The following is a 51,180-nucleotide window of genomic DNA, read 5'->3' on the forward strand; positions in this document are numbered from 1 at the left end:
AATACGCGGTCATGGAATAGCTGTTAATTATTATATGGCTGGCTCCGCAAGCGGGCAAAATGAGTCAAATCCTGCGCTGTGATTGGCTACCCGAGCGGGCAAGATAGCTTGGGATTACCCGTTGCCCATCCGCTTGGCATCGAAAGTTTAATCCCAACAACGATGCAAACTTTTCTTCGATTTTCTCGTTGTTTTGGGTTAAAACGTTCACTTAAAATTTCGGTTAACTCTCAACATTTGCCTAAAGGAAAGCAAAGAGAATGGAATTTTTCAGCTACAATGAATGTGAGTTGAATCGGTAAGTTGCTCTGCGTGTAGTATTTTAGATAGAGTTGATTTTGTAAAACTTATTGTCTCAAGTCGAGTGCCAAATTGATAAGTTCTCTAGGTTTGCAATGACTGTATTTAAATCATAGCGTAGTGGAAGTTGCGTTAAGTGTTTACGGCAGTTCAGAAAAGTATTTTTCTCAAGTTCGCCGAAGAAGCTCACGTTTTTAATTTAGCCGTCTTGCTTGTTGAAAAACAACAAAATCTTATCAAAGTTTCGCCCAGTTTTCTGATTTACCCGCTCTTTTTTTCGGCTTATGTTTGCATATAATCTCAAAATCTATTGTTGCATTCAAGAATTAATGATTGGAAGCCGAAAACTGTGTAAAAATGTTTATTATTTACGTCACCGCGCGATCGGCTGAAAATGGCGATTTTGCCGGATTCTATTCAAATCTTCCCGCTCTTGCGAAAATCTAAATTTTTCGTCCTCAATAATTGTATACTCCCTTTAAGCCATTATAAAGTTAGAGCCCTAAGATAATTTAGGATTCCTTGTTTTCCACGATTACATGCTAATCCGAAAATGCACTGAAAATAAATCTTGCACCGGCCGGCTATGAAGAATTTCTTTCCGAGCAGAGCAGTTTCATGTCCTTTTTTTGTTTTGTTGTTGTAGTTTTGAAGGTAAAGCCATGTAATAAATCCTTTATTGACCAAGCTTGTTCGGTCAAATTGGCCTCGTTCTTTTTTTGCGTTTTTATGGACCGAGACGAAGTCGAGGTCCATAAAAACGCAAAAAAAGAACTTGGCCAATATCCAGCCATCTTGACCTCACGCTTGGTCAATAACGCATATATATCACATTTAAGCGTTAAATTCAGAGGTTCGGTCCTTTCGCGCGGAGCCGATGATTTTATAACTTTATATTAAATTTTTAGTGATTTTAAGAACCGACTTCCGCCATTTGAAGGCTCAAGAGCAAATCCAACGTAAAAAAAAATACTCTCGAATAACTTCCTGGTTGCTTTTATCAATAAACAATTATTCTACTAGCACTTGTTGGATATGGGATGATTATAGCCAACCCGGCGCTACACTCTGCTTTTTGTTTTGTGTTGTTTTTTATAAGAACGTCTAATTTTGGAGCTGAGGCTGAAGGTTCTTATATGTTTTTGCGTTTAAACTACATGGTATACACTACATCCAGGAAATCAACGCGGACGTGACCAGGAAACCTATCAAAATGATTATGACAAACCGAGATGTGTGTCACCATTGTTAATGTTATACAAAACATGCCCTTAAGTATTTTGGTTGATTTACATTTGTTACCTTGATTTATACACTGTATATAGATTAGCAAAATACTAAAAACGTTCTTAATCGAGTCTCAGCCTGAGGAATGTTCTTAACACGTTCTTAAAATTTTGGTTAATCTCAGCCTCGACGTTCTTATATAAAAGGTTCTTACAAAAAAAAAACAGGGTGTATCCAACACGCGGTCATGGAATAATTGTTAAATATCACATTTAACCGTTAAATTCCGAGGTTCGGTCCTTTCACGCGGAGCCGATGATGTTATAACTTTATATTAAATTTTTAGTGATTTCAGGAACCGACTTCGGCCATTTGTCTGCTCAAGAGCAAATCCAACGTAAAAGATACTCTTGAATAACTGGCAGGAATCCTGATTCATGCTTGATTTTCCTTATGACTCCGGGAACTCTGACAACAGTTGTAAGCTCGTCTTTATGACAGGACAATTAACTGGATGGCAGGAGGAAGTGAATAACATTTTCGTAAACCACAAAAGTTAACGCACACGCTGGGGTGACTCTGACAAAAAAAAAAAAAAGAACAAAAATACAAGGTAAGAACGACAACCACCCGGTACGGGAGAGTCCAATTCTAAAAGCAATTTTATGTTTGAGCAAAGGTACTTTGTCATATATATATTTAGTGTATTTTGATCAAAACACAGCAAAATCTGCGTGACAATGCCCCTTTTAATTTATCATCTTTCCTTATCTAGATAACACCTCAAACAGAAGATAATTTGACCGTATGACACAAATTACTCACGAAAACTACCCTGGGTGCACATGCAAGGCTTTTCTGGCATACCCGTCAAACTCTTCAACTATCCTCCCCTGGCGCCCGAGGGTACACGATACCAAATAGAGCCACAAAAGACTTCACGATAACATTTATTCCACTGGTTCGAGGTTATATTGGTCTCTTCATCGCTGCACTGTTTCCTTCCGCAAGAAACTGCGCTCTACCTAAGCCTCTATTCATCCGGGTGTAAAAATGGATACCGGCGACAAACTTCTGGGGGTAACCGTGCCATGGACTAGGAACCCATCCAAAGAGGGGGGGGGGGGGGGGGGGAAGGCACTCTTATAGTTGATTCATGCTACAGACACCGGGTCGAGTGAGCCATTTAGGTTCGCAGTGCGACTTTACCTACTTTTTATTCCGAGATGATGTAATGACACTTTTTACCAATGACAATGAACTGGAATAAATTCATCTTACCTGAGAATATTAGGGACCAGTCCCTTGTAAAAGCCTTTTACCCCTTCGTATCTATAATGCCAAAAATCAAACCACATAACCAAGATTACAAGGAAAGTTACAAAAACGAAGCACGTTCACCAAAAATAGCTACGACAACTTTGAATCGTAGAATGTTGTTTCATACTCTTTTTGAAGCCAGTTAGTCGATAAAACAGAGCTACAGGAGGACAAAACGCCTACAAATTAAACGTGGGGAATACTTTGCTTGGTACAACAAAGAAAATACTTGTCTGATGCATTCGAGGCAGAGGACAAGAACATATCAACAATACAAATTTGCGATGAAATAGACTTGCCTCATGATCAAGTCGTCTTATTATGCGCTGAAAGAGTGGCCGACGAGCGACGACGTTTCCCGCCTGACTGGACTCGCACGAAAACGGACTTTGAGAAAGTCTAACGAGGATCTAGGGATCTGATCTTGGACGAGTCCATCATCTACAAGTTATATGCCAACAATGTGAAATAGGAATTACAACCTTAAGTTCTTTTTTTCTGGTGAAATGATGGCGAAAAATGAAACACGTCGCAAATGGAAGAAAATTATGAGTTTTGGAGCAGCAAATTAGAGTTTCGGCTTTGCTCTTCAAAAAGGAGCCGAACGGACCTGGGCTGAGCTCACCTGAAAGTTTTACGGATGATGTCCAGGGCACCGTTATACTCGGCCACAGTGTGCTGATTCTACGAGAATAACAAAACAATAATCACTGTTAACAATATCATCATTTTCCGTCGACCATTAACAATTATTTCACGAGCGCGCGTTGGATTTGGGACGACGGATGCTGTAGCGAATAATCTACAAGCAGCACAAGGGCTGTAGAAGGGTCGACACAAAGTATGTTCAGGTAACAACTTGGCCACTGCACCAAGGGGGTTCACTGGTTGGTGATGGTGGAGGATGGGGGAGGGTTTTGAAAATGGCTGCAAAAGTGGCGTTATGAGTGAACTTTAGTACAGATTATTTTTTTCTGATATGAAAGCAGCCTTTATTCACCTGAAGTCTTGATCTGACCACTTGATACGGATACGTTGCAGTGGCAGCAAAGATTTTAGATATTGAAGCCATCACGAGGTACTCTGTGGAACTCTGCAAACAGAAGGAGCATGTCCAAGTTTACAAATGAATATTGCGCCGTTAGCACAAAGGACACAAATGATGGATCCGAGAATTTACTCTGTAGTATATGTTAAAATGCTAAGTGACCCCATGAAATTCCTATTGAGCGTTAGTTATAGTAAGGAAAAGGAGACCATACGAGACAAAGAAAAAGATATTTGACCTCGGCAGGAATTGAACCCACGACCTTGGATTTGATCGTTTGTAGCTCAGTCTGCCGACTGAGCTACGAGGCGAGGCCAGACGGCCATGAGCATTAAGCTGTCATTGAAACCACTTCATCAAAGAGTTCCAATGCTATTTATCTCATTAAATTTATGCTATTTAATATTTATCTAATCTAATTATGTTTAGGTAATATGCTAGTACACATGACTATATGAAGGCATTTATAATTCAAGACTTCAGTGCATAACCGGCCTATATGCATAGTGCATCTGTGATAGCCTTTTGTTGTTTTAACTCAGATTTACTGGAGTTTTTGCACGTGACCTTAATTTCGCCAATCAGATTATTGACCATGCCCTGAGGCACTTTTCCGAGACTTGGACATGGCAAAATTGTAGCCTCACTCGCAGACACTCTGGAAAGCAATCTTCCCTCTGGGGAAGAAAGAATGTATGAGGAGCCAAAAGAGCGTCGGAGAGGGAGGCTAGCAAAATTGCAAACTTTTAACATTTGCAATATTTTCTGATGTGCATCACACTGTGATACTGACTAGAACTTTTATGAGAATGATGTATTATTCAGACACAGGCAAACTCGGATAAAGGAAATCCGAGTGCTCCTATCAGGAGTCGAACCTAAGACCTTCCGATTACTAGTTCAGATGCTCTACCACTGAGTTACAGGAGACTGGTGGCTATAAAACTAGGTTCATGGGACAAACAAACTTTTTACTGATAGGAATTGGGGGGTATGGGTGGGGACGGGGGCCAAACCAAAAAAAATTGCTGTGGGGAGTGCGGTTATTTTCTGGAACAACACATTTGAAATGTACTGATTGTTTTACAATCGCATGTATGTACATGTAGGGGGGTAGTTACCCAGGCCTCTTGTATTTTAGTCACTGTGAAAGTTTAAGGGCACTGTAGCGGACTATTTCTGCTGCACATAGTAGTTGATTGCCATAACAACTGGTTGCCAACTTGGGGAGTGGAAACCTTTCTGAAATCTTTCAAGATCTGGTGGAAGGTGTTTGGGACAATCAGAACGGATAATTTTGTTATACATATCAACAGCATTCCTTTGCCAAAGTGAGCTTGTTGCATTATTCTACAGTATCTTGTGGTTTTCACTGTTTGTAATAGCCGGTAACAAAACATGCAAATCTGGTACCTTGTACAATCCTCTGATTCCTTCATGTCTCCAGAGTCTTAAAAGGGCATCTTTACACAAAAGAAACAAAGAGTCAATACTTTGATCATTGCACACAATGAGACTCAATTATCAATAACTTTGAAAACATAAAAAAGGAATGAAATTAACGAGTAAATTTCACATATAAAGAAAAGTACTTAAGAATTCTAGAGCAATAATTATTTTGAGAATTCAACCATTATTTTTACCACCAGGGCTCCACTGAATTGTCACATTCACTTAGTGACAAAATTATTTAAGTCCTTTAAGTGGATAAATTTTCACAGGTTTTAGGATTTTGCCTCCCAATTTGGAATCCAAACAGAAAATTGGTGGTAAGCACAAATTTTTCAGAGATGATTAAGCAACAACAATTCAAAAAAGCTGTAAAAATTTGCTTTTCTCCAGTAGTTTTGATTTAGAAGCACTCACTCCTGTTCTTAAACCATTCCCAAGTTGTGCAAAACGTATGCGCAGTAGCAAAAGGGGAAAAAGGCAAATCTCTTTTATGGACAGACTGGTTATCGGCGCACTGTATATATAGATTTTTGTATCTAATATTCAGTCTATCTGTCTAAACTACATGTACTGTACATTTAACTGAAAATGTCAAAGGGCAGAGCAAAGACACACAGTATTATTTTTAAATGGATCCTGACAATAAAGAAGCTATAAAAAGGGAACATGAACCATCTCACCAGTCATTCCCTTATACTGCGACGCTTGTGTAAGACCTGTTTGTGGGCCAGTGTACTGAAGACAAAGCCGAGTTTTGACGACCCATATTGGGTTTGTTATTGTTAGTGTTCCAATTCCTGAGGAGAAAAGTTACCAGATATGGTCAAAAGAAATCTTATTGATTGATTGATTGATTGATTTTTTCAAATACTGGAGCATCACCATAGGTATAAAATTTTTATTATGCCATTTTTATTATTTAATAATAAAAAGGCAATTTCCTTAACTGCATATAAAATCTAACTGTTTGCCTTAAGATAATAGCAGTACGACCAGTGCTTGGGGTAATTAACTGGAAAGAATGTAATCGCTAGTAAATTATAGCTCTAATTAATCCAATTACAAGGAGGTAATTACTGTATAGCCGTCCTTTTTTGAAGAATGGTGAATGAATCAAGTCACTTCAATTTCCTGCAGTATCTTGTAATTTTTCCTTACCAGAGCGACTAAGATGATTAAATGTTAGTGCCACTTTGCACAGTGCATAACAATTAAATAGCATACATGTACAGCTGTAATTTCTAAACCAGAAATAAGATCAATAACTTACAGCTACAGTAATCAGGTGTGAATCCAGGAAATTCAGAGGGGAGGTAATAGTTGTGTTGAATGCACAACCTTGTGGCAAAAGCTTAGTGGAGTTAACCGGTCGTGTCCCCTTTCAAATTTAAAATTTCAAAACATACATGTACAATCCTGGCCAATTGAGTTAGGGACACTTGGGTCTTTTTGAAATTTTTTTCCACTTAACTTTGCCAATATCATTCTTTGCTGTAAGACACTCATAATAATGTAATCCTCCACGCCCAATTCAATATTGAACATTAACACATGTACAGCTGTAGACATCACATGCATAGATCCATCATTGTTCATCAACATTGTATGGGGGAAGGGAAGGGGAGTGGGACCATGTCTAAATTGGCACCAGCGAGGCCGAGGATGGGGGACTATTGTCCCCTTCTCTCCCTCTCCTATTTGTCCAATAGCCCATGTGTAATAAGTAATTTGTACATACTGTACACTGAATACAATCAACTGTCTTACCTGCTAGAGTCCCTGCAATAAGGTGCTTCTCAGCTCCTAAGGGCTTGTCGCTGTCTTTCTGCATCCATGCTTTTAACATGTTATAGCTGCATCAATTTAGAATTATCATAAGATTGTTAGAAACGAACTGTCTTGAATCAGAGACCCGGGGCCTGTTTCTCGAAAGTCCCGGTAACTTTATATTGGGCCTGATAAGTGTCTTTGGTGATAAATGTTTCTTGATAAAAATCAAATTTTTGTTAGCTTTGAATGCTTAATTTCAAAATCTTATAATTCTGTGAAAACATTGACCAAGTACCATGTCTGTAGTCACTGTGTAATCGGCAAAAAAACATTTAAAAATAAACTTATCAGGCCCGGTAAGTTACCGGGACTTTTGAGAAACGGGCTCCTGGCCCCAGCTGTTCAAAAGGCAGATAACTTTATCCAGCAGATAAGTCGCTACCCAGCAAATAAAATGTATTGCTTGGATTACATTTTAATCAGTGGATAGCGATTTATCCAGTTGATAGAGCTATCTGCTCTTTAAACAACTGGGGCCTGGACAGTATACTGTATCTGGAATCTCTATTTGTGTGATAATATAATTCGCTTATTTTATCATTAGATGTTTAACTAAAATAATATAATCTGATTCGAAAGTTTTAGTTTCCTTAAGTGAGAAATTTTACATAGACATTAGCATGGAGATATGTATACATGTAAGCATCTGCAAAAACTTCCTGATTATAGGGAACTACAACTTGGCCTGTTTACTAATGTGTACTTTCCATCAGTGTCAATGGTTTTTTTTCTGTCCCAGTCTGCATCAAAATTTTAAACTACTGTGACTTAAAGTTTTCAATAGTAGGAAAATGCACATATTTTGTATTAACTAATTTAAGAGTTAAGGACAGTGGCTTATAAACTTCAGGCCATTCCTTAATAACAATTTGATGAAGAGCTGATTTGTTGATCAGCATTGAAAGAAGCATACAGTTATACACTTAGCTCAATGGCTTTTGGTGATTGATATTAAACCATGGCTTGTGTTTCAAAAATTAATAGCAAATTCTTGCTCATGGTTCAGAGCATCCAGCTATTCCACGTGTTCCCCCTCCCCTGGGCAATTTAGCAGGGCATTTTTAACATTGTTCGTTCCACGGGTTAGGTATTAGTCTATAGTGTACCCCTGGGCATTTGACGGCCTGTGATTCTCACCTCCCAATACATACTGCCACTTTGTCTCAATGAAAAGTTCACCAACAAAAGACAATAAACGCTTGACTAACAGTCACATAGTACATGTACTTCTCTGATCATGAGTAGGAGATAAATGAGATCGCAGATCCACAGAACAAACAGTCACTACCACGACACTGAGAAAGAGGGCTTTTTCCAAGACTTACATGTACTTTGGTATAAATAAGCTTTCATTAGTCAGAATAATGGTAAGCCCAGAAGCAAAGAGATCCCTGTCATTTTTAACTGCACCATGAGGAATTTGCCCAGCTTGTTCTGTCCCAGCCCTGGGGCATTTGGCAGTTTAATTTTTAAAAAATGGTAATACCAGCAGGTCAGCCCGGGGAGGGGAGGGAGTGGAAATATCTACTCTCGGAATTGAGTGATGCATACACATAATAAGACAAGCACTTTCAGCCTTTTAGAACGTACGAGCAACCTATCACAGCACTTACCTGAAAAAATACAGACCCCAGGCCGACCCATTTCCCCACACATTTGGTGTCACACCCTAGAATGTGATCAGAAAGATTTGTTCAGAAATCATACCACTTACTGACAGGATTGCAGATTTAAGCTGTAAAATGTACTTTCAGCTGTATTTAATTTTAGCACTATCCAATTGTTTTTCCTCTAGACTTAGACAAGGACGAGAGAATCTGCCTGCATATAATTTAGACGTTTATTTAAAACTTGTTTCATAAATTATGTGAACATACAGTATTGGCACTAAACTCCACAATTTTTCCTGAAATTTACCTTCGTTTATACTTCAAAAATTTAGAATAATATTACATTGTTCATCAAATTTGCTGCTACCAAGCCCAGGTTTTTCAAGTTTCAACTTTTCTTCTTTTTTTTTTCTTTTTATTAACAAATTAGTCTTGAGAGTAAGACATATGAAATACGATTAATGGTTACACTAGGATTGAATTCAGGTCCATTCAGTTAAAATCAGTAACTGGAAGGACCTCAAAAGTCAATGTGAAGTGGGAAGTAAACCGTTCAGCTACTATACGTGTATTCTGGGCCAGACCAACTGTTCTGAAGACTTCAAGTATTAAACAGAACAGTGTGAAGGCCACTATTTCAGTTCCAGAATAATCCATGCATGATGTTTAGATCTAAAATTAGTTATTGTCATCACAAAGCTCGGAACGTTCTACATTATTACATTACTGTATTTCCCAAAATAGCTGTGCGGAACAATATAAGAACAGACAACGGAACAGTTTACATACATGTATACTATCGTTACATGTACAGGCCATCTGATAGGGTGCGATAAAAAATCTGAATTTGTGCGATATTTTCAGGGTAGATTGTGCGATAAGAAAGGACTATTATGCGGTAATTTATGCAAATTATGCGATTTTCCCCTCAACTATTTTAAGCTAGTTTTCCCAGGATTCTGAGAAAGTTAAACCACTTTTATGCTGCTCTAGCAACATTTTTTTCATCAAGGAACAAAAAATAAGCAATTATGATTGAAATGGGATATAAAATTTTAAATATGCATATACAGTAATCTGCAAATGTAAGTTGACAGTCCCTCAAAACTCGAAATTCGTGACTCGATCCTCAAAACTCAAAAGCTTCGAGTATTCAGGCGCGAGTCGAGTGCATCAAGTTTCAAGGCAGGGAAACAAAGAACTTTTCACATGATAAGTCTTTTACATGTGATCCAAGGCCACAGTTTGGTTCTTTTCTTCAGGAACCAACTCTGCGAGACAGCCAACTGTGCTTGCGTTTTTGTTGGAGCGATGTGCGCATATGTATGATTGAGATGGAAAGAGTTCACTCTTTAAGCGTTTTCTCGGTTCCTTGCCGATTACAACCGAAAGTATTGAGCATGTTTAATCAAGAATATGCTGTTTTTGAAGTTTTGATTCGAAAGATTATTGAGGTACAATCAAGCATAATTTTGTGTGCGCGTGTTTCCATTGTCAGCTTGTGAAACAGCGGCCGAAAATGTCACAATCTTTTAGTTTCGCTTCCTTCACTGCTAAAACTGGGTTTAGTGAACAAGTTAAATCGAAATCGATGGTTTCAGAACGTTTCTTGGGCTTTTTCGAAATTAAATCGTCTTGAAACTAAGTGCAGACGCGGAATTTTTTCAGATAAGGCAATTATTTTTGGTTTTTATTTAAGAATTGTGCGATTTTTTTGTGAATTGTGCGATTTTTTATGAATTGTGCGATCGGATGCAATTTGAGGTCAGTTGCGCAAAATTGCACCATCGCATAATATCAGATAGCCTGCATGTACATGTACATGTACATTGTTCGCCATTGAAGTATAGTGAAAAGTTATAATTTAATTATGGCTGATCAGAAAAATCATTGTAATCAGACGATCATAGTGTCATCTTCATCGGTGGTAAGCAAATGTTGTATCATCTTAGAGATCTACATTGCATATATACATGTATAAATTGGCTACTGGTAGACATAGGGATCTCGCTTTTTCTGACTATGACTATCAAAGTTCTCTCACTGTGCTGCCACCTGCTCCAAAAGAGTTTGAGAGGCTTTACACGCATGTATTTTGAAAACAAAACCAACCTGATACAATCCCTTCACACCATCTGCTCTAACAATTGACCGCACAGCATCCACAAGTCCTCTGTATGCTGGGACCTTCCCACTGCCATCATTCACTGATACGTAACAAAAAACATATTTCACTGTCATCAGTCAATTACTGTTTTAAAAACTGGATCATTGTATAATGCATATTCCAGGGATTTGATTGGCTCAGCGGCCATGGTATATGAGCTATTATACCAGTTGTACCATGCCAGAGAACTAGCAACCATTACATGTACATTGTGTTCTGGTTGTTCTTGCGAAGTGCAATCAGGAACATCCAAATATATTTCTTGGTTGTTTTTAATAAAACAATTATCCCACACGTGTTTGCTGGATTAATGAAATGTTATAGCCAACTCTGTGCTGCCACGCCTCGTTGGCTATCTGTCATCTTACATCCGACACTTGTTGTGGAATAATTCTTAATTACAGCAGTATATGTAATCACACCAGGCCAAGAAGAATTAAGGATCAATTCTCGCACATATTTTCAAAGTCTTACAGTAAAAAAATAATGGTAAAAAATCTGAACAACGTTTCAATGGCTCTTTGAACAGTCATTACCAACTTCAATGTATGGGGAAAAAATTAACATATGATCATACATGCACAGTATATATTGAGAGAAGAAGAGTGCCAAATTGACATAAAAGTATGTAAAAAATTTAGAAAACAATGATAAAAAGCATGCAAGAGATTTTATTAATTAAAAACTTTTGCGCAAATCAAGTCCGATTGTTTATTGAGACTAGCTCTCACTTCATTAAACATTGCATACTTAAGACAGTAAAACTTGTTTTAATTGAAGGTCTGAGAGCATAACCGACTTATGTCGAATTTTAGCGCACCTTTTGATTTCGCACGGATTTGTACGAATTTTAGCTCTCCCTGATTTGGAAAACATTTTGCGGTTTTACAATCGTGGACAAAACTCCTTGAGAAAACCAAACACGAACAGAACAAAAACCACTTGCTTACTTCTCCCTCCCATCCCCTCCCCCTATGCAATGAGAAGCGAACACAGACAGCCAAAAAACCACTCACTTACTGTTTCTCCCTTCATAATTCTACCACAGTTACTTCTCCCTCCCCCCCTCCCCCTTATGCAATGTTGATGTGGGAAGTGATGCTTGCCAGGAAACTAATCGTGACCCAAAAGACAACATTGAGTCAGGGGGAGGGGGAGGGGTATTTGGTAGTTTGCTTGTCTACAAGTGAACGCGCTTGGAAGGCAAATTTTTTTATAGGTTTTGTCCACGGCAGACTCGTTTTCCAAATTATCGGTAGGCTAAAAGTTTCCACTGTCCACGAGCCGTGTTTAGCCACACCAGTTGTTGTTTCTATAAGTTACGTTTGAGATGATATCATGGTTTGCTTTTGCGGGTTGTAACAAGCCCAAAATAGATCAAGGCAGTCGGGATAAACAACTTGGGTATCGTACTGGCTAGTTGGTTTCGCTTTTGTTTGGTGAAGTTTGTAAACGCACGACATCTATGGATCTTTTGAAAAGTTATGAAATTGACGAATGCAGTTCACAGGAACTGGTGGAAATGTTGTTCAAAGAATCCCTCCTTGGTAGTGATGACTGTGCCGTGACGAATTTTTCAATTCGATTATCAAATCCCGCGGGAGCATCAGAGACAAATCCCGCCATGTGAAAGGTGTTTTGCAAGCCTTAGTTGTGGTTTGCCAGGCTTGAAATTCGGTATGTAACGATTAACTTGACAATTTCAAGGCAATGATTCAATAAAAGTACGATTAACATAGATTTTCAACGGTTAACACCGACTGCTCTTAAAAATAATAGATAGTCTTTACCTTTTAATAGAACTGCCGTTAATCGTTGTTAATCGTTGAAATGGCTACATGTCTTCCTGTTAATCGTGTAGAATGCTAGTATTTTGCGTTATCAAGAGTGATATGTCAACAAACGGGACAAAGCTGGATTCTACGCCAGGAAATGGACACATTTTCTCTTGGAGAATGTAACTGTTTACATTTCGGACATTCCTGTCACGTACGTTAAGTAGTTTGTAACAGAATCAAATAAAAGCGTGACAGCATTCTTTTCCTTGCTCCCGCGGAAAACACCGCTTTCGTGTGCCGTGTTTCAATTGACAACAAGTGTATATTGAATACAAGTATTTAATCCTCAGTGCATTGTCCTTTTGGTCATCCAGTGTCTATAATGTTACCGATATATCTTTACAAGATGGTAAAATTTCTTAATGGCATTAATACGAAACACAAAGCGGCGTGAAAAAAATACTGGACAATGGTTTTCAATCGAATTGCAGTTCACATGCAACAGTTTGGACAAATCCGAGCTACATCGAAAAACGGGCTGAAATTCGACATAAGTCGGTTATGCTCCCAGCCCTTCAATTTGCACTTTTTTAAAACAGTAAAATTCTTGCTCAGATCCTTTGGGAGCTAAGGCCATTAAACTAGTTAAATGGCCTTAGCTCCCACGAGTCTCCTGTACATGTAGCTCAATGGTAGAGCACCCGAACTAATAATCGTAAGGTCTTAGGTTCGACTCCTAATAGGAGCACTCAGATTTTTTTCCGAGTATGCCTGAGTGTGTCATTTGCTGATTAAAAACATCATTCTCCGTAAAATTCTTGCTCAGATCCTTTGGAACTTCACAGTGCTTGTCCCGAAAATGTTTGCCAATGGAGGAAGAAGGGTTTTTATGTTCTTTGATGTGCTGATATAAGTGCCATTCAAAGACCAGGCCTCAGCAGACATCATTCGCATCCAACTTAAAGATTTTAGCCACAAGATTCAAAACACCATACGGCCTGTACACTGTATTTGTCACAAGATCAAACAAGATCTCAAATTGTATGAAACTAAGCCGCCGGTTGTGAATCAACAATGCCTTGTTTACAAATTTGAATGTGACCTGTGCAATCCAGGTTATGTTGGTTTCACTCGCTGGCACTTATATCAGCGCATTGAGGAACATAAAAAACCCTTCTCCCTCCATTGGCAAACATGGTAAAGTTCCAAAGGATCTAACCAAGAATTTTACCGTTTTAAAAAAGTGTAAAAAAAACTAGTTTTACTGTCTCGTGTACAAAATGTTTCAAAAAAACCCTTGCTGATAAGTATTTTCAAAGTTTTCTCAAATTACTGTATACAACTCGTGAAAGATTGATTTAGTTTAAAACTCGCAAACTCACAAAAAGTTTATCAGCTTAAGGGGGGAATACACCTTAATTTGAATGAAATTGGAAGAGGCTTTAAGAAGGGATAAAGGAAAGAAAATGATTTTTGAAACACTAACGGACAGTTGATACCCACGCAAGAGCACCCCAGGTTGTTAGTAGACTAACTTGGTATCCATCTATTAATTATTAACTACAAATTCCAATTTTAAAGCTTCACTAAATCTTCAATATTTCTTATTTCTCTTAATTTTACCAATCTTTCTAGAAAAACTACTCCTCCCAAATATATCCAAAAATCACCAAAAAATTCACAAAATACTCCACAACACAGATTCACGATATGATGATAGGGTTTTTGGATTGCTTGAAACGCGAATGAGATATTTCCATTAAAACCATGTCAAGTGGCGGAAAAATGGCGTTCAGGTGTAACTCCCCCTTAATGAGCTCTCAAAGTAAAAACCTTATCTTTAACCCTTTAAGTCCCAATAGTGACCAGCATCCAATTTCTCATTACAATATTCACTTTTGATCAACCACTAAGGTTATGGGAATAATGGAAATGATCACCGAAGACAAGTTGTTCTCATGTGTAAACATATTCTCCACACTAGTACCATAAGAAATATTTGAGAACAGTTATGAGAAAATGAATAAAATTATTGATATCAAGGCTTAAAGGATAAAAGGGATTTTCTTGCTTTTAGCAGCAGCAGTAGTACTAGTAGTTAGCAGTAGTCTAAGTAAATGAATTGTTTCATAACTTGTTTAAAAACAGCGCGAGATGATGCTTCTCACAAACTTTAAGGACTGCTCATGAAATGTTGAAAACTTTAAAGTACTAGCCCTTTAAGCTGGATTATTATATGGCTAAGGCTAGTGGCCGATATAATGTATGCTCTGATTGGCTAAGAGCAAGATCAGAGCAGGGCATTACGCACCCAAAATGCCCACGGGCCGATTATGGATTATGCAAATTAGGGTTAGGATTGAATTGAAAAACTTAATGCTTTTCTTTCTTATAAAGAAAGTTATAAAGAAAGCTATAATAACTTCATAACCTAGACCGTTCAGTCGTTATGGGAATATCTCAAACCTCAGCTTAACCATATTGACCTCGTTATTGCTCAGTCAATACGGCAAGGCCTCAATTTGAAATTTTCAAGTAACCACCTTACTGTCAGTTATTATATAGTTATTTATGGCTTTGCAAGGCAACTGTTACAATTTGAGAACTTTTCTGGCCAAGCATGCGATGCCTTTCAGTAAGATGTACAGTACCGCTCGAAACTATGGGACCATTTGCCGCGAATTTGCCTCGGTCGATTCGCGGTTTTGATCTGCGGTTTCACCTAGGCAAAACCTCGTCTAACCGCAACAAAAACCTCGGTTTCACCTAGGTTTTTTTCGGTTGACTTAAGCCGCGGTAAAAGGCAGGACGCGGTTGGGTTTGAAAGGCTATTGTTCGCTTTGTTTTCATGTTCTTCGAGGACAATAGGCGAACTGTTGGGTTTTAAATGTGATAAATTTCTCGGAAGCGCACTCGCTCTCAAGGGAAATAATCAAAGCGCTCTGTGAGCAAACTCGTGAATTGAACTGGTAAATGTAATAATATTTTGGACTATGCCAAAAATTATTTGCTTCGCGTGCAAAACAATTCATTAAACTTCACTCGCACAATTCCTTTCGATACGCGAAGCAACGCAAACTGCAAAGGTCAGTGAAAGCTCGAATGCTAGTCGACGAAAGAAGAGAGCGCTTCCAGGTCTTTTTGAAGGAATTACAATGGAACTAGTTGGGCATAAGTGAAAAGGCACTACTACTCCCGTTGTGGCTGAATAACAAACTGCAAGAGTCCAGGTTTCCTACCAAGAATCGCCGTAATTAACTTTCTATAATTTTTTTTTCCGCGTTGTGTTGTTGCGGAATGAAACTTGATACACGTGAAGGAATTTGGTTGCCTAGCACGTGACTGAAATCTTCCCGGTGTTTTTATCATGGGCGCTTTCCATTCGACGAAATTTTCGAAAATTTCGCGTGGGAATCGAATGGAACAGGGTCTTTTCCGGAAAAGATTTTCGAAAATTTAGGACAACCTTTTCAGTGTTCCCGAAAAGTGGAAATTTCGGTATTTTCGAAAATTCTCGTGTTCCATTCAAAAGTTTCCAGTCGGACTGTTTGAACACGTACGATAAACGGCGTCAAGAAGCCTGAGGCAAAAACTGACCACGTGATGACCGAGTATTAGCCCGTTCCATTCGAGACCGAAATTTCCGAAAATTCAAACCGAAAATTTTTGGTGAATGGAAAGCACCCTATCATGGCACGGTCCTTTCTACGTCCAAACGACGGCTTCTCTCAACGTTTTAAAACATCGGAAGGGGCTTTTCACTTTTGCTAGAGTTGCTGTTTTCGTTTTATCCAAAGTAAATATTAATAGAAATACGTTAAGCGTTGCGGTAATTTTCCGCGTTTGTGTTTGCTCCAAGTGAATCGATCTTATCGCTCACACTCGATACCGAATCAAATCTATTACAAAGTTTTAGTTTTTCGAATCCGGATTACATTGGCAATACATTTGGAGGGATTTTCACTTTGCTTTTCTCCGCGTCCGTACTGAAATCCGATTGCATATTTTGAATTCAGTGTCGCTATTTCGATTGAACTTTGTTGCGCACTTTACACCAGTAGGAAGGGTTATCAGGAGGTTTATCAAAAGAATAGAATATCTTTCTTGACTGTGTGGCGTAAACAGCAAGAATTAAACTGAAACTATGTCTTTTGCTCTGTGATTACTGCCTGTAGCGTGACAAAAACTGAACATGTCCCAAATGCAGAAAAGAAACTTTCGTCAGTGACTGCCAAACGAATTGTTATCGGTCGTTCGGTTTCCGACTCGGTGAGTCTTTACAAATTCTTTTGTTTGAGGGCTTCTTTAGGATGAAAGGTGAGATAATGTTTGACAATACCCTGACAATAGTAATTAGTCATTATTGTATTTTTACCGAGGCATTGCCGCGTCTAATTCCCCGCGGCTTTCGGTTGCTTTCGTCTTTGCTGCGGTTGCGGTTTTCGTCCCACCGCGGTGAATTCGCGGCAATCACGTTCGGCAAAGACGAGGTTTTACCGCGTGCAAATGGTCCCATAGTTTCGAGCGGTACTGTAGACTCTAAAATTCAAAATTCAACCAGCCATTATGCTTTCCACCAATTTTGATCCACTTTGTCGGTTTCAGTATTTTCGTTGTTAGTCGGCTGTCGCTGTAATCATAATTGACGGCAACAGAACACGCAAATCGTTAGCTTGGGTTTGAGGTTAAAGAAGATTTTTCACGTTGTTTTCCTAATTTTAATTTGTATATTTAAATGTGATTAATTAGCTGTAGTTAGGCAGTTCCACATCAGGACTTCGGTCTTGCCAATTCACTTTTAACCTGCATTGTTAAATAAAGATGTATGTATGTATGTAAGCTTATATACATTGTAAGTTTGAAGTCCGCATGTTATTAAGGTATTCCTGGAGGCTAAATCGAATGTTTCGGATCATGACCTTTTTTTAACATATGCAAGATAACTTAAAATGGGACCTGTACGCCAAATTTCAGAGATCAGGACTGAAGCGTTCGCGAGTAATAAGCAAGGGAAGTTTGGTTTCTACGGGGTCTTTCGCGGGGAAAACACGGACTGCCTACTGCGAAAATCCTTGCGTCGTCTTCGTGTACAATTCCCCAAAGAGTATGATGTTGACAGATCTGTCAATAGTGCTCTCTTTTACGTGAAAGATGAGACTGTTCTGGATCTCTAGATGGATGAAATAAAATTTTTCTAAAATTTCTCTTTTGCGATCAAGTCAGTGGTGACAATATTGGAAATGAAAGCATGGATGCTATTGATGCGAGGAATTTCTTCAAAACCGGTAATTTGAACATCTCAGCAGTCTATTACGTGATTGATATTGTTTGTCGTAATATCGCAATTCGCTTCTTGGCGCGATAATTTTACGAATAAACGCTATTTCTTATTTCACCACTTAGCCAACTACCTAAAAGCACACAGTATTCCAATATATATATTTTTTTTCAGGTTTGCTTGAACGCCGAACGGGTCCGGGTCGCGTCGCGTCGAGTAATCCAACAAACGGCGAATTAGACTGCGAGCAGTCGTACTTTTCCTCATATCACCCACGAAAAGTGACGGTAAAATTATGCGGCTTCGCCGCCCGCTAGATCGATCCATCGTGCGCTAGATGCGCGCTCCAAAAATTAGGAGAAGAAAAGACTTCTCCCAGTCTAACGGCGATCTTGAAGCCAGGAGAAAACAGGAGAGAAATGCGTGATTCTCCAGCCAGCTTCCCGCAACTTATCAAAATCTGGCCCTATCCTCGACTGTGATCCTGAACTACAAGCTTCGTTACCCTTTTCGGACTTCCCCTTCATCGTGTGTAACCGCTTTTTCGGCGGCGTCACTTCGACTTTTCCCTTTTTTAAGCCTATATTTCCTTTAGAACCAGCTTCTTCGATCAAATGTGTTTGTCTGTTTGATTCAACGCCGTCACGCTGTTGGGGTTCTGTTGCGGGTGCCGTTGCTATGCAAAGGTGTCATTGTTTATAATCGCTTCTCCTGATTGGTTTCGCGGGAAAAATAGCACCCCAAAAAAGGAAACAAAGGGCCTAAAAAGGACCGTTTTTGATGATTTACCGCTGTAAACTGTTATTACAGGCGTAAAAAAACATGGCTGCCATTGAATCCAAGCCGACGGAAGCTTTCAAGCCGATTTTTTGACGATTCCAGAGCAATTTTTGAGAAAAAAATGCATGTTGATTGAAAGGCGGGAGCGTGTTCATTTAAAATTACTTTCGAAGGCTTATCAGAACGGCTTGAAACTTGGCAGCCATAAAATACGTACTTGAACGAACATTTTTGTGGGAGTACGTCAAATGCCTTCAAATACAAGACTCGTAGTGGCGTCACATTTTTTTATGAGATTGCATAATTACATTTGTAGACATATTTTTTTTCCGTTTGAGTTTTCTCTGACGTACTCCCACACGATTCTAGGTCTTAACATTACACATCAATTGGCCAACGCTTTTTGAAATGGCAAGGTTTTGACCACGCCCATAAACAGATCAAATTTCAGGAATTCCTTTCATTCTTTCGGAATAAAAATATTTTTTGAAAAAACTACATGCAATAACGTGTTAAATGTGAAAATTTGATGAAGTTTAAGTGATTTTTTCAACAGATTTTATGCATGTAGATATGTGTTGAAAATGTGCAAATTAGCCTCCAGGAACACCTTAAAAGGCGAAGTAAAAAGGGGCATAGCATAGAAGCAGCATTGAATATTTCGCAGTATCAGTGACATTTCTCACTCCAAATCCGGTACCAACATTAAAATGACATTAACGTCGTTCGAGGAACCTTACCTTGAAATCTTATTTTTATCAGGTCCAATGGATGCAGAATAAGAGTCGCAGTAACTCCCCCAGATACGCCAGCCACAAGGTGTTCGTAACGAATAAAACGAGTTATTGATGGGCTCTTTGGTGATGACGGCCGCTCTGGAATTGCCTGACGTTCACCCATGGTATGATAAAACGGTATCAAGGCGATTTAAGATTTTAGGACGGCAGAAATGAAAATAGGAAGTGCGAAAAGCCACTGTTATGGAATTTCATCATCCACCACTTGCGTCGGCCATTTTGAAATGGTTGTATTTTCCAGTCCCCCACGGAAGACTCGACCCAGCTCTATACAGCTAGTATCCGGCACGTGCCTACGCACGTGCCACAAGTGCCGCGCTGTGCCGCGTTATTTATTTGTATCACAGGGAATCTACAAAAGTTGTGAAAAAGAAATAAATTAATAAATTATTGACTTACGTTGTTTGTTTCTTGTGGTTTTCTGTAGTGCTCATTTGCATAAAATTTACGCGACAGCACTAATGTCGTGTACGTGTACTGAGTTGTGCGTGAGCTGATCTGCATCTGAGCTCTGCTGACTTTACTATATAAACTGAATAGTGAGCTTACGCAACAGGACGGCTGAGGGAAGGGGACGGTGAAATATCGTTGTGTGACCAACATTACATCTCAGTACCTTCATATTTTTAGGCGATTTATGACTAAAACTGATGTTTTCTTATCTGTGACAACCTGAAAACCACGGGCGGTAGGAATGTTACAATCTAGAGTCATGAAAACTTGGACGTCACACAAGAACAATTTGCCGTCCCACCACATCAGCCGTCCTGTTGCGTAAACTCCCTATTGACAAGGGAGGGAGTGACTGTCCATGGCTGTCGCGCAAAAACATCTTTGCGAGGTAGGGAGAGGCGACATTTCGCTCGAGATGGTGCGTAAATCTGTGACGTCTGCGCCAAGGTAACTGGCCGCAGCTGTTGCGAAAAACTTCACCGAGCAAAACTGCGAAAAGGGAGCTAAAATGCTGGCTCAAAATTGTTTCTTCTTGGGATTCTGACAGGTAAGTGTGTTCCAAAATTATCCAGCTTTCGTTTGATACAAATTTGGTTGCAAAGAGGCGAACAAGTCGAACGTTCAAAGTTATTTTGCTGAGTGTCTTCAAATTGTTTCGCAAAAACGTTGCCTCCCTTGTCATTATTTATATAGTAAAGTCAGCAGAGCTCAGATGCAGATCAGCTCACGCACAACTCAGTACACGTACACGACATTAGTGCTGTCGCGTAAATTTTATGCAGATGAGCACTACAGAAAACCACAAGAAACGAACAACGTAAGTCAATAATTTATTAATTTATTTCTTTTTCACAACTTTTGTGGACTCCCTGTGTTTGTATATGAAATCGCATGAGGCCGAATACAATTAAGGATTAATTTTCACGCGTATTTCAAAGTTTTCGCAATTACAGGTGAAAATTAATCCTTAATTCTAGGAGGACTCATTGCGATTACGTTAGTGTTTATAACATAGAGGGCAAAATTTTCTTAAAACTATCGAGGCACACCTACACTGTGAAGCTTTCTACCGCTTGAAAATCGCGCAAACCGCACAGATCGATAAAAATAGAAAATCGTGGATCCAAAGAACGAACAGAAGAATAATTTCTTCCACTGAATTTGACCTACTTCGCCCTTCGTCTCATCAAAAGGGTACTACTATAATTGGTCGGTTATCGTTCTTTGGAAGAAGCCGTAGCGACTAGCACTTGGTCGCGGGCCGTGAATGATTTCAGTTTTTCAACCAAGATTATAGCTTTTGACACAAATAATCTTTTGCTGTTTATTGTAAGCAAAAGAAAGTTCGCCTTTAGGAATTTCCTTTGTAGCTGCAGCACAGTGATTTCCAAGTATTTTTGGCACAAACAATTCGGCTCTAGAAGTCAAACTCCAAAGAACCTGAAAGAAGTTTCTGTTGTCGCGTCACAAGATAAAAAAACCAACTAAATGTAAAAATGGCGTGCTCAGCCAATCAGGCGAGAGGTAGCAATCAGTAATTTTGCCCTATTTGTTATAAATTTATTTATTATGCGGCCGGACTCTTCCCAGGTTAAAAAAATCAGGGGAAAAACAATGGGAAAAAAATCCGGCCGCTTATGTTAACACAAGGTACGACCCAGAGAGATCGTCTCCGTCTTTTCCTTTGTTTTACCAATAAAATTAACTAGTTTTGTTTTTTTATGTTGAATAATAACATAATTATTCTGTTCAATCCTGAGGAATATTCCCTGACTATCTTGCGATATGTGAGTTATAAAAGGTGAGCACATCATTTCCGAGAATTCTAGCGAAACTTTATTGTTTTCCGAAAAACCTCGAAAAGTCTAGGGGATTTCTGGGCGAAAACTTTCGAAATTTTTAGGGGACCTTCCATCCGAACAGATATTTTACCAAAATATTCCGTTAGGTGCCCCTGATGTCTTGGCAATTCATCCGAGACGGAAATCAGCCATGAAGGAACTGCAATATTGAGCTGACCCGCGAGTTCCTTTTAAGGAATAAGCGCACAAAAACGCACAAGCGCGTTATACTACTATTAATGCCAGTGTACAGGTAGACTATTCTTTCAGTCCTTATCGTTCCCCTTTTCTCATTATTCTTTCAATTCAAAGTAATACATGCCATTCCACAACCACAGTCGGTTATATATTGAGCCACGCAAGGTCATACGGAAAGCAAGATGTTCACTTGTGCCTTTTAGTTTCGTTCCGAATCATACAGCGTTCACTCTCTATCAAACCAAGGTCTGAACTCGACCGTAAATAACTATTTTTTAGTATTGTGGCTGCAGTGACCGTTCATTCCGTGGAGATCTGCGTCTCATTAATGTCCTCCATAGGAGTACACCAAGGCCATAGACGCAGTTAATCGAGAATTTATTGTCTTTGCTGATGAACTTATCATTGATTAGAAACAAAGCGACAATGTTGTGAGGTGAAAATCGCGAGGCCATCAAATGCTCGGGGTAGGCGAATGCCCAGCCCTGCTAATGCCAGGGGATCATGGACTCTGTTGCAATTGACTGATACATAACTCAAGTGAGAACTTAAGGAAAATTCTCGCTAAATCGTATGTCCTTTTTCGTCAGATTGACAATATATGCCAGTGAACACAAATGACAATTGCAGACTAAGCTATAGAGGTCCAAATCGACCATAGGATCAAATTAATCGTTCATTTTCTAACGTCAACAGTAGAGAAACGCAATAATTTTTATGCATTCAATTGGTGAACTAAGCATCTTCAGCCGTAAAATGGTATTAATGAACTGAAGGTGTATAAACGCACGAATCAGTCACCACTCACCGGACCCGCGTACGGTTCACGGCTCACGAACCACCCTACACCCATAAGTTAAATAGAAGAAAGATCCTCAGGTTCAGATCAGGTTCTTGTGACTTAATATCTTAGCGATTTGAAGGGATTTTTTTTTTATCTTTTTTTGGCCGTTGAGTGTGCGCGCAGCCACGCGAAACCCTTCAAATCGCAAAGCACAACGACTAAAGCACGTTTAAGGCCGGGTAATACTGGCAGCATAACAAATACTGCATTACAAGTTGCGATTGCTTGTAGCTCCTATTACCATCCCAGCGCGCAGCAAATTTCCATGTTACAAAACGTAGAAACAGCGTCTACTTTCTACAACATGAAAATTTGTTGCGCGCGTAGTTAAAATAGCTGGCGACACGACGAGAGTAAATAAAAACAAAGTTCTCCCTTTTCACAAGATTTATTTACGGAAGACTAATGCAAATTCCCCAAGACACGTTAGTAAAGACAAACGCAACGTTCAAGACAGTTTGGCGGCTAGGAGACAAAACAAACTACAAAATGGTAAACAAATTTACACAACTATAATCAATTCACATTACCCAACTCAAAAATACTCCAATACAATTTATAAGAGAAAGAACCCATTATTGTCACAAAATATGTGATGTCATCGATCCCATAAAGAAAACAGTTTTGAACGTGGTATACACCTTAAAAGATTCACGCATTCACGCCAAGCTTTAAACACGTTTAAAAGCTGTTTAGTTAAACACAGTTTAAATTGTTTCCTTTATAAAATTTGTTGACTACAGATTTAGCACAAATGAAAGCATTAAGTTAAAGTTAACTTGAATCCTATGTCAAAGCCAATGGTTCAGATTTTCTGTTTATAGCAATTTTCATTTTGTTAAACCTGGTTTAGTTAAACATGTTTTTTTTTTTGGTATGAATGGGACTATAGTTAAACAAACAACTGACATTAGAGAAATTTAGAATTACGATTACAGCAATCGAAAAAAAGAAACGGCAGAAAAATAACCTCGTGACCAAGTTCATTCATTTCCAACTCACTGTTTTCAGTTTCTGAGTAAAATAGATTAGTTTTCTTTTAACATATAAGGCCAGTATTATTCTCCACTATTTTAATCTATGTACCCATTTTATTAAGAAAAACATAAACGTGAATCTCAGTCACGTTTGCCGTAAATGCGATTCTAAATTAGATAGATAGAGAACTCAACCGCGTTTACGGCTAGTGGCAAACGTGAGATTCACGTTTATGTTTTCTTGAAAAAAAGAGTACAACGATGAGAATAGTGCGAACTAATTCTGTCCTTTGATGCTAACGTTCTACTCAATTTGACAGAGAAACTGAAAAGAGCAAGGGGAAAATACAGGATAAACATCGTCACGTGGTCATATCTCACGCTTGCCGTCTGCCGTAAACGTCTTTCTTAACCTCTCCAATCTCTCTGTTAAGGCGGGGGTCTACCTGAAAGCCGTTTTCACGCCGCTTAAAATCGGTTCAACGGAAATATCTCGTTCGTGTTTCAAGCAATACAAAAACCCTATGCTCATTACACAAATCAATGTTTTGGGGTGTTTTGTAAATTTCTGGGTGAATTTTAGGTATATTTGGGATGAGATAGTTTTTCTCAAAAGAGTGGTAAAATTAAGAGAAATAAGAAATATTGAAGATTTAGTGAAGTTTTAAAATTAGAATTTGTAGTTAATAATTAATAGACGGATACCAAGTTAGTCCACTAGAAACCCAGGGTGCTCTTGCGTGGGTATCAACTGTCTGTTAGTGTTCCAAAAATCATTTTCTTTCTTCTATCCATTCTTAAAACCTCTTCAAATTTCACTCAAATTCGGTTGTAACCCCGCCTTAATGCAGAGACCAACCTAGCCTCGAGCCACCACTCCTTCCATCTTCCCATAAGTCTGACTGAAAATTCGATGGGGAAACCAATACACCACCGCGCCTCCACAAACCGATTAGAGAACTTTTTTTTGTTCACGGTAATCAACAAACTTCACATGTGCTTAGCCCCTTCAACTGAACAGTTGTTACATAATCAAGTATACGAGGGTATATCTTTTCTAAGTTTCACACCGGAGCCAGCCCTAAATTCTCATACTCGAAAGTAATCATCAGGTTTAAGATTTTGTTGGTGTGTATACGTATCGCTCTCGCTATTCCTGTCTTCAGTAAATAATACGAATTTTAAATCAGCTACCAAATTAATGTGGAACTATTAAGATAATTTGAGATCTAAAAATAGACTAACCAGAAGAGCTTTTCTGTAACTGATTTCCAACTAATCAGTAAGCTCAGTAATTTGAACACGCCCATCATCTTTCAAATTACCACCAGTTGCACCAGAGCAACTCGTCCCACTACAATACGAACCACCTCCCCCTCCGGCTTGTTTGTCGCGTATACCGCTTCCTCCCCCAGAGTATCCACCTCCTCCTCCAGATGCACCATTATCTTCGGCTCCCCCTCCCCCACCACCAAACCCACCTGCCGCCCCAGGGGGTGGTCCTCCATTGTTTCCGCTATTCATTCCACCAGCTCTTCCTCCCACCCAGCCCTGAGCACGTGACCCGCCTCTCTCACCGTGATTTGATCCGGCCCTAGCACATCCCTGAGCCAACCAACCCGCGCCCACTCCCCCGTGGTAACTAGCATCTACTGTGTTACATTCACCTGGCTGTCCCCCCGTTCCTCCATTCCTAGCTTTAGACGAATCTTTCCCCTCACTTCTTGTGCCACTAGTACCCGACTGTCCATCCACCCCGTTATATCCACCAGACGCTCCCCCTCCCCCTCCAGCCGCTAATAATAGTACATTACTACTTGTATAAACAAAACTCCCTCCCCCTCCCCCTGTACCAGCATTGTCCTCTACTGACAGTCCCAGTTCAGCTGCTGTCCTTGTAGTTGATCGTCCTCCTTTCACCTCCACTGAGTCTCCTCCTCTCTGTCCCACCACAACATTCAGTACTGTCCCTTTATTCAGTGTGAAGGTGCCTTCCTTGAACGCTCCCCGGCCGCCATAGTAAGTTCCCGGATTGTCTCCATAGTTGTACGAGTGCGTTCCTCCTCGAGCGCCCCAGGCTTTGATTTGATAGCGACTGCTTATTGGAACTGTGAACTTTTGTATAACGCCATATCGCCCCTTGCGTCCATCCGTCGTGAAGTTAAACGAAAGCGGAGGACGGACTGATGAAAAAGAAAAACGTTATGCGGTCAACTTAAACAGAAGAACATAAACTAAAGCTTGAATTTGCATGTTTCAAATATCAGTTACCTAAGCCATATTGGACTATCCAAGACAATACCTATCAGAGAGGTGCTTATCATTAATTTGTCCAGTTGCAGCATGGAGCGACCACTGCGCCACTTAGAGGGAGAGAGTTAGTAGACCTTAGTATGGTTATGAGGATTGTCAAGGCCGAGTTAGCTGTGATGTCAGTTTGGACGAAACTTAAGTGGAAAAGACCATAGAGTGAGTTTATTTGGCGGGTACATGGAAAGCTGTTTACCAGTTAAAACGACTCTTTGAGAGCCAGAAGTCGAGGATGAGCAGCTGAAATAGTGTGATTTGAAAGACCTTGAAACCGTTTGACGTCTGCTTTTTATGGCTGACGTTAAAAATTGACCATTTTTTACGTTTGACGGTTAAAGTTTAGCCTGTTTGACGGCTGAAGGTCAACCCCATTGAGACCCTCTGTTATTATCGAAGAAGAAATTTCTGACAAGTATAGATATATTTATTATCAGGATTTCATATATTATACAGGTATGTGTACGCAGGGGGGTTTTCTTCATAAAGGTAACGATGTGAAGTTGACAAATCACTATCTCTGTGCAGGCCTTTACTAACATGCAAAACAGAGAGCAAGGAATATTTGTACCAAGCGAATTAGCCGGATTATATTCTCACATAGGACCACTGTAATGATCTGTTATATGAAAGGAAAAAAGTTAGTAAACGTGTAAAAGGGAGATTTAACGTACTTTGTGGAAACATGGTTCACCGGCGAGGACTCCAACCTCAAACTTCTCGGGTATTCCTTTTTTACCCGATTTATTGGCAAACACCTCACTCTTGAAACAAAGGCCTCGTTTCTCGAACCTAAAGACCCGTATTAAAACTTTATGAAATAGATTAAACTATTTTAAATGCGCAATTTTCTGCAACAAGGATTCAATATTTATAAATTTTTGAAAGCTTAATTAAGTTCAAGGACGTCTATGTTTATGTCGGTTGTCAAGGCGCAAGAACAAAAGGAATAGTGCTTTTCAAGAGTAAGGGGGTGCTTACATGATACCGGCACGACTTTCTTTCCTGTACGAGTTCACTCCAGTTCACTCTTGTGGCTCTGTATTCGTTTACATGATATCAACACAAAATCTCATACCGGAGCGAGTTCACCCCGGTAACTGTACCGGAGCGAGATTTTCATTCCGGTACGAAAACTCATTCCGATGACAAGTAAAAGCGTACGACTTTTTGTCCTGGCGTGAAATCACTCTCCCGGGAGTCTGGAACGAGTAGCGACATGTAATCCAAGATGACTTCACAATCACAAGTTTGTTTATTTAAGCACACGTCGGCCGATATGAAGTATCCCTCCATCGAAACACGGAATGAAATTTTATCCCTTCATGTAAACACGATATGAAATCACTATGTCATACCGGTATGAAACTCGCATCGGTGCGAGTTTTCACATGTGAACACCCCCTTAATTTCAGCTCGAGTAACAAAAAGGATCATCACAGCTTTCCAAAGACACCACTGACGTGTTTAAACTCATCTTACCTTCCAAAAGAGTCCTCGCCTGAAGAGTGTAAAGCAGCACCTTGGCCTCGCATAAGTAGGAACCTGAATCAGATTTCTTGAGTGCAGAAATCTTCAGGGTGCCACCATTTTCCACTTTCATTCTCTCCTCTTCCCACGCTCCCCCGATACGTCTCCACGATATTTGCGCCTGAGCTGTTGCAAAGCAATTCAAAGACAATTGCTCGCCGATATTTTTTTTCACTTTAGTTGGCGGTTTTGAGATGAATTTTGGAGGAGACCATACAAACAGTGAAGTTATAGCAGTCGCATGTCCCAGTTGGTTCCTAGCTGTGCATTCATACGGACCTGTATCATTTCTTTCCGCAGCAAGTAAAGCCAATGATCCCTCATTATGAATGGCTCTGTTCCTCGGTAAAGTCCCCGTCAATTTCCTCCATGTCACAACAGGCGCGGGAAATCCACTTACGTGACACTGAGGCAGCGTGACGTTTTGCCCTTGTTTTGCGTGAGTGGGACCTGGGCTGAGCCGAACACGAGGAGGAACTACGACAGAAGAGATAATTATATGTTTAAACTCCAAAATTAAGACACACCAGGGTGGTAAAGGGGAGTCCCAATCACGATAAACGTTCATTGAAGAAGTGCCACTCTCAATACATTTGGGAGACAAAGCGCCAACTCAATGAACGTTTCGGGGAACAGTCCGCAGATCTATCCTGAATCACCATCAACTAACAGTCCTACTCCAGTCCCCAGTCTCGCTTCATTTCAACCAACCTGGCCACTCAATCAACAAAGTCCACCTAATCCCGCTTGAACTTATACGCAGCAAACGTGACTCAATTACAAAGACTCGTGAGGCTCATTTTATCGACAAAGGTAAAACATTGCACCCTCTTGCTATAAATAGACGCGACGAAATACGCCAATGACATGTCTTACACTTGTAACGTAGTCCTAAACAACCAATCATTGTCACGCATTTTACATTTTGAATCTATTTGTTACGATCCTATTATGTTTCTCGCTTTTCTTTTTCGTTCAGCCCCGAGGAAGGTTTGAATTGCAAACCGAAATATCGTGCAATTTTTTTTTAGCAAATATATTTCATATATATCGAAGGTCTTAGATTCGACTCCTGACAGGAGCAGTGGGATTTCTTTTTTCCGAGTATGCCTGTGCCATTTTCTAGAATAATACACCATTCTCGTTCATTCACCAGGCTGGAAATATACCATCACATTTATTTCAAATATATTTCAGTTATTCTAGCCTTTTTTGCTTATTTCTATCAAGTTCGCCACCTCCACCGTTAGGATCAGTCTGCCGTCAGTATTTTGTATTTGAATAAGTTTGCTGATCTAGGTCTACAAGTGATCCGGCACCTCTCGTCGGTTTGTCAGTGTGGAATTGCAGATTTTATTGTATTAAAATTCAGCCTGAAATTAAACAATAAACATCACTGCGAGGGTCTGGGGAATAAACCCATATAAACTCTACAATTTATTCCCCGAAGCCTGCAGTGATGTTATCGTTTCAGGCTAAATTTTAATGCATCGAAATTAGGCTATTAAGAGGTCACAATTTACCTTCAACAATCAGCATGGCAGACTGGTTCATTGAACCAAACACGTTTCTACCAACACAAACATATCTTCCTGCATCCGCAAGAGTCACGTGACGTCCCTCTAATCTCCCATCTCGCTCGTACCGAAAACGGTGTGTCCAGCGACCATCAGAGCGAAACCACGTGACTGTCGGTGCTGGGTTTCCAGTCGCAGAGCACTGGAACATGACGTTTCGATTTTCTCTGGCCGTCTTTGTCACGGGCGAAATTACAACCGTAGGGGATGAAATTGATTCTCCGGGATCACCTTTCGCACCAGGAAATCCCCTGGGACCCGGTTCTCCTTTAATGCCCTGTTCCCCCTGCTGACCAGGTGGTCCAATAATACCCGGCTTTCCATGTGGGCCAGGTTCGCCTGTGAGTCCACGTGATCCTTTGCGTCCCATAGATCCACGCGTCCCTCTTCTTCCACGTGTTCCTTTTGGGCCTGGTATTCCCGGCGGACCTTGGACGCAAATTTTTTCCTTGGATGAGCAAAATGCCTGCGGCTTCAGAGAGTTCAAGGTCTTGTTTATCTCGTTTCTCACCGTCTCAATTGTAAGCTTATGTCCGTCTGGAGAGGTTCCAGCAAGCCGACGCGTTCTTAACCTCTTGATTTTAACTGCAATCAATAACATAAAACAAATCCTGTTTAACCTGATATCGTTCAACCTTTTCACTTTATAGTTAATACCCCAGGGGGTGCTCAGGAAAATTAGTCATGGAGAAGTGCGAAGATCTTTCTTAGGTTTGAAGTTAGTTTTGTACTGTTTCTCACCGACATTTGGATATAAAGACTCTTGCGGGGAGGTTTTGGAGGTTGTATGTGGATATTAGCGAACTTCTTTGTGGTTGGACGTTCTGGATCTAGATTTATCTTGTAGTCTAAAACTTGGCTTCATTCGTACCTCCCAATCACTCATATACCTAAATCTCTCCTCCCTCCCCTCCCTCCCTCCTCCCCTTTGTTTCATACTCCCGTAAAGTGCTTACCACGGAGCACGCTGTTTGCTATTCTGATTTGATTTTTAGGTGAAAGTTACTCAGCAACTTACTTTCCTCCATGCTATATTGTTCAGTTGAGCTAACGGTGCAAAGTGGCTTTTAAAAACAACCGATAGCGAGTCTGTGGATAAAATCCTCTGTAGTGTCAAAACTTTCCGGTAGAGGTCATTGAAACGTGCTATCCTGGTCTGATTTTGTTTGTTGTTCTGCTTCAGCATTATACTCCAAGTTTCTTTTTTCTCTTTTCTTTTTTATTATAATTTGGTTTTCGACCCTAGGAATTCTTAACAATAATAATGTGACATCTCCTGATCCATAATAAACACCAACCTTATCATTTTCATTTAATTTGTTAATTGTCGGATAAGATCTAAATGTTTGCTGACCTTTTCAAACTGATGCCTCGTGTACTTTGGCTTTGCACCAACCAATAAAAAAAGGTTTTAATTATTGCCAACTATTCGTGCGTTTCGTTATCATAAATGTAAGGGACCGTTCATCTTTTATGAGCATGGGGGGGCTGGTGGGATTTAAGGGGGGGGGGGGGGGCACGAGAAAAAAAAATGGCACTAAAGGGGGGGCTACCAAAAAAATTTAGTGAAAGATGGGGGGGGGGGGGGTCACCAGCAATAATTGGCTAGTAGAGGAAATTGAAAATGGCTCAACACGGAAACAGATGAAGAAATTGAATATTATTTCAATTTTATTTAATACGATTTTCCTAACCACTTTTAATTTGTTTCACTTACTGAGGTCGAAATCTGCATTTCATATTAACAACAACTGAGGAAATGAAGCATATCTGTTGGAAAAGCAATAATGAATATAAACTGAAGTAGACACCTATGTTTGTACAAGTTCAAATTAATATAAAAACGTAACAGTCTCACTATTGAATCATCCGTGGGGGAGTAGTTTTCTATTAAGTGGTTGTACTCAGAACTATATCAATAGATTGTTTAATGTTCTGTTTAATAGTACTCACTTTTATAAAGACTGTTGATTAGTAAATTATTTGAACCCAGGAGTATCAGTAGACTCAGTAGTATGCCTAGTGTGAACATCCAGATTGGTTTTTAATAATAGAACTGTTGTTGGTGACTTCAGTTGACGGTAAATTTGAGCCGTAGGCCATCTTCAGAAAAGCTTGTAACTGTCATTTTTAATAGCAGTACTTTAATATCCAGGCGTGTAGGAGGGGGGGTTCGAGGGGTTCGAACGAACCCCCTTTGAAGATCAATAATGGAGGAAGAAAAAGCACAATGAGGAGGTTGAACAACTACATGAGGTGTACCATGCGAGAGAGTAGAATGTCCACCCTGGTTCTTATGCATATCAAATATGATATGCCTGCCAATCTTGACGAGATAGTCAATTTGTTTGAAGGCCTACACCCGAGAATGATGCAGTTTACCAGCTTGGTGTATGACTATCAGCAGATCGAATAGCTATCAGAACTTGACAGGGCGCGGAATGTACATTGAACTTTCTTGTTTAAGTTGAGACAATTATGCCGCAGAAATGACGTATATAGCTTAAAAAGCTGCTGTAAAACAAATTTGTGATTTGCCTAAAATGGGTCTCAAAATGCAGGAAATGAGGTTTCTGGAAACCTAGATTTTCAAAAATTTCCGGGGGAGCATGCCCCCGGACCCCATAGTAAGAGCGCCGGAAAAACACCCCTATCTAACCCTTACCTACGCGCCTGATATCTGTGTGTCCGCTGTTTTCTTCTGTTTAATATGACTCGTCATCGTTGATTGGTATGCGATCCGTATTTTGTTAGTCAGATCTGTGCGTGTATTAACTGTTTCTACTCGAAGGGGAGTAATTTCACGATAAACATTTGCTTGATTAATTTTTATAGTTCCTCTAAGAATCTAAATGGAAATTTAGGGTTTGCCGTTGCCGTAAACGTGTTGCTATCTATAAAACGTTTTTTTTAAACAAGGGAAATCTTTACCTAAGCAGAGAACGGTAACCTTTTAATAGTACTGTAAAGAAATCACAGTAACAATTACGTTTATCTTTGATATAAACAGTACATAAGCGTTTTCCTACAAATAGGAGTATGATTTGTTTCTGGTTGGGCGGGAGGGGGGGGGGGGGGGGGTCATCAGAAAAAAATAGTTTCTGCTTGGGGGGACCATGTGGAAAAAAATTGCATGCTAGGGGGGGGGGGGGGGGTCATACAGTTTCGAAGTGGCAATTAACCAAATCCCACCAGCCCCCCCATGCTCATAAAAAATGAACGGTCCCTAAACGGCCCCGAGCTCCAAGCTCATCACAATTTTCAACTCCTAGGCCACAACCAAACCCTAGATTCTAATTTCAGGGCAGGGATTGTTATTTACATTAAGAGGTGCAACGCAGTAATTAAATTTGTCTGTCTTTCAATGACCTTCGATTCTTATTTTCGCTGAAAACAATGCTTTCCGTGCACAAAGCATTGATCCCCGCAAAGTATATATAGACCAAGTGTGGTAAAAACTGAACGGTATAAAATATCTGTCTTGAGATTTTGCTTCTTGCCGTAGCTCCGGTTGAATTTTCTCCTCAATGTAGCCTCAAGCACTAGCACTTCCGGCCGTTGGTAGTCTCGCAACATTTTGCAAAAAAAAAGTCGCATTTCTCTAGTATTCAGAAAAGTCTATAGATAAAACAAGCCTGATTTATGGGAGGAAATGTCAAAATTTATATAATCCTTCACTGTTAAACTAAAAACAACCCCAAAAGCGTTCCCTAGAGGTCTTCAGCTCCCCGATTCCTTCAGGGATATGGACAGCCAACAACACCACTAAATAAAATAGTTAAGTCGTTTCCTGCATTCCCTTATCGTTTAATGGACTTTTAAATTGAGGAGAATTAGTGTAAGTTAGCACAGCTTGTTCTGTTTGGATTTTTTAAGCGGAAAATTTGATCCGAAATCCTGAGGTGAGTAACGGACTACAGATATTCCAATAAAACGAACAGAACGTTGATCAAGGGACAGTATCACGCTGTTTTTAGTAACACATTGAAAATCAATAAGACGCTATTTGGTTGATAGCAGCCAAGATATAATGACAAAATTCCATTAAAAGACTATCAGAATGCAAAGAAACTATCCACGGATATTTTAGCCGGCAGTTGGCCAAGATAAAGAGTGGCTCAAATTTGAAAAAGTTGCTGGTTGTACTATATTTTGGTTCAACCTTTCGTCTCAGAATCACTATTAATATTTCTTTAAATTATCGATGTAGAAATTAATTAACACAGTGTTCAAAGTTTAAATTTTGTGAATTTTGGCCAAAAATCATGATATCTCCCATGATACTACCCCTTTAATTACTGCGGCATTTTTGCGTTTCAAGTTAAAATTAAATTACCTTGCGTCTCATCTTTCTTGTCTTTAAAATCCACATGCTCACTCAGACATGGCTCTCTCTGTGGGTTTGGAGTTTACTGCTTTGCTCGCAAGCTCTCTGTTCGTAGTTTGTCTTACTTCCGCCACAAGCTCCTCAATCGTATGAACTCGCTGATTTATGATCTCCACACGAACCAATGCAGTGACGCAAATCAACAAAGAAGCGAACGACACGGGATAAACAAACTTAACCGAACGACTGTGGGATTCACGGTAAGGCGAGGTTTGTTGTTTCTCCGCCATGACAAAGCAACAGCTTCGCAAGATAATATTCCACTTCGGACGGGTGCAAAGATGAGATGCGTCAATGCAAGATGCAATGTTAATGAGAGTCTTGTGTTGACATTTGCCTAAATCACTCACGCAATGCAAGCGGAAAGCCAAGGTTTATCTCATCCGTTAGTGGTATTCAAGAGGTCATAAGTCAGGCTAAAATTGGCAAAGCAAGTCTTGTTTTCGTTTACACCGGCCTTTCATCAGCCTCTTCCATTTGCCAGACGGAAAACATGCGGTTCAATCGTCTGAGCAAGTTTTATAGCAATAAGTTCTCTGGCACGTTTTTTAAGGAGAAAGAAGTATTACCCCTCCCCCTTTCCCCTCCTTTTTCCCTAATACCCACACCGTTAGTCGTACTTTCTACTCTCCCCAAACTTTTTCTGCTTTTAACATCCAATATGACGTGAGCACAAGGCGGTGAATTGTTGATTCTTTTTCTTATCTAGAACCGGCCGATGAAATTTACATGACGGAGCTGGAAGTTGAGGTAGCATCACGTTGAATTTTCGAGTGCGTTTGCGTAGGCGTCGCCATCGTCGCTGCTTACGTTACGTTGACATTCGCCTGAAACATGAAACATGGCACCCGCCAACGACAGTTGCCAGATCATTTGGTGTCCGTTTATGACGGTATATTTTCGCAAGCTGATACGGTGTGATGTGTTCGGATCAGCTAGTTTTACGAAACGGAATCTTATTTCCCGAATGTACGAGCGGTTGTTGGCCTTAGGAAAATGCCATCTTATTTCGCACTTTTAACGCGATACTTGCTGCTCCGAAAACGAAAGGTATTAGTTTAATTTTCCAGTGTTACGACATTTTGAACTGACATTATGCATGCTCAAGGTAGACTAATGCCCAGCCCCGCTAACGCCGGGGGGTGTGTACAATTAAGTTAGATCTTTGGCAAAATTCTCGCTAAATCGTATGTCCTTTTTCGTCAGAAACATCTTTCTCGGTTAATTCGCATAAGATTTCAGATTAACATTATTTGCCAGTGAACACAAATGAATATGTTATATTGCAGACTGAGCTGTAATAGAGGTTCAAATCGACCATGGGATCAATTAATCGTTCATTTCTAACGTCATTAGCCGAGACTGAACGGCAATAGTTTTTATACATGCGTTCATTTGGTAAACTAGGCATCTTCGTTGTTCACTAGTAAAATAATTCCCGGCACAATTTGCAGTAGATTGAAATTGAGCATCGGAGACTTGGAGGTAGTGTACACGCAAGAAATTAAATCAGCAACAGATACACTGGAGGGCCTTTCAAGCAGCTAAAATCAATCAGGGTTTTAATGGGCTTAAGGGAGGGTTCACGGTTCTGCGCATGTCCATGAATCAAAGTGCTTTTTTTGCCTTTGCTCGCTATGACCTAAGCCTGTTTAATTTAATTCGCACGGTTTATGAACCATTCGGAAGGGAATAGGTAACTCGGCCGGTAATTTTTATCATATGATTGCGTTATATCGCATGCAAATAACTGGAAACACTTCAACCGTGGAATAAATCCTTCGGGTCAACACTAAAGACAGTATCGACAATATGAGTACAATCCACTAGCATTTTCTGTGAATTTGGTCATCAGCCATTTTGCTTGGACTAATTATAGAATGTGATTACTGAAGTATGTGTGGGTGGGATTTTTAAGGCCGCAAAGTTGATAAGAAAGAGAAAAAAGCATTTAGATTCATCCACATGCGCTGAAATTTGAGCCTCTCTCTTTAAGACGCACAAACTTACAAACCACGACTCAGCGGGCCCGCAACCAACGGCTCACCGGACCCACAACCCACGAATGACCAGCCTGCAAAGGCAGCCGTATTTCCGACTGTCCCTTCTCTAGACCCGACAGGGAGAAGCGACAGCCGGAAATACGTCTGCGTTCGCTGGCTAACGACTCACCGGACCCACGACCCATTTTTCACGAAGTACCCACCACCAATTAGTCAATCCCTGTCTGCGCTGCAAATGATGAACTTAGATTTCTTGTTACAACAAAGCGTTAAGCGGCATGGAAATCAAAATTCACCGATCGCTCAAAACGAGTAAATCGGCACCGAAAATTAAGAATCGACAGAAATTTAGAGCAAATGTCTCAAAGCGGGCAGCGTGGCAGGGTTCAAATCCCCGGCAGTCTGGCCGTAAGCTCAGTAATGTAGGTTTCTGTAAATTCTGTAAGTTCCTCATTTTTTAATTAGGTTGCTTCAAAATAGCAGAGCAAACGCGTTTAAAAAAAGGGAAATAAGACCTGGGGCCCGTTTCTCAAATGTTCGGATAATTTTTTGGGCCCGGTGATAAGTTTCTTTTATTCAACTTGTTTCGGGAAAGGGATTTTAATATTAAATATGATTGCCTCTCTCTATGTTTGGGAACCAATCACTGTGTTCCGGTCCGCTGGTAAGTTATCGGGACTTTGGATACAGGGCGCAAACTGCTTTCTGTTATAGTGTATGAGACAATAAAAAATACAAAAAAGTGTTGCTTTTTTCAGTTATCAAATGGGAACCTGTAGACTGACTTTTGCACCGCTGTTGTCGGGTAACAGATTGATTCGATATATTTCAATTTAATTCTAACTTGGCTACGAGGCCCTTGAACATTATTGAACATTACTGAACGTGATTGAACATGACTTAATTGCCAGTGTGGTGTCGTTGGGTTTTGTCAGGTTCTTTTAGCGATTTAAAAGGTATTTTGCGGCCGTTGACTATACGCGCGGCCACGCGAAACCCTTCAAATCGCAAAGCACAACGACTAAAGTACGTTTAAGGCCAGGTAATACGGGCAACATAACAAATATTGCATTACAAGTTGCGACTGTTTGTAGCTCCTATTACCACCCCCGCGGCAACAAATTCCCATGTTGCAAAACGTAGAAACAGCGTCTACTTTCTACAACATGAAAATTTGTTGCGCAAGCAGCTAAAATAGATGGCGACACGATGAGAATGAATAAAAACAAAGTTCTCCCTTTTCACAAGATTTATTTACGGAAGACTGATGCAAATTCCAAAAGACACGTTATTAAAGACAAGCGAAACGTTCAACACAGTTGTGAGTTTGGCGGCTAGGAGAAAAAACAAACTACAAAATGGTAAACAAATTTACACAATCTGTAATCGATTCACATTACACAACTCAAAAATACTCCAATACAATTTATAAGAGAAAGAGCCCACTCATCGATCCCGTAAAGAAAACAGTTTTGAACGTGGTATATACCTTACGCTATGCTTCACTGCTATAGTTTTAATAAAAGGCAACAAAATAAACAAGGTTAATACCCACTTCAAACCTAAGTGGCCCACACGGAGCGTAACCCGGTTTCCGTAGCATGTAGCAGCTAGGAGAAGTATTGCTCCCCCCTCCCCCCCCCCTTTCCCCCGGTATAGGATGATAGTCCATTATTGAAATGTTTCCTCCGCAAAGTACACGGACCCATCTATACACCTGGGTAAAGAAAGACAATGTCGAGCAATTGAAGTCTGACATTAGAGAGACTCATAATTGTGTTTACGGGAATTAAATCGGAAAACGGCAAAAATTACCACGTGACCAAGTTCCTTCATTTGCCGCTCACTGTTTTCAATTCTGAGTAAAATTGATTAGTTTTCGTGTAGCATAAAAAGCCAGAATTGTTTTCCAATGTTCTTATACAGTGGAACCCCGCCTCACGACCACCTCGATTACGACCACATTTTTGTGCCCCAAATGAATTGAAAGTCCAGTCATTTCCTTAGTTTTACAACCTTGTTAATCCGACCACCCCGTTATAACAACCACATTTTCGCGGCCCGAAGGTGGTCGTATTAACGGGCTTCTACTGTATTTGTACTCATTTGATCAAGAAAACATAGACGTGAATTTCACGTTTTCCGTTTGCCGTAATTTAGAACTGCGTTTACGGGAAACGACAGAAATTACAACGTGACCAAGTTAATCCTTCATTTGCCGCTCACTGTTTTCAGTTTCTGAGTAAAATTGATTAGTTTTCGTTTAGCATAAAAAGCCAGAATTGTTTTCCAATACACTCTACTTTTTTTTTTATAAGAACCTTTTTCATGAGAACGTTGAGGCTGAGATTAACCAAAATTTTAAGAACGTATTTTAGAAGAACATTCCTCAGGCTTAGAGTCCATTAAGAACGTTTTTATTTTGCTAATCTGTCTATAAAATCAAGGTAACACGTGTAAATTAACCAAAATACTTAAAGAGCATGTTTTTTATATACTATATCTCAGCAGGCAATGCTTGATTTACTGAAATACATGTAGTGTATACCATGTAATTTAAGAACGTCTTAAGAACGTTTTCAGCCTCAAATCGTAAAAAAATATAAGAACGTTCAGCCTCAGCTCCAAAATTAGACGTTCTTATAAAAAATACAGAGTGTATTCTAATATATGTACTCATTTTATCAAGAAAACATAAAGGTGAATTTCACGTTTGCCGTTTGCCGTAATTAAGAACTGCGTTTACGGGAAACGGCAGAAATTACAACGTGACCAAGTTAATCCTTCATTTGCCGCTCACTATTTTCAGTTTCTGAGTAAAATTGATTAGTTTTCGTTTAGCATAAAAAGCCAGAATTGTTTTCCAATATTCTGATATAAGTACTCATTTTATCAAGAAAACATAAACGTGAATCTCAGTCACGTTTGCCGTAAATGCGATTCTAAATTGGATAGATAGAGAACCGCGTTTAGGGCAAACGGCAAACGTGAGATTCGCGTTTATGTTTTCTTGAAATAAAGAGCACAACGATGAGAATAGTGCAAACTAATTCTGGCCTTTGATGCTAACGCAAAACTACTCAATTAGACAGAGAAACTGAAAACAGCAAGCGGCTAATATAATATAAACATGGTCACGTGGTGTTATCTCACGCTTGCCGTTTGCCGTAAACGTCTTTCTTAACCTCTCTAATCCCTTTGTTAATACAGATACCCACCGAGCCTCGAGCCACAAACCCTCTGATCTTCCCAGAAGTCTGATCGAAAATTCGATGGGGTAACCACTACACCACCGCGCCTCCACAAACCGATTAGAGGACTTTTTTTTTTTCACGGTAATCAACAAACTTCACATGTGCTTAGCCCCTTCAACTGAACAGTTATCACATAATAAAGTATCAGGTGTATCTTTTCTAAGTTTCACACTGGAGCCGGCTCTAAATACACATACTCGATAGTAATCATCAGATTTAAGAACTTGTTGGTGTGTATGTGGAAACTGATATCCCTTAAGTACAACCATGATTTGCATCGCTCTCGCTGTTCCTGTCTTCAGTAATTATTACGAATTTTAAACCAGCTAACAAATTGAAGTGGAACTATTACAAGTAAGATACCTTGAGATCTAAAAAGAAGTCCAACAGTAATGTTCACTCTAACTTATTTCAAATTTTGTAAAAATTAATCAGTAAGCTCGGCAATTTGAACACGCCCATCATTTTGCAAATTCCCACCATTTACACCAGAACAACTCGTCCCACTACAATACGAACCACCTCCTCCTCCGGCTTGATTTGAGTGAGTACTGCTTCCTTCTCCAGAGTACCCCCCTCCACCACCAGATGCACCATTGTCTTCGGATCCCTTTTCCCCACCACCAAACCCACCTACCGCCCCTGGTGGTGGCCCTCCATTGTTTTCACTATTCATTCCACCAGCTCTTCCACCTACCCAACCCTGAGCACGTGACCCTCCTCTCTCACCATCATTTGATCCGCCCCTACCACATCCCTGAGCCAACCAACCCGCACCCACTCCCCCATGGTGACCAGCACCTGCAGTGTTACATTCACCTGGCTGTCCCCCCGTTCCTCCATTCCTAGCTTTAGAAGAATATCGACCCACACTTCTTTTGCCACCAGTACCCGACTGACCATCCACCCCGTTATATCCACCAGAAGCACCCCCTCCCCTCCGGCAGCTAATAATAGTACATTACCACTTGCATAAACAAAACTCCCTCCCCCTCCCCCTGTACCAGCATTGTCCTCTACAGACAGTCCTAGTTCAGCTGCTGTCCTTGTAGTTGATTCTCCTCCTTTCACCTCCACTGAATCTCCTCCTCTCTGTCCCACCACAACATTAAGTACTGTCCCTCTACTCAGTGTGAAAATGCCTTCCTTGAGCGCTCCCCGGCCGCCATAGTAAGTTCCCGGTTTGTAACCATAGTTGTACGAGTGCATTCCTCCTCGAGCGCCCCAGGCTTTGATCAGATAGCGACCGCTCCTTGGAACTGTGACATTTTGCATAACACCATATCGCCCCTTGCGTCCATCCGTCGTGAAGTTAAGCGAAAGAGGACGGACTGATGAAAAAGGAAAACGTTATGCAGTCAACTTTTAAAAACACTACAGCAGAACATAAACTAAAGCTTTAATGCGTATGTTCCAAATATCAGTTTGTTGAGCCATATTGGACTATCCAAGACAATACTTATCAGAGAGTTGCTTATCATTCATTTTGTCCAGTTGCAGCATTGGGCGACCACTGAGCCACGGGGCGAAAGGGAGTTAGTATGGTCATAAGGATTGTCAAGGTCGAGGTTTGGCTCAGTCTTACAATTTCTCCCAAATGATAAATTCCAACCTAGAGCTGCTAAGTGGGTCTCAGTGGGAGTGTAACTTTGGCGGTTAAGGTTACCCGATACCTTCAGAGGTGTCTCGCGTTTAAGCGATGTAGCGCGTCCAGTTTAAACTGTAGATACCTAAACCCCTATATCAAATTAAAGCTTATAGAGCTGACTATCAAACCATACCAAGAATTTTGAAATAAAATAAATTGTCGAATTTTTCACGACCTCTAATTGCGAGCGTCCGAATCACCTTTTTCAAGCTACAAGTCAAAGTGAATTTTGTTTTTTGCTAATTTAATTTGCTCCTCAGTTTCCTGACCCAAAGCGCTAGAAAAACGTGTCTGCGTTTTGCCATATTCAATCGCAGTGAAAAGTTATAGAGCATTTTCGAAATAGGATGAAAAAAATGTGGAGTAATCGTACAAAAATCACTCTCGGAGAAAAAATATTTCGAAAGAAAAAATTCGCAGACACGTTTTCACAATTCTTGGTTTAGTTGGATAGCCAGCTCCATAAGCTTTAATTTGATATGAGGGTTCAGGTATCTACAGTTTAAGCCGGACGCGCTACATCGCTTGGACGCGAGACACCTCTGAAGACACCTCTGAAGGTCCCGGGTAACCTTAACGGTAAAATTTTGCCGATTTTCACGCTTGACGGTTAAATTTGACGGCTTTTGGCGGTTGACGGTTCTCAAGAGGAAATTTGCCATGAATTAAAGTTAATATTAAAAAATATTAACCTCTTACTAACCGAGCGCGAGGGCCGTACTGAGGAATCTTGGCCCTAGGTCGTGGCAGTACGGACCGGGCGCAGCGAGGTCCGTACAAAAACGGCCGAGGGCAGAACAAACAAAATTGTTAATGATTTATTGAATGATCATTTTTAGAGGCAAGATGAATTTGCGGGAAAGACAAATCCATTTCACTTCTCGCGCGCGTGCCAACAATGGCGCACATTGCAGAGGCAGGGAACAATTTTTCACTTCATCGGATTTATGGATCAACTCTGAGCCCAAGTAAACGGATGATACAGCCTCCCAAGTCAACTGGTTGACCGTAAGGCCAGCCAGTTTGTGAAAGGAAAGTCCTTTGAGCTTTTTCCAAGCGAGATCTGTCTTGTCGCATTCAGGCCGGTGAGTTGTGTCGGGAAAATGGAGAACGTTCCGTTACTTTGTTTAGCCTCTTGGGATATTATAAAGCAGTCGTCATCAACCTGTGATGGATTTTTGTGTTTAGATGCTTGAAAGCGAGTTGTGGAGACAATAAACAATGTTGATATCGGACAACGCGGTGATGCAAGCCTTCCAGCACACAAGCTCTCGATCGAACGCCGACTGAATCGCGAAGAATCGAAGTTCTCGAAAGAGAACTTACGTTCCATCGGGAAAAAGTTGGGGACATTGAAAGTTCTATCGTAGCGGCTAGCTAAGAAACGATACTAAATACACCCGCTGTGAGATCACAAGTCGCCGACTGTCTCTGTAAACGCCTCGCTCAGACGACAGCCTTGCGTCTTCAACTTCCCTTAGGCCCGTAAACAAGAAAAGGCAGCTAAAAATTTGGGGTATCAATTTGCCTGTGTTTAATTTAACCGATACACTGGGGCATTAAATTTCCCTGTGTTTAAATTTAGTGATGTACTGTGGAAGTAATTTGCCTGTGTTTAATTTAACCAATACAATGGGGCATTAATTTGGCGGTGTTCAATTTAGTGATGCACTGTGGAATTAATTTGCCTGTGTTTATTTTAATCAATACAATGGGGCATTAATTTGCCTGTGTTTAAATTAAGTGATACACTGTGGCATTAATTTGCCTGTGTTTAATTTAACCAATACACTGGGGCATTAATTTGCCTGTGTTTAAATTAAGTGATACACTGTGGCATTAATTTGCCTGTGTTTATTTTAATCAATACAATGGGGCATTAATTTGGCGGTGTTTAATTTAACTAATACACTGGGGCATTAATTTGCCTGTGTTTAAATTAAGTGATACACTGTGGCATTAATTTTCCTGTGTTTATTTTAATCAATACAATGGGGCATTAATTTGCCTGTGTTTAATTTAACCAATACACCAGGGCATTAATATGCCTGTGTTTAAATTAATCAATATAATGGGGCATTAATTTGGCGGTGTTTAAATAAGCGATACACTGTGGCATTAATTTGCCTGTGTTTAATTTAACCAATACACTGTGGCATTAATTTGCCTGTGTTTATTTTAATCAATACAATGGGGCATTAATTAATGTAGCGCTGTTTAATTTAATCAATACACTGGGGCATTAATTTGCCTGTGTTTAATTTAACCAGTACACTGTGGCATTAATTTGCCTGTGTTTATTTTGATCAATACAATGGGGCATTAATTTGGCGGTGTTTAAATTAAGCAATAGGATTAATTTGCCTGTGTTTAATTTAACCGATACACTGGGGCATTAATTTCCCTGTGTTTAAATTTAGTGATGCAATGTGGCATTAATTTGCCTGTGTTTAAGGTGACTCGACCCAGTTATTTTTGGGTGGTACCACCCAACTTTGAAGCTCCCTGGTATCCCCACCTTTACTTTTATCGTAAGTGTAATACATAGAATGTGTAACATATAGATCAATGTACAATATAGCCAAAAAAATTGGCGATCGGAGTAAATGTCACGTGGTTATAGTGCCACGCCCCTTTGAGGTCTGAGTCGAAATTCTGCTGTTGCCGGCCTTTTTTCGTGAGAATCTCTCGGCTACACATAGTGCGCAATAGTGCCTTGCGCTGAACAAAGTTTCAACAAAATCGCAAAGACCCAATTCGAGAAATTTAGCGCTTTCCAAATTTAGGTCATAATTTATGTAAAAATGATAAGCAAACTTTACACGATTATATCTAATAAACTATGAAATTTATTCCTTTATTTTGGGGATCTTTATAACAGATGGGCCCTTGCAAGTCAGCAGAAAGCTTTAGGGTCTTGTAAATGCGCGCGATTTTGAGCAATGCAAACATATAGAAATTATAGTTTTAGCTATTTGTTGACGCTTGTCAACGTTTCAGAGTCCTCCTCACAAAAAAAGCATTTTCTTAAAAATTCGTATTTTTTTTTCCTTCAAATTTTTTCAGGGCCACAATTGATTAACTAACTACCCGGATTCTGAATTCTATGGTCATTGAAAAACTGTGACATTATCTTCTATAAGCTCAAACTTGAGTAAACGTTAAAGACTTTCAGCATTTTGGCTGAGATTGTGCTTTGGGAGTTTTCTATTGTTTCGAGTCTGTCATAGTACAGCATACTTGTTCAGCACGCGTCCAATGACCACGCTTGCCTGACTTCCGAATGCACTCATTGGACATTGAACGCGTGCTGAACAAGAATGCTGTATCATGACAGACTCGAAACAATAGAAAACTCCCAAAGCACAATCCCAGCCAAAACGCTGAAAATCTTCAATGTTTACTCAAGTTTGGGCTTATAGAAGATAATGTCACAGTTTTTCAATGACCTTAAAATTGATGGGTGTTTTCACGAGTACGGTTATATTTCACTCTTGAAATTTGAGGAGAGCAGGCGCGCGAAATTCAAAATTCAGGTTGAGGAAGCCACAATTGCTAATTTTGCCGTGCTGGAATAATATACGGTCTTAAATGTGTAACATCGGCAGCATGGTCACCATAATCACTCACTTGAAATCATGGCACGGAAAATTGTTCATCTTGTTTCGGAGGAATCATAAAAATAAAACGCATGTTCTATTTTCGCTTTGACAGCCTTATCAGATAAATGACCGCAAGTTCCTTCTCATTGGTGGAAATTAATTGCTGAGTCGCTTTAGCTACCTGGTTTGGTGGCTTAAATTTAATGACAATTGCATTGAAGTTTGCCGACTCTCTTAACTTTAAGCGAGTTGGAAAAGCAACTATTTTCACGAGATTTCCGTTTGTCACTCGCTAAGCGACCTGAAAAATTGCTCGTGAAAACACGGCCACTGTGGCATTAATTTGCCGTGTTTATTTTAATCAATACAATGGGGCATTAATTTGGCGCTGTTTAAATTAAGTGATACACTGGGGCATTAATTTGCCTGTTGTGTCGGTTGTTACACTAGCTCACCTCGCATAGTGATGCCTCGTTGTCCTGTGCTTCAGCAACGCAGTCGTAGTAGGGAAATTCTTATCACAATAATCAAAGTGTCTCCTGTATGGAGCCATTTTCCAACGCAAATACTTGTGTAAACCTGTTGTGGTGCCCACATATTTTGTGGATTTCGTAATTTACTTATATTCTTTAAAGTGCTCCTAACCCTTCAATTTGTTTTCTTTTGGTAGATTTCCATATCTTTCAAGAACTCGTTTTCGAAAAATTTTTTGAGAAATATTGAATCCTTTTTTTTTTTACGAGCGCTAGAAGTGAAGGCAGTCTTGTCGATATTTTCACCTATCGTTCGCATTAGTCCCCCACTCGGCCAAATGCATTTAAATATGGAAACCAGGATCTTGTGAAATACTGTACAATGACAACAGCTGCCGAGAAGGCTGAGAAAGTGGAGCAACAGCATTTCTGCTGTTGATTCCTGCTTCTGGGTATTTTTCTGTTATCACGAGGTATATACATGTCGCGCAAAAATTAATTTCAAGTCTTCAAAAAATATGTCATCGTTAAAACTTGATGACGAAAATCGGCCCAGAAAACGTGTCCGAGTTAACACCTTTCTCTCGCTTGATGTTTCTGTTCTGTTTATTTAATAGAGTTGTTCTTGTTACAACTCCTACTGAGATGTAGACCAAAAAAAATACCTAAGCAGCGGGGACCCACATTCCTGAGGTGAGTTAAGCTCATCATGACCCTTGAAAACTTTCCAAAGATTGTCTGAAATATTTTTATAATTTTATTCGTGTTAGCATGTCGATGAAATCCGCCACATTTCTAAAAGAGTACCTTGAAAAACTGTTAATTCTTAATAAAAACGTTACAAGACTTGTTTACTTGAATTGCTTAGTCTTGTACAGAATATAAGAATTGGCGGTTAAGATATTTTAAACTATCTAAAGAACATTAAGCTTGGCAACGGGTTAAACAAGCCAAAGAGAAGATAAATTCGGGTGTCTCTAGGCAGCATTGTATTTTTTTAATTATCATTTATAAACAGTAACCAGCAGGTACTTATAATTAAAAGGGATCTATCTGACAGCATAGTATTTCAAAAATAAAACTGACTGTCATAAAATGGCGATTCGAGGATAGCTTAATATTTTAAAATTGTGATAAATTTCGAACGCCTTTCCCTTATTCGTTCTCTTTACAGTCTTAAGTCGTTTTTTTTTTTTTTTTTTTTAATTTCCTTATACACAAAATTCAGAAATAGCCACAGCCGTCGCCTTTGTATGACACAAGCAGTTTAAATTAACAAATGACAAGTTCCTGTCTTCGTTTGAACTTATCACCTTCCCATCTACTTAACTGATTGAAAGGAATAGCGTCCTGGTGCTTCTATTGATGCTTAATACATTAGTTTCTACACACGAGTTATCTATTCAGTGGCATTCTCTTTTTAAAGATCAACGTTTCTAGTCGACGAGTTGTCATAGCAACCACGATAGAAAGAAAGCGGAATCATAGATTCCAACCTTAGGACTTATATTTTTTTAACGATCTTTTCTTAAATTAAAACACACAAACAGCTAATTAATGTAGCACAAAGATCTAAGATGATGCATGGTGTGTTCTGTAGATACCTTTACTGTGTTAATAAGAAATCTTAAGTTTTCATGCGGTAAACTTAATTTCATTCTGATGAGAAGCGAGAAACGCTGGATTCATTACCTACATAAATGTATTTACCAAAAAACTGAGGAGTCCTTTAACAGGTGAAAAAACTTTCATTTCAAATACACGCTTGTTTTGTCGTTTTAATTTGACCAATTTTGTTTTCACCCAAATAACTAATTTCAAAGCTCAATTGTAAAGACGAACGAGCATGCTTTAAAATTACAAAATTTGCCATGTTTTCTTTTCAAATTGAAGTCTTCAATTAATCAACAACCTTAGTTAACAATGAAAGCCATAAAATGATGACTTGAATACAGTGTTTCAAATAGTGATGAAGAAGAGTGTCTGTCCGTTTTTCCTTCCCTTTTTAATATTTATTCTCTTTCTCTTAACTTATTTTGCAAAACAAATTTAAAAACAGACACGGCTGTCTTCATTCTAAAATCCAAACGAACATCTTTAAATAGTTTCTTTAAGTTAGCTAATGACAAGTTCCAGTTTTGAACTGAAAAGGGAACTGTCAAGATGCGAACTGATCGCATTTTCATTGGCTTAAAATGACAGGTGCGATGTTCAAATAAACCTACGCTATAACTCTACTGGTGCTAAGAACAATAAGTTGCTATCGACAAGCTATCTGTTTGCGCTCTCCTTTTTAAAAAATCAACATTTGTAGCCGACAAGTTGTCGGTGCAGCTACGATAGAGGCAAAAGAAAATCATGGACTCTGGAAAGCCCCAGCTTTACGTTTTTCTAACGATCTTATATTTGAGAGTTGTTTCCGCCTGCTTGGATGGTAAGTGCCATTTCCTCAAATCCTTTGGCAGTTGTGTCTTGGTTTTGTTTAAGCTTCTGCCTTTTTTTTCTGAAATATTTCACGCATTGATAAAATTGGCACCAATTGCGTATTTGAGAGAAGAAAACGTAAAAGTTTTGTGATATAGCAGAGCCTTTACGGTGTGAAATAAACCACGCTTTAGAATCAATTCGCCCTTTTTCCTTTTAAAGTAAAGAGTCGCGGAATATTTCAGTTTAGGAGTTCCCATAACATACTCGATTTTTACCCAATATTCTGTTCAAATCGGTATGGTTCAAAAACGGAATTCGTAATTATCCAGACTTATATAGCAAGCTTTTAATTTCAAATCTGAGTTAGCAGCAAAGGTTTGTTATCAATTTCAGCTTCACCTTTTACCAGACTGGCTGTTGAAATTATTAGCTGTTATAAAACTCACGCAATATTCTACCAGTTGGATATATTATTTTTTCATCACGAATGCGTGATCTAGACGTATTTCAGTCTTATATGAAAAAGGGAACAGCAAATTATAGTGACGCAAGTATCTACGATAGTGCATCCTTATTTTAAATACCTTTATTGTAAATGTAAGAAATGTTAAGTCGGCAAATTCCTGCTGTTAACCTAAATTTCGTAAGCATGATCTAGACATATTTCAGTTTTATATTAAAAAGGAAACAGCTAATTAAAGTGACGCAAGCATCGCCGATGGTGCATCCTTATTTTTAATACCTTTATTGTGATTGTAAGAAATGTTAAGTTTGCAAATCCCTGCTGTTAACATAAATTTAATTCGTTTAAATGCAAATATTTTAAAAATATTTTCCAAATTGTTGAGGAATTCTGTTGACAGGTGGAAAAAAACTCCACGACAGGTAATTGCTTATTTATATTTATTCGTCGTCGTGACAATTAACTATCCGACACTACATTTTACCAATATTACCATTTTACCAATATTATCAATATTTTGTTTCTTTGTTCCTTTTCACCCCAAAACCTAATTTCTAAGCTGACACTTTTGTAAAACTGAACCTGGCATGCTTTAAAATTACTGAGGCAATTGTCTTGTCTCTTCACGATGTAAACAAGCTCAGTAAATACCTAAATTTTGCACCGAGGACTTTGACAGTTGGCTATCCATTGCAGCTGGATTTCAACGAAACGTTTTTGTTAGGTTCTTATTGTTTTGCACTCCAAAGACTTAAATACTTTAAACTTCCTGCCTTTGATAGTCCATCTCACTTTCATACCTTAAAAGGCATGAAAAATGGAAAACATGACCTCAGATTCCTATCTCTATTCCGCTCATGCCGGTTTTGCTTTGACTTTGAACCTTTATTTATAAAAGCAAATTAAAATAGTGAAATTGCAGAGTAGACTTAGGTAGGTAACAACGTTTAGCTACCACTCAGTTTTTTTTTTTGGGGAGGGGGGGGGGGGGTTAAATTTTGTCGCACCATTCTTGTCGCCATTTGTTATGCTCACAAAAATGTTCATCATATTCTAGTTCGTCGGATTTAAAGGCTTGATATTTAACCTGATACCGCAATTAATGAGGTCATTACGGACGTAGCGCCGAGTTATTTATAATCATATTATATAACAATAGAGATAATGTTCGCGGGCGAAAATATGTTTTTGATCCGAATCAGGCTTATTTTAGAATGAGTTCTATAATAATTTGAGAAGGTATTCAGGAAATTAATCAAAGACAGTACAATAAACGAAATCTGGAACAATGACGGCGTAGAAGTCAAAGCTTTTATTGTCGCATAAGCTTAAAACTTTGGCAGAACACCACCAAATTTGCCGAAAGAATCTCTGCTTATAAGTTTTCAAAAGGAAAATTGCAGCATTTTGTAAACAGCGAAGGAATTTTTAAATTACAAGTTTTAAAATTAATTGTGCAACTGCTAAAATGAGCGGGTTTCGCTCGACGAAGACAAATTTACATTCACCTCTCCGTCTGCAAATGGAGCTACTAAAGACACTACAGTAGAACCTCCCGTAAGCGACCACCCATAATGTCAAGGATATGAGGTCGCTTACGGGAGGTGGTCGCTTACCAGAGGTCAGACCACAGGGAGTCTAAATTTCGAGTAATTTACGGAGACCTAACCCTTTTGCCAGTGTTTATCGAAACCCATAGTAATAACTTTTCTTACCTTATCTTAGGGTCTATGGTGATTATAATTTGTATCTCACAAATTACTTAAAACAGCAATTGAGACAATTGTTGTGAAAGAAACTTGACTCTTTTATTACTCCAGGTAGCGCTGTCTAAATTTGTCAGGGAACGGAACATACGCAAAAAGATAAGAGGTTTTTTTTCCAACAAGGGATTCAATCCAATTAAAGTTTATTTCAGTGTGAAGTATAGTGCATGTGTATGTTATCAATTGTTTCAATGCTAAGCTATATCGGGAAACACGTCCGGTAGCTCCGACTGAGATTTACGGCGTCCGCTGTAATGATGCAGCCAGATATGTTACAGTGACACATTTTTCAATTTCCGCCCTTGAGAGATACAGCATATTGTGTGTCAAGTGGTCACCTACGGGAGGTTAAAACAATTGAAAATTTTAAACAATCATCTCTAAAAGTCATTGCTTACGGGAGGTGGTCGCTTATGAGGTGGTCGCCTACGAGAGGTTCCATCTATAGTGATTTGACTTGAAAACTTTTGGTATTTTGAAAAAGTGGTCGCTAAGGAGAGGTGGTCGCAAAGGGAGGTTCGACTGTATTTCCACTATCGCCCACGAGTTTCTGTAAGTCCTGTGCATCTAGCAAAGACGATTGAGAATTTGCTCCTTCGTTAGGTTTTTTAGCCATTTTATAGCTCAAATCAATTTCTTTGCAGATGGCCTCGCTTCCAGTCAAACGAGCAAGAAAAAAGGGCGAACAGTTTGATGGTTTCCAGTTCTTATTGGCTGGCTACGTTATTTTCTTCTTTCGCATTGGGTTAGAGCAGAGGGGTAAAATATATGTTAGCCGATAAACTCTCCATTTTAGACCACAAAATACGCCGTAATCCCCGACGAAATTGTTATGACCATTCTATATCCAACTAGCGCGAATAAAATAATTGTTACGTACATAATAAAGCAGATAATCTAAAAAAAGAGCAAGGCTGATTTCACGGTCAGGGAAGATTATTTGCTTTACAATTTTTTTGCTGATTAGATCCTTCACTACAGGATCCGGTACTTTTATTTTGTCACGGTGGTCCTTGCAAACACAGTTTATCACTGGATTTTACTGAATAATAAAGCAGCCACGAAATGTTGACGAAGGCGATTTAATGACCGCTATTTTCTTGGTAATATTATAATTCCTGTTATCCCACGGCTACTAAGTTAGTCAACTCTGGAATTGCATTTTCCACTTATCCAGATTTTAATGATTACTGTACACCCACAAGGATACAAATTTCAAAAAAAAAAAAAAAAAAGAAAATTATTCTCGCCAAAATTTTATCTACCAACCCATACTACTAATGTTATATATGCTTAAAGTAAAGCTGCAAACATGAATGTCAAACACCGTTGCGATATTTTTGCCAGAAATAATAATGTTAGTTTACTTAACAAATAAAGAAGCCTCGACTGTGCTCTGTTCTGTTGTAAAGCACGCAGGAAGCGGCTAGAACACGAAAGAAGTGTAGGGGGAAGCACGAGACGTAGTCGAGTGTTTCCCCCCCCCCCCCCCTACTTCTTGAGTGCTCTAGCCGCTTCCTAAGTGCTTTACAACAGAACAGAGCACAGCCGAGGCTTCTTTATTTGTTTTATGATGAAGAATTGTTTTATTTTCCCCCGCATTCACCCTCATTTTCAAAACCAACTTCATTTTCTGAATGAACAGATCTGGCGTCAGCGTGCATCTGTACTCTGATAAAGCACGCTAAAATAAGCCAATCACAATCCTTGTTAGAATGTTTCAAATGATTTGATTGGTTGAACAACACGAAAGCTGTCAGACATGTCAAAACAAGACATCAAAGTTTACAAACTAAATTGCTCAGTTCGAATGTAACGCCAGTAGCGTCAGCGCTTCTTCAGT

The 51,180-nt window shown here is 39.5% G+C and overlaps 2 protein-coding genes and 1 pseudogene across 2 annotated transcripts; all 3 read right to left on the reverse strand.

The window, feature by feature from the left end:
* Positions 1-1,373: 1,373 nt before the first annotated feature.
* LOC146454993 (solute carrier family 25 member 32-like) lies at positions 1,374-19,827 on the reverse strand. The gene is made up of 10 exons (XM_085094849.1): positions 19,531-19,827; positions 10,900-10,994; positions 8,791-8,846; positions 7,115-7,200; positions 6,028-6,144; positions 5,309-5,358; positions 3,848-3,940; positions 3,473-3,531; positions 2,809-2,859; positions 1,374-2,106 (listed from the first exon to the last, which is right to left on the reverse strand). Exons 1-10 carry the CDS (start codon positions 19,688-19,690, stop codon positions 2,034-2,036), a joined length of 840 nt encoding a protein of 279 aa, XP_084950975.1. The 5' UTR covers positions 19,691-19,827; the 3' UTR covers positions 1,374-2,033.
* Positions 19,828-23,614: 3,787 nt separating this feature from the next.
* On the reverse strand, positions 23,615-33,969 carry LOC146454994 (uncharacterized). The gene is made up of 5 exons (XM_085094851.1): positions 33,693-33,969; positions 30,271-30,293; positions 29,261-29,899; positions 27,690-28,214; positions 23,615-26,083 (listed from the first exon to the last, which is right to left on the reverse strand). The coding sequence occupies exons 1-5, from the start codon at positions 33,929-33,931 to the stop codon at positions 25,176-25,178; spliced, it is 2,334 nt and encodes a 777-aa protein (XP_084950977.1). The 5' UTR covers positions 33,932-33,969; the 3' UTR covers positions 23,615-25,175.
* A 4,641-nt stretch (positions 33,970-38,610) lies between these two features.
* Positions 38,611-44,670, reverse strand: LOC146454995 (uncharacterized; annotated as a pseudogene).
* Between the last annotated feature and the right edge of the window lie 6,510 nt (positions 44,671-51,180).

Source organism: Pavona decussata, unplaced genomic scaffold (genome assembly GCF_977016875.1).
Source record: "Pavona decussata unplaced genomic scaffold, jaPavDecu1.1 SCAFFOLD_291, whole genome shotgun sequence".
Taxonomy (NCBI): Eukaryota; Metazoa; Cnidaria; class Anthozoa; order Scleractinia; family Agariciidae; genus Pavona; species Pavona decussata.

Bases quoted from the DNA above. Each gene is read 5' to 3' on its own strand.
- LOC146454994 (XM_085094851.1), bottom strand. From the start codon at position 33,931: ATGGCGGAGAAACAACAAACCTCGCCTTACCGTGAATCCCACAGTCGT. The intron at 29,900-30,270 runs GTAAGCACTTTA...TATTGATTGCAG, and splicing joins AGCAAACAGCGTGCTCCGTG to TTAAAATCAAGAGGTTAAGA. The intron at 26,084-27,689 runs GTAAGATGAGTT...CTTTTTCATCAG, and splicing joins GGCGAGGACTCTTTTGGAAG to TCCGTCCTCCGCTTTCGTTT.
- LOC146454993 (XM_085094849.1), bottom strand. From the start codon at position 19,690: ATGGGTGAACGTCAGGCAATTCCAGAGCGGCCGTCATCACCAAAGAGC. The intron at 7,201-8,790 runs GTAAGTGCTGTG...AAATTGATGCAG, and splicing joins TGGGGTCTGTATTTTTTCAG to CTATAACATGTTAAAAGCAT. The intron at 3,941-5,308 runs GTACCAGATTTG...TTCTGTTTGCAG, and splicing joins GAATCAGAGGATTGTACAAG to AGTTCCACAGAGTACCTCGT.